The sequence below is a fragment of the Triticum aestivum genome, chromosome 3B, assembly GCF_018294505.1.
Source record: "Triticum aestivum cultivar Chinese Spring chromosome 3B, IWGSC CS RefSeq v2.1, whole genome shotgun sequence".
NCBI lineage: Eukaryota > Viridiplantae > Streptophyta > Magnoliopsida > Poales > Poaceae > Triticum > Triticum aestivum.
This window is the reverse complement of record NC_057801.1, coordinates 601,089,113-601,150,060: the sequence shown is the minus strand read 5'-3', so window position 1 is coordinate 601,150,060 and position 60,948 is coordinate 601,089,113. Positions and strand designations below refer to the sequence as shown.

Genomic DNA, 60,948 nt, shown 5'->3' with positions numbered 1-60,948 from the left:
GGCCGATCAAACTCTTCTGTGACAACACTGGAGCTATTGCACTTGCCAAGGAGCCCAGGTTTCACAAGAAGACCAGGCACATCAAGTGTCGTTTCAACTCCATCCGTGAAAATGTTCAAGATGGAGACATAGATATTTGCAAAGTACATACGGATCTGAATGTCGCAGATCCGTTGACTAAACCTCTCTCGCAAGCAAAACATGATCAACACCAGAACTCTATGGGTGTTCGATTCATCACAATGTAACTAGATTATTGACTCTAGTGCAAGTGGGAGACTGTTGGAAATATGCCCTAGAGGCAATAATAAAAGTATTATTATTATATTTCCTTGTTCATGATAATTGTCTATATTCATGCTATAACTGTATTATCCGGAAATCGTAATACACGTGTGAATACATAGACCATAACATGTCCCTAGTAAGCCTCTAGTTGACTAGCTCGTTGATCAACAGATAGTCATGGTTTCCTGGCTATGGACATTGGATGTCGTTGATAACGGGATCACATCATTAGGAGAATGATGTGATGGACAAGACCCAATCCTAAGCATAGCACAAGATCGTGTAGTTCGTTTTGCTAGAGCTTTTCCAATGTCAAGTATCTTTTCCTTAGACCATGAGATCGTGTAACTCCCGGATACCGTAGGAGTGCTTTGGGTGTATCAAACGTCACAACGTAACTGGGTGACTATAAATGTGCACTACAGGTATCTCTGAAAGTGTCTGTTGGGTTGACACGGATCGAGACTGGGATTTGTCACTCCGTATGACGGAGAGGTATCTTTGGGCCCACTCGGTAATGCATCATCATAATGAGCTCAAAGTGACCAAGTGTTTGGTCACGGGATCATGCATTACGATACGAGTAAAGTGACTTGCCGGTAACGAGACTGAACGAGGTATTGGGATACCGACGATCGAGTCTCGGGCAAGTAACCTACCGATTGACAAAGGGAATTGAATACGGGGTTGTTTAATCCTCGACATCGTGGTTCATCCGATGAGATCATCGAGGAGCATGTGGGAGCCAACATGGGTATCCAGATCCCGTTGTTGGTTATTGCCCGAGAGTCGTCTCGGTCATATCTACGTGTCTCCCGAACCCGTAGGGTCTACACACTTAAGGTTCAGTGACGCTAGGGTTGTATGAATATGAGTATGCAGCATACCGAATGTTGTTCGGAGTCCCGGATGAGATCCCGGACATCACGAGGAGTTCCGGAATGGTCCGGAGGTAAAGAATTATATATAGGAAGTGTTGTTTCGGCCATCGGGAAAGTTTCGGGGTCACCCGGTATTGTACCGGGACCACCGGAAGGGTCCCGGGGGTCCACCGGGTGGGGCCACCCATCCCGGAGGGCCCCAAGGGCTGAAGTGGGGAGGGGAACCAGCCCATAGTGGGCTGGTGCACCCCCCTTGGCCCACCCCCTGCGCCTAGGGTTGAAACCCTAGGGTGGGGGGGGGGGGCGCCCCACTTGCCTTGGGGGGCACTCCACCCCCCTAGCCGCCGCCCCCCTTGGGAGATTGGATCTCCCAGGGCCGGCGCCCCCCCTAGGGGCCTATATAAAGGAGGGCAAGGGGGAGGGCAGCCGCACCCTGTGTATTGGCGCCTCCCTCCCCCTGCTACACCTCGTCCTCCTCCCGCAGCAGCTTGGCGAAGCCCTGCCGGAGTTCTGCTGCATCCACCACCACGCCGTCGTGCTGCTGGATCATCATCAACCTCTCCTTCCCCCTTGCTGGATTAAGAAGGAGGAGAAGTCTCCCGTCCCGTACGTGTGTTGAACGCGGAGGTGCTGTCCGTTCGGCACTTGGTCATCGGTGATTCGAATCACGACGAGTACGACTCCATCATCACCCTTCCCTTGAACGCTTCCGCACGCGATCTACAAGTGGTATGTAGATGTAATCTCTCTCCCTCGACTCGTTGCTTAGATGAACTCATAGATGGATCTTGGTGAAACCGTAGGAAAAATTTTAATTTTCTGCAACGTTCCCCAACAGTTAGAACTAGACCAACCCATAGAGAAAGGAGAGAGCTAGCCTTGCCTTCTCCTACCTCTAGCAAACAACTCGAGAATCACCATTGTACCACTTGTGCCTTAGTGATCATGCGGAGACCCCGCAGAGCAGGACTAGGGGTATTATCTCCTAGGAGAGCCCCGAACCTGGGTAAAGTGCACCGGCGTTCGTGTCTATGCCTTATCCCGCTTCCAGACACCGGCGACGTTCTACTCGCTCCCACCATGATAAGCCATCCATTGGCATATGTCGCACCCAACCCCCGACAGGAGATTTGGTGCTCCTCTTGGAATGATGCCATTGGTCCTGGAGAACACCTAGGCCAAGATCAAGGAGTTCCTTGAGAAGATACTTCAGCTCCTGCACACACCATTCATTCATCAGCCCACAACCCATGGAATCCCATCGGAAAGATGAGGTGCTTTGGCAATTCAAGTTTTTCCACAAGTGCACCTCTTTTCCCTATCTTTCTTGCATCCAACACCACCAGGTCATTTATCCTCAGAGACTGTATACTGCAAAAGGAGACAAGGGCGTCAAATGATGCAAATTCAGACGTCAAGAATCAGTTTCTTAGAGTTTTGTATATACTGGCAGACATATGTATTTACTATTTACCTCTACAAGAAGAACATAGCCACGATCCTCCCCACCGCTAGTGGGGATGAAGATCGGCTCCCCAATGAACTTGTGCCCCTCGCAAGATCACCGCATCGCTGATCCATTCAAGGCATCGACCTTCACCACGCTGTCAAACAGAAAATATGGCCGTACTTGTGCCCCTTCGAAGCTATTCCTCTTGTTGGTATAGCTTGAATTTTTCTCAAGGAAGTCTGCAGGTCTGTTCCACTGATCGGACAGTCTCTTCACGGAGCATCTCCGGCATGCTACTCCTCTCATGTCGAGTTCAATTGCCATCTGCATTGGACAAATAAAACCACTGAAATTAGTTTCACTGTTCAGAGATGTTGGGTAGTAAAATTGTCATAGGGCCGAACAAGCAGTTTGAACTGGACTCAAATTTAGTTGAAACCTGCTGAAACTTGACAATAAGTTTGAACGAAAGGTCCAACTTCTTCTTCCAGTTGTAGCCTGTGAGAATTGCATCATCGGAGCATGGATATGTCAGTTAGTCATTGGATTGTCATGTTACCCGCAGTAGTAAAAGTGCAAACGAAGTGCAACTACTGTATGTTTCGTGCCATGCCGATGACGTTATCAAACATTCTGTGGAAATCGAACCAGTCGTAGGAGCAGGCTGACGTGTGCAGGTGCAGGTCCAGGCCGCCGCGGCTGTTGTCCTCCTGGAAAGTGTTTCCGACGTGCAGCCACCACATCTGCGACGGCGCCTCGACGGGCACACTCCAGTCGCGGCTGCTTGCCACGGCCTCCATGGAGCATGCCAGCAGGTAGACCAGCGTGGTCCAGTGCGAGCTCCATCATCCAGATCCAGATCGGGCAGGGGTTAGTGTAGGGGAGGGGGGTGAGGCAGGCAGAGGGACGGGCAACAGTGGAGCAGGGCGGCGGGCGGCAAACCCTAGAGCAGGGGCGAGGCAGGCGGAGGGAGGGGCAACAGCGGAGCAGGGAGGCGGGGGACGGCGGCGGGCGAGGAACCCTAGAGAGGACCGAGCGTCATCGAGCGATAGGAGAGGCGAGACCGAGGAAGAGGGAGGAGTTTGCTCGAGCGATGCTGAGGGGGAAAACCAACAGGGAGCACCGGACGAAAAAAAACCTGACGAAAAAAAAACCAACGAAAAAAGCCGGACGAAAATGATAGGACGAAATTTAATTGGGAATGGAGACTACCAACTAAGACATTAGGAGTAGAGATGCCTTGGGTGTGTGCGTATGCGATGGTGGCGTGCATTTGTATCAGATTGTTGTTGGACTTTGCTTTATATATATAACGGGGCAGAAGCCTTTTTCGGTAATAGACCTCCATTTCAGCCTTGATCCACCCCAAAACTATAGCAACAAAATTGGTCACCCACATTTTTGGCTTCTGAGGGTGCAGTGTTTCTACTTGTCGGCAACCTCGATGCGAGTCATCCCATAATCAGCAGGAGCCTAGAAGCTCATGATGGTGGCGGCAACGTTGACGAGCCCACGCGCGTGGATGTCGGAGCAGAATCTCACTCCTGGGTGGAGACCAGGGCCTCCAATAGCAACAAGGACTTGCAAAGCTTGCAGGCAGGTCAAAACCAAGCCATAAATATCGTCACTTAAAACTCGTCTTATAGGAAGAGCATCAAAGGCCATTGCACTTACTGGCTGAAGCATATGCGATGTAAGAATCTGGATGCCACCGCTCTTGTCGAGCATCGGTTGCCCAACTTTGTTCCTCTTAACCATATCCTCTGCATTTCCATGATCAGCTGTGACAAGATAGATACCACCAACTTGGTCCACAGCATCCAGGACCATCTGTTTTGAAGGGGAACCAATGATACAAATAAGAAAAGGCAAATGAGGTAGAACCATCATTTGGTGAAACTGTGTGTCCCAAAACACAAGTATTTCAGAGAATTTTTCACTGAAACTGTGCTAGCATGTGTAATTTCAAGTAAATGCACAATTTCAACTTTCAGGATATAGATAATGAAAACAAAACATTGACATGACAAAACGTTTTTTCTTGTTTGTTCTCACCTTGACGGCTTCATCAGCAGCCTTGCAAGCAAAAATTGTGGCTTCAATATCACCAGTATGACCAACCATGTCACCGTTTGGCAGGTTAATATGCACCTACATGTTTTTTTAGAAGGAGGTTAAAACTCCGGCCCCTGCATCAATTGATGCATACAACCATCTTTATTAATTATCTAACAAAAGTCTGACAAGAATATAAATCAAGGCACCCGAAGCCACCACTGACACCTACAAACTCGATAATGTGGAGTTCTCTCACTCCCCATATCGAAAACTGGTGTTGTCGCCGATCCATCCGCATAACGTATCGGAACCTACAGCCAGTGCAGCAAACCTAAAGCATATACCACATCCACATGTTTTAGAAGCCGTCATCATCATCGAACCGCTGACCCTCTTCAGGAAAGAGACCTGCATCATCCGTGCTAGTCCGGCCATCCGTCGACGCTACCACAATGCCCAACAACACCACCTCCTTGCACACAAACTGCTGAGCACGTCACGGTCGCTACTAGTACACCGCAACACCATGTCGCCAAGTACCACCAGCCGAGACGGCTTGAAGTCTCTTGAAGATTTGCCGTGCGTAGCACCTGCCGAACAGGCATGACACAACGTAGCACCTATCGGTCAGGCATGACTTGACATCTCCACCGAAGCTCCGCGCAAGACGAAGCCGCTCCACCTCGTGCCTCTGTCTTCCAGCGCTGCTCCACAAATGATTCTCCCAGGAGAGAAACGACACCGTAGTGCTGTCATCGTTCGATCTGGAAGACCAGGTCCTAGGGTTTCCGCTGGAGCAGCTCAAGTGGGTCGACGGTAGTTACACGATGATGCCTTGATCAAGGTAACGGTGCATAATGCCGCCATCACCCACCGTTGTCTTGGTTTTCACCAGCAACTATGTCTCCCCGACTCGCAGCCAGGACTAGATGACGGATCTCGAGATCTGACCACTGAGCCTCAGGACGACCACCACAAACGAAGGAGATGACCACCACCGCCAAGCCCAGGGTTACCGCCCCGCGTGATGCAGATCAATACCAGGAGCGCCGCCGTGATCCGAAGCCGAACCCGAGGTTGAGCGGCTGCAACATGGCCGCCACCACCTGCTGTTGTGGCTACAAACTCGCCGCCACACTCCAGCCGTCTTTGTTCGCCATCACCGTTGAGGAGATCAAGATCAGAACTGCCAACACGATCTCGAGCAGCTGACACGCGAGAAGAAGGCCGCCGCCTCCGAGCCACTCGGGCTTTGCCAGGGCGATGTCGTCGGTGGTGGCGGAGAGGAGAGTTGTCACGCCCAAGATGCGACCCTATCCTAAAGGAACTCGAAGGTCCCACCAAGGATAGAAGCGCATCTTGAAGACGCTTTTGCAAGGTGGATATCATTACATCAACATTACATAATAGTGGGGATACATCCGATACATACAATGTCACATGAATACGACAATACAACATACAAGAACAACATCCGACTACGGATGAATCATAAACAGAAACTCAAACAATATCCACCCTGCTAGCCCAGGCTGCCGACCTGGAACCTATCCCCTGATCGAAGAAGCAGAAGAAGAAACTCCAAAACAAGCAACATCGCTCTCGCATCATGATCATCGCATAATCTGTACCTGCAACTGTTGGTGTAGTAATCTGTGAGCCACGAGGACTCAGCAATCCCATTACCATGGGTATCAAGACTAGCAAAGCTTAATGGGAAAGGAAGGGGTAAAGTGGTGAGGTTGCAGCAGCGGCTAAGCATATATGGTGGCTGACATAGGCAAATGAGAGCGAGAAGAGAAACAAAGGAACGGTCGTCAACTAGCAATGATCAAGAGATGATCCTGAACTCCTACTTGCGTCAAACATAACACAGGAACCGTGTTCACTTCCCGGACTCCGCCGAGAAGAGACCATCACGGCTACACACATAGTTGATGCGTTTTAATTCGGATCTGGTGTCAAGTTATCTACAACCGGACATTAACAAATTCCCATCTGCCACATAACCGCGGGCACGGCTTTCGAAAGATAATACCCTGCAGGGGTGTCCCAACTTAGCCCATAATAAGCTCTCGCGATGAACGAAGGATATACCTTCTCCCGGGAAGACCCGATCAGTCTCGGAATCCCGGTTTACAAGACATTTCAACAATGGTAAAACAAGACCAGCAAAGCCGCCCGATGCGCCGACATCCCGATAGGAGCTGCACATATCTCGTTCTCAGGGCAACACCGGATGAGCACTCCGTACAACTAAAACCAGACCTCAAGTTTCCCTGAGGGGGCGCTGCAAAGGACTCTAGTTCAGACCAACACTTAGACAAGCATTGGCCCGGGGGGGCTAAATAAAGATGACCCTCGAGAGAGCGACTCCCAGAGGAAAAATAGGTGGTGGTGAGGCAAATGGTAAAACCAAGGTTGGGCCTTGCTGGAGGAGTTTTATTCGAAGTGAACTGTCAAGGGGGTCCCATAAATCACCCGACCGCGTAAGGAACGCAAAATCCGGGAACATAATACCGATATGACGGAAAATAGGGCGGCAAGAGTGGAACAAAACACCAGGCATAAGGCCGAGCCTTCCACCCTTTACCAAGTATATAGATGCATTAATAATATAAGAGATATTGTGATATCCCAACATAACCCTGTCCACCATGGAGCAATCTTCAACTTCACCTGCAACTAACAACGCTATAAGAGGGGCTGAGCAAAGCGGTAACATAGCCAAACAACGGTTTGCTAGGAAGGGTGTCAAAGGTTAGAGGTTCATGGCAATTTGGGAGGCTTAAGGAACAAGTGATAGGAAGCGCAGCATAGCAATAGAATGAAGCAACTAGCATAGCAATGATAGTAGTGAGATCCAGGGTAGCTGTCATCTTGCCTGAGATCCCGCAAGGAAGAAGTACGAGTCCATGAAGAAGACAAACGGACGTAGTCGAACGAATCCTCACAACTCCGGAACGAAACCAAAGCTAACGAGAGAAGCAAACCGGAAAGAAGCAAACAACATGGTAAACACAAAAGCATAAACATGTCATGATGCACAAACAAGTATGATGCATGTCCAGTTTATTGCATATTGACGAAACACCACATCAATTATTTAGTTTCTCTCTCGGTTATGAACAAGACAAGATTAAATGTTGGTTAGCATGGCAAGAGGTGAAGCATAATTAAACTAACTATTTAGGCAAGTTTAAATGAGGCCGGAAACACAAACAACAATTCCGGAAAATCCCCATGTTATTTAGCAATTTAATGCACCAACAATTTTAAACATTTTAATTGTTGTTATCATGATGCGGATGACATATGCAAGTTTTATGCAATTTTATAAAAATGTTGACATGAGCATGATACGAGGCATTTGTCGCTATGGCAGAAGGAAAAGGGTGCCACGGCGACGAATCCGAAAATGATGCCACGGCAACATATCGGTTCCGGTAGCTCATGGAGATAGCGGTGCAAAAGGAAGCGTGCGGATGTGCGGAACATGCTAGAGATGGTGGGGTGCTCCCGACTACCGGGTTCCCATGGGTTAGTGGCATGGAAACGAGTGACAATTCGGACACGGTGCAAACGGTACATCTCATACAACACATGCATTCGGTCCACGTCGGTCGTGTCGAGGCTATACCTTTGAAGCGTGCCTTTTTGGAGCAGTTCGAGTTTGGAGTGGTGTAGAGGAAGTAGGCATTCACGGGACATCGTGGAAGTAGTGGTACACGTTGTCTTGTCGAATCAACGGCGGTGGTAGTTGTACACTTGACGGTCTTCGGCAACGGTAGTGGTACATCTTGTAGTGGAACTTGGGCACAGTGGTACACGGCGATGGTAGTGGTACACGTTCATTTTGGATAGGAACTTGACGAATCCGAGTAACTTGGGGTCGACGGTAGTTGTACACGGCAAGGGTAGCGGTACACAGGTCGTAGACGTTCGGGTCTTCGCTAGAGGTACTTGACGCATCACCGGCTGTAGTCGTACATGAGGGTCTTGATGAAACCGAAGGGGACTTGGCGATCCAAAATTGCTCCTATTCAGGGTAGGCACCGTGACAACAGCTCGAGGCTGAGGCCACGTATGGGGCGCGCTTGGGTCGATGGGGACGACGACAGAAGGTCACAGACGCGCAGAAGATGCGCGGATGGACTGCAGCGGTAGCAGGGCGGTGAAGGACTAAGTGGTCGGCGTCGGCCTTGGCGCGCAGCAGGGGAGGCGGCTCCTGCTCGGAGAGGTACGGCGAGAGAAACCGCATGGAGGCGCGAAGGAAGGCGGAGGAGCTTGGGCGCGGGACGGCGTCCTGGTGGCATTGGCGCTCCTGCGGGCGTGGAGGACAACGACTGCAGGCGCGAAGCAGAGGAGCAGCAGAGGGACTAGGCGCGGGGATGACCGGATCCAAGGCGGGGGAGGTGCAGGGCTCAACTGCTGGGCTGCTCGACGGTGGAGGGAGCCCCGGTGGCCTGGCAGGCCGGCGGGGTTGCTCGTTCCCGAGCTGCTGCTCGAAGCAGGGGAAGCAGACAGAGGAGGCGAGATGCAGGGCGGCTTCGGGCGATGCAGCGGGCTACGGGGATGGACGGCGCCGGTGCAGAAGAGGAAGGAGGACGGCGCGCGTGGGAGATCGAGAGGGAGAGAAGGCATCTAGTGGAGGGAGATGGGGATCGGGCTCCTGGCGGCGCTGGAGGGATCGGGCAAGGGAGCGAGAGGGGGATTCGATCGGGCTAGGGTTATAGGGATTAGATGGGCTGTGGAGATGGTTGGGCCTAGCTGGACTGGCTGGGCTCTCTTCTCTCTCTCACACACACACATATTCTTTAGCAGAAAAGAAATAGAGGAGAAAAAGAAAGAGAGGGTTAGGGAAAGGATTTGCGCATGGGGATAATTTTCCTGGACTCATAAAAATGAGATTGATCCAGGTAAAATAGAAGTGGGCATGAATGGAAGTTTAAATTCAAACTCATTTGATTTAAATTCAAATGGTTTGAATAGGAAGTGAGGGTTGGGAAGGTCCAAAAATGTTGAGAATTTTTGTGGAGCTTCGATAGATGAAGAAAGAATATATGGCAAGGTTGGAGACCAAGAGTTAAGATAACAAAGGCATTGGAATATTTTGCAAGTGTGTTATGGTGAATTCCAAATTAATGAAATATTTAAATATAGCTCCCTAATATTGGGAAGATATGTTATAAAGAGAAGTCACCCTTCCCTCGATTTAAATAGATCAACCATCTATGCAATTTATTAGTTGAGTTTTAAAAAGGGTTGCATGATGACGTGATGCAATGCAAAAATAAAAGAGCAAGCATAAATGAAACATACAGTTGATCACGAAAATATGGAAGTCTTCTGAAGCGTCGGTCTCGGGGCGTTACAAGAGTGGTGGCAGGGGACCAGAGGAGGGAGACGTGGAAGCCCTGGCGAGGGAGTCCTGGACTAAGGGGTCCTCGGGTGGCCCGCCTATTTCTCATGGGCCGGATTGTTGGGTCGTACTGTGTCTGGTCCGAAGACCTTTCTGCCTTGATGTGTGCTCCAAGTCAAGATGGAAGATCCGGTGTTCCCCTCAGTTTAACCGACTATATGTAAACTCTAGTACTCCAGGTGTATTTTTAAACTAAAGGGTTTAGTCCATAGGGTCTAGAAGAACAATCACCATCCTACTAGTTAGGGTTTAGTTCATCTGATCTCGTGGTAGATATACTCTGTAACCCTCTTATACACAAGCAATATAATCAAGTAGGACGTAGGGTTGTACCTATTAGAGAGGGCCCGAACCTAGGTAAACATCGTGTCCCACGTCTACTGTTCCCCATCAATCCAAGGTCCATAGTTCGGGACCCCCTACCCAAGATCTGCCAGTTTTGACACCAACATTGGTGCTTTCATTGAGAGTTCCACTGTCGCATCGCCGAAGGATCGATGGCTCGCCTAATCATCGGAGATGGCATCAACTCCAGAGACATCTTCGTCCCCGGTCAACTGTTTGCGTTCGGCAGCATTGTTCTGCATGCCGATTCGACCGGTCGCCTTGACTCGGTTGACAACTTCGCCCTCGAGCATCGCATCAGGTTCGGTAATCTGGACTATGTCGTCGATGCTCGGGTGATGTAATCTTCATGGGCTTCTCAGCTTTGCCTGGGACTCCCGAATCCACCCTCGGCCCGATCATCAAATCGGCCATCAACGTGCACCAGGATTTGAACACAGATGCAGCTGCCCCTGAAGGCCCAGAGTTAGCTCTGGCCGCGCTCACTCCCCCGTGTTAGGCTTCGAGCCTTAATGCCGCCCTGGTACCCGTAAACCAGGGGACAGTCCTGGCCGAACTCTCCTGCATGACCACTGGTCCAGCCCCGAGCTCGGGCACCAGTTCGGCATCCCAAGAGCAAGAGCCCATATCACTAGACCCCCCACCACCTACTAGCACTCCAGAAGTCTACTCTGAAGGAATCCCACACATTGACCCGAGTAGCCTCGCTCTGATAAACGAGGCGCTAGATTGGATCCAAGAGATGAGCATCCTAGATGACCTATCTTCGGTTCATGAGATGGATCATAGGGAATTTTATGTCCCACCCACCACCCACTTAGTAGCCACTATCGAAGACTTACCCGATATGCTGGACTACACCTCTGAGGAGGCCGAGGACATGGACGACGACATTGAACCACTAGTTGAAAGGATCGATATGGTTGACTAGAGGGGGGGGTGAATAGGCAACTAACAATTTTTAAGCTTTTCTTTACCAAATTAAACTTTGCAACAAAATAGGTTGTCTAGATGTGCAACTAGGTGAGCAACCTATATGATGCAATAACAACTAGTACACAAGCAAGCAAGGGATGTAACAACAAGTAGGCTTGCAAAAGTAAAGGCACGAAATAACCAAGAGTGGAGCCGGTGGAGACGAGGATGTGTTACCGGAGTTCCTTCCTTTTAAGGGGAAGTACGTCTCCGTTAGAGCGGTGTGGAGGCACAATGCTCCCGAAGAAGCCACTAGGGCCACCGTATTCTCCTCATGCCCTCACACAATGCGAGATGCCGTGATTCCACTATTGGTGCCCTTGAAGGCGGCGACCGAACCTTTACAAGCAAGGTTGGGGCAATCTCCACAACAATCGGAGGCTCCCAACAACAACAACAACACCACGAAGCTTCACCACAATGGAGTATGGCTTCGAGGTGACCTCAACCGTCTAGGGTGCTCAACACCCAAGAGTAACAAGATCCGCAAGGGATAAGTGGGGGCAATCAAATTTCTCTTGGTGGAAGTGTAGATCTGGGCCTTCTCAACCAATCCCGAGCAAATCAACAAGTTTGATTGGCTAGGGAGAGAGATCGGGCGAAAATGGAGCTTTGAGCAACAATGGAGCTTTGGGGGAAAGAGGTAGGTCAACTTGGAGGAAGAAGACACCTTTATATAGTGGGGGAACAATTCCAACCGTTACCCCACTGAGCAGCCCCGCACAGAGCGGTACTACCGCTAGGGAAGGGCGGTACTACCGCTGAGAGCGGTACTACCGCTTCCTACCCAGCGGTACTACCGTGCTGGCGAGGAAGTCAGGCCACTGGCCCCAGAGCGGTACTACCGTGGGAGTAGGAGCGGTACTACCGCTCGGCGCGGTACTACCGCTTCTACTATCGCTTTTAGTGCTACAAAACCCGACACGAGAAAACACCGTCTCGAATCGAGGCGGCAGTAGCGCGGTACAGCTGCGGTACTACGGCCGAAGCCCACGAGCGGTACTACCGCTCTACGGAGCGGTACTACCGCTGAGAGCGGTACTACCGCTTCGTGGAGCGGTACTACCGCTGGAGGGCTTCGGCGGTACTACCGCTGGAGATCGCGGTACTACCACTGGCACAGGGCGAAGCAGGTACGGAAGAGAAGTGCAGCTCCAAAGATGCGAAGGGAAGACGACGGGTGTGATAAGGATGTGTACGTGTTGATTCCACCCTAGTCTTACCAAAGCGGATCCCCTCTTAATAGTACGGTGACTCCTACGAAACTAGTCCACCAACAACGAAACGCAGGAGCTACACCGTCTTGAATAAAACACCGAGGGGAGGAAATCGTCTCGTGCCAATGGATGATTCTCTGAAAGAACTTAACGCACACGATTAGTCCGCAAAAGCATTGTCATCAATCACCAAAACCACTAGGGGATAAATATGCCCTTACAATCTCCCCCTTTTTGGTGGATTGATGACAATACAGGATTTGCATAAACACGATATAGAGTAAGCATACAAACCCCACGGTCCTAACATGTAGATGGGCTCCCCCTAGATGTGTGCTATTTAGATAAGTGCTTTGGACTGCACAGCACACATACTAGGATCAAGGCTCCCCCTACATTTTAGAGACCAACAATCTAAGCATGGTGTATGAGAGCAGCATAGATGATATAACAAGAAAAGCACGCAACTCATAAGCTAGATAGTGACATAGATAATGATACTGGAAAGATAAGGTAGCATATGTCTCACACCATATGACTCGAACTTAAGTCTCACTCGAACTTAGGTCTCACAGACAAACCAACCAAAGCAAATGCGAGGAAAACACGAACAAGACACGAAAGAGACGAAAGACACAACTCGCAAATCCCTAAACTCTCTCCCCCTTTGGCATCGAGACACCAAAAAGGAGAGGGAGTGTTGCTATGGCTCCAGGTGAGAGCAAATGAGGGACACACGCATCAGAGCCCAGCGGAATCATCGGCACCACCGTCGTCAGTCTGGAAGTGCTCGGCCTCAGAATCGGTCCACGGGCAGTGCTGCTGAATCCACTCCTCCTCCTCAGTAAGCTGGTCCTCAGATCCACTCTTGACTGTAGCACCCAACTGACGCATGAGCTCCTTGTGACGACCTCGAGCCTTCTTCTCAGCCACATGAGTCATGTACTGACCATGAGCCTCCATGCAGAACAACTTCTTCATCTTAGACTTGAGCTTCTTAGCCCAAGAGGGCTCTGCCTCAGAAGGCATGTAGTTATCATCCTCATCATCATCAGCTGCAGGCTCCTCCTCTGTCTCCATGGCAGCAGCAGACGAAGGAACTCCAGTCTTAGGGGCCTGAGTGCCCCAGTTATCCTTCTTTCTCAGACGCTTGACATCATGAGAGATCAACTCTCCAGACTCCAGTGGCACCTTAGGATATACATGATCCCATGCCTTCTGAATGAGCAGCATGATGAATGGACCATAGATCGGGCACTTGCGCTCGGAGATAGCAGACAGCAGCTCAGACCACATAACATGAGAGATATCCAAAGACTCTCTGGTGGGATTTTCCTTCTCACGCTGGCAGAAAAGAAGCATGTCCACGAGATAAGAGTGAACCTGGTCCAGATTCCCAATGCGAGGGAAAAGAGTCTCTCTGAAGATGCGGTGAAGGATATCCAGATAGGCAGGCAGCTCATAGGTTTCCTTCTTTGTCTCCTGGTTGATCCTTCAGAGTGCAGTATGGCCAGAGAGCTTGCTTGTGAGTGCAATGGGCGCGGGCGTGAGGGCGAAAGCCAACAGGAGACTCAAGACCAAGATCTTGCACCCCAATCAACTGCATGAACGCTTTCCACTTGACGGAAAGCAACTTGCCATTGGTCATCCAGGTGAGTGTCCTATCCTCATCAGTCCCAAGGTGAACCGTGGCATAGAATTGGGCCACCATATCAGCATCAAAGTCCTTGTTGAATTTCATGATCCCAAGAATGTTCAGTTGGGTGCACATCTGAAGAGCTTCACCAAAGTAGTCAGGATCTTGCTCCATATGGTCGATGTCGATGGAGTGCACGTTGACATAGAAATTCTTCTTGGCTTTGAGAACATCGAAGAAGATGGCAAAATGGAACCTGTTCCAGAACGGACGGTTGACCAAAGTGGGATCTTGTTCAGCTTCATACGGGTTGCGGCGGCGCCTTGCCCAGAACTCCTTTGGCGGCATTTCTAGCACTGTTTTGCCGGGCTTTGGCTTGACCCCAGACTTCTTCTGGAGTTGAGGTTGAGGTGGAGGTGGAGGTGGAGGAGGAGCACTTGAAGATCCTCCGGCAGGCTCGGTGGTGCGGTAGCGCTTGGACGTGGCACGTCCGGGATTGACATGACGATCCTGATGCTCAGGGACCTCATCACCTGGAACCACACACAAGAATATGCAAACAACCAGAAAGCACGAGCATAAGGCACAAAACACGAGCAAAAAGATCACTGAAAGGTAGAAGTACAGTGGAAGTTGGTAGGGAGCGGTAGTACCACCCCGAGCAGTAGTACCGCTCCACAGGGAGCGGTAGTACCGCTCCAAGCGGTAGTACCACCCTGGAGAGGGCGGTAGTACCGCTCGAGACGGGGAAACAGCCGTTTCCTACTACCGTGGACAGATCCGGCACTACCGTCCTACCAAATTCAAAAATACTCCAACCAAACATCAATCTAAACTGCCTAGAAGCATTCTCCATCCTACTCAAGCCTAGATTTGGCCAAAAATCTAGAGATGCAACTGCTACTGCCCCTAAGATGCTAGATTGGAAATCTAGACAAAAAGAATGAGAGAACGGGGGCAATACCGGCATCCATGGCAAGAGGACAAGGTGGGGATCGTCTCCACCGAAGGGAATGGAGAGGAATGTCCCGGAGAGGGAGATCCGCTGGAGCCCTCCCGCGGCGCCGGTTGCTAGAGAGAGAGGAACAGGCGAGGGGGCGTGCGAATGGGTATGGGGGAGAAGAAACTCCCCCTGCCCCCGATATAACCCCCGCCTGCGCCTCTCAGCGGTAGTACCGCGCTGGGGGCGGTAGTACTGCCAGCAACCAAAAAAATGCTTCTAGACTAAAAACTCAACCACACCGAGAAAAACGGGAAGGCAAAGACAAGAAAAAAGACCAACAAGACAACACACACACGACGAACGAACCGGAGCCCACTCCTTCAAAGCAACCAAACGAAAGAAGAGTGTGCTCTGGCCTCACTCAAGAGAGGGCGGTGACCGGAGCCACCTATGTTTGAGTCAATTGGTATGGCACCACGAAGAATTATCCTTGGGCCCATGACCAAAACTCGTCTTTGAAGCACAAGTACCATCAAAAATGGCTAATGTGAAAGAGTTGATCATTTTATGCATAATGGGGGGAGGGAGAGTTCATTGAGAGAACACCACTCCCCCTATGTCCATGCCTACACCTAAACTAGACAACAAGTTGAGTGTGGTGGGGGGTGCACGGGTTCAAGTCACATTGCTCAAATCAATGATATTTAGCTCATGCCTTAACTCGTGAAATCTTGCTTCATCCAAGGGCTTCGTGAAAATATCTGCAAGGTTATCATGAGTGTTGACATACTTGAGCTCGATCTCCCCTCGCCTAATGTGATCCCGGATGAAGTGATACCGAATCTCAATGTGCTTCGTCTTGAAGTGTTGCACCGGGTTGAGAGAAATCTTGATGGCACTTTCATTATCACACCAAAGAGGCACTTTGTCACAAATGACACCGTACTCCTTTAAAGTTTGCCTCATCCATAGGAGTTGAGCACAACAACTACCGGCCGCCACATACTCCGCTTCGGTGGACGAGAGAGACACACAACTTTGCTTCTTGGAAGACCAACTTACCAAAGAGCAACCAAGAAATTGGCACCCTCCGGAAGTGGACTTCCTATCCACTTTGTCTCCCGCCCAATCGGAATCCGTGAAACCTTCAAGCTTGAAGTTTGCTCCTCTTGGGTACCATAAGCCAAAGTTTGGGGTATGAGCCAAATATCGAAAGATTCGCTTGACCGCCACAAAGTGACTTTCCTTTGGTGCGGCTTGAAAACGTGCACACATCCCCACACTCAACATGATATCCGGTCTAGATGCACAAAGGTAAAGCAAGGAGCCAATCATGGAGCGATATACCTTTTGATCCACCGCTTTACCATTGGGATCGATGTCAAGTTGGCACTTGGTAGGCATTGGTGTAGAAGCCGGCTTGACATCACTTAGCTTGAATCTTTTAAGCATGTCTTGAGTGTATTTGGCTTGGTTGATGAAGGTTCCTTCTCTTCTTTGTTTGATGTCAAAACCAAGGAAGAACTTCAACTCTCCCATCGAAGACATCTTAAACTTGGAGGTCATGAGAGCGGCAAATTCCTCATTGAAAGCTTTGTTAGGAGAACCAAAGATAATATCATCAACATATAGTTGGCATACAAACAACTCCCCGTTGACCTTCTTAGTAAAAAGAGTGGGATCGATTTGTCCTACTTCAAATCCACGATCTTGTAGCAACTCGGTAAGGTGGTCATACCACGCACGTGGGGCTTGTTTAAGGCCATAGAGTGCCTTATCGAGTTGATACACATGATCCGGGAAGTAGGGGTCCTCGAACCCGGGGGGTTGCTTGACATAAACCAACTCATTAATAGGACCATTAAGAAAAGCACTTTTCACATCCATTTGTTGCAACTTAAAGTTGTGATGAGAAGCATAGGCAATCAACAAACGTATGGATTCAAGACGAGCAACGGGAGCAAAGGTTTCACCGTAGTCGATACCCTCGACTTGGGAGTAGCCTTGTGCTACCAATCTTGCCTTGTTGCGAACGATGTTCCCATGAGCATCTTGCTTGTTCTTGAAGATCCACTTGGTTCCAATGACATTGTGGTCCCCCGATGGCCTTGGCACCAATCTCCATACTTTGTTGTACTCGAAGTTGTTGAGTTCTTCATGCATGGCATTGAGCCAATCGGAGTCTTCGAGCGCCTCATAGACCTTTTGGGGTTCAACACAAGAGACAAACGCGTGATGTTCACAATAGTTTGCTAATTGTCTACGAGTGCTTACCCCCTTTCTTAGGCTTCCAACCACATTTTCCATGAGATGGCCTTGAGTGGTGAGCTTGGAAGCAATCTTCACGGCACGACGCTCTAATTCCTCCTCGGATGTGGAGGGAGGAGGGTTGACTTGATCATCTTGAGCGCCGTCTTGAGCTTGTTCTTGATCTTGAGCTTGCTCTTGAGCTTGAGCTTGCTCTTGATCTTGAACTTGCTCGAGGGGGAGAACTTGACCTTGGGCATCATTTAGAGGTTCACCACCATCTTGAGGTTAATCTTGCCCTTGGTCTTGTTCACAAGATTGAGGGCCTTCACTTTGTTCTTCGGAAGCGTGTGGGTCTTGATGAGGTGATGGCTCTACTTGAGTAGAGCATTGTCCTTCTCCTTCGGCCACAAGGGGTTCCTCAATGGGTAGAATTTGACCAATACCCATTCTTCTTATGGCTTGGGGAGGAATTTCATCACCTACATCACAAGTACCACTTTGCTCCACTTGGGAGCCGTTATTTTCGTCAAACTCCATGTTACACGTCTCCTCAATGAGTCCGGTGGACTTGTTGAGGACACGGTAAGCATGAGAGTTTGTAGCATAACCAACAAATATGCCCTCATGAGCTCTAGCCTCAAATTTAGACAAACGAACACCTTTCTTGAGAATGAAACACTTACAACCGAACACCCGGAAGTACTTGAGGTTGGGCTTGTTGCCGGTGAGTATCTCATAAGGAGTCTTGTTCAAGCCTTTGCGAAGATAGAGCCGATTGGATGCATGACATGCGGTGTTGATGGCTTCGGCCCAAAAGTTGTACGGAGACTTGAACTCCGCCATCATGGTCCTTGCCGCATCCATCAACGTCCGGTTCTTCCTCTCCGCAACACCATTTTGTTGAGGGGTATATGGTGCAGAATATTGATGCTTGATCCCCTCATCACTAAGAAACTCATCCAAGGTGTAGTTCTTGAACTCGGTGCCGTTGTCACTTCTTATTGTCAAGATCTTTGCATCATGTTGACGTTGAGCTTCATTTGCAAAGTCGATGACGGTTTGTTGAGTCTCACTCTTCCTCTTGAAGAAGTATACCCAAGTGTACCTTGAATAATCATCCACAATCACCAAACAATACTTTCTCCCTCCATGACTATCAAAAGATGGAGGCCCGAAGAGATCCATGTGAAGGAGCTCCAAGGGTCTCTTCGAGTAGATGATGGTTGAAGGAGGGTGAGCCTTTTCATGAAGCTTTCCTTCGATACAAGCACTGCAAGCACGATCTTTGGCAAAACTAACATTTGTTAGTCCACGAACATGGTCCCCCTTGAGAAGACTTTGCAAAGATCTCATATTGACGTGGGATAAACGGCGATGCCAAAGCCATCCCACGTCAACTTTAGCCATTAGGCATGTCGCGGTCTTAGTGGGTCGCTCCGAAAAGTTAATCACATAGAGACCGTTCTCGACATGCCCAACAAAGGCTACTTTAAGAGTCTTGCTCCACAAGAGGGCCACGGTATCAATATCAAAGAATGTAGCAAAGCCCATGAGTGCAAGTTGACGAACGGAAAGTAAATTGAATGCAAGGGACTCAACAAGCATGACTTTCTCGATCGTTAGATCATGAGAAATGACAACCTTGCCGAGACCCAATACCTTAGAATGTGATGCATCACCCCACTCGACATTGGTGGGCATAGATGGAATCTCTTGCACGTCCACCACCAAGTCCTTGCTCCCGGTCATATGATTTGTTGCTCCACTATCGAGCAACCATGATCCCCCACCGGAAGCAAACACCTACACGAGATCAATGCTTGGTTTTAGGTACCCATTTAGTAATGGGTCCTTTGATGTTAGTAACAAGGGTCTTGGGAACCCAAATAGACCATTCAATGTACTCATAAGAAGAACCAACAAATCTAGCATAAACATGTCCATCACTAGCACGGCACAACACATATGACGGGTTAAAGTCGCCGGCTTTGTTTGAGGAAATGCTTTTGCCCTTTTGGACATCAACTCCTTCACTTTCTCCTTCTTCTTCTTAGGAGCACCCTCTCCCTCTTTCACAAACGTTTGTTTGAGAGGAGGAGGACGATTGGTCTTGTTGTTCTTCTTCTTCTTGCTCTTGGACTTGGGTGCAAACCCAATTCCTTCTTTGGCCACAACTTCCTTTTGATTGCTCAAAAGGTCGTTGAGGTTTTTCTCACCTTGAATGCAAGACACAAGGCCTTTCTCAAGTTGATCCTTCAACTTGGCATTTTCCTCCACAAGATGCACATGCTCACAACATGGGTTAGTAGCACATGCATTATCAATTAATACCATATGAGGAAAGGTGGCCTTTTCCTTGATTAGCTTAACTTGGAGTTGAGCATGAGACTCTTTGAGGCTAGCATGAGTACCCTTCAAGACCTTGTGGGCCTTGTCAAGTATCTCAAACTCCTCTTTGAGTCTAGCATGATCAACCCCAAGTTTAGCCTTCTCGGAGGTTAGCACACGAGACATGACAAGAGCATGATCAAGATCTTTCTTTAACTTAGCATGGTCATCATTGTGTGACTCCTCAAGAGTCAAACGATGCACACGCTCTTCCTCAAGAGCATTAGAGAGATCCGATATCTCATCGGCATAGTCACGACTATGACCTTCCATCTTGGAGATGGTTTCTTCGTGAGCCTCGATCATGTCATTGGCCTCACCAAGTTGTTCCAAGAGAGCAACAAAGTGCTTCTTGGACTTTCCCTTGAGCTTACTCATAAAAGACTCAAATTCATTCACTTCCTCATTAGACTCAACATGTCCATCAATGCAATCCTCCAAGGAGGGATTAGTAATGATGGTGGTTGTGATGTTGGGGGTTACCTTGTTTGAAGCTTTAGCCATGAGGCATCTAGCGGTGATGTTTTCGTTGGGTGATTCGAAGAGAGACACCCGGGGAGTAGTAGCAATGGCAACGGACGCCATGGCCATTGCTTCTTCATTTTCATCATCATCGTCATCCTCTTGGTATTCTTCTTGAACCACCAACCCACGAGTGGGAGTCTTCTTGGCGAAGTTGTTCTTGTTGGGGAAGGACTTGGCTTTGTCTTTTCGAATGAACTTGCCACCATTGTCTTCCCGCTTCTCGTAAGGACAATCCGCAACGAAATGGCTCACATTGCCACAGTTGAAGCAAGTTCTAACTCGTTGCTTGCCCTTGACGCCACTTGAGTTGTTCTTGTTGAAGTTGGGTCTTGAACTCTTCTTGCTCCAAAATTGTCTTGAAGCAAGGGCCATGTGCTCATGGTAGTCAAACTTGGTGTCTTCGGGGTTGCTTTCCTCATCTTCCACTTCTTCCTCTTCTTCCATAGTAACCTTGGCCTTCAAAGCAAGGTTAGGCTTCTTTGCTCTTTGAGAACGGAGCACCGCATTGTCGGCGGTCTTGTCCAAGATGCTCATTGCAACGAACTCATCCAACACTTCACTTGAGGTCATGGAGTGGAAGTCCGGTCGTTGACGAATGACGGAGGACATGGCCTTGTTGTAGGGCATCATGGCCTTGAGGAACTTCCGCTTGATCCAATTGTCATCCGTGTCCTTGCTTCCATGATCTCGAAGTGCGACCGCGAGTTTGGTCACTCTTCGAAAGAGCTCACGAGGTTCTTCATCTTCTTTCATTGCAAACTCATCGGCTTCATCTTGCACCACTTCATAGTTGGAGCGTTGAATGCTAGCACTTCCACGATAGAGACCCTCGACACATTTCCATGCTTCTTTAGCCATGACATGGGGTCGAAGATGAGGGAGATCTTCGGGAAGGATTGCATCTTGGATGATGAAGAGAGCACTCTCATTGAATTGATTGTCCACGGCTTCTCGAGGGGTGAAGTTGCTTGGGTCATGAGGATAAAAACCTTCTTCAATGATTCTCCAAAGGTTAGTGTTCACATGTTTCAAATGACGCTTAAAGCGATAGACCCAAGAATCAAAATCTTCATGTTTCTCATATTTAGGAGGAGGACCGGCATGATTCAAATGAGTGGAGGGGATTGGCCCTCCATAAACCGGGGGTTCCACATGGGCAAAGATGCCGATACCATTTCTACCACTAATAGAAGGACTCTTATCAATGTTAGCTTCCCCCTTGTCGGAGGGAGCATCCGTCACCTTGTTGGTGGGATCACCCACTTTCATCGGCGAGGTAGATTGTTTAAGTCCTTCTAGGAATTCCTTAAACATGTCCTTGACCTCGGTCGTCATGGAGGTTTTCAATGTTTCCAAAGCAACATTGAATTCCTCACGTGAGATCGAGTTACCCCCATCTCCCGTAGATGAGATCGGATTCGCACCGGAGTGCTCTCCCACCTCATCTACGACATCAACCATACTCCGTGGACGGTAAAGTCCTTATAAAGAGACGAGGCTCTGATACCAATTGAAAGGATCGATATGGTTGACTAGAGGGGGGGGGTGAATAGGCAACTAACAATTTTTAAGATTTTCTTTACCAAATTAAACTTTGCAACAAAATAGGTTGTCTAGATGTGCAACTAGGTGAGCAACCTATATGATGCAATAACAACTAGCACACAAGCAAGCAAAGGATGTAAGACATGTAGGCTTGCAAAAGTAAAGGCATGAAATAACCAAGAGTGGAGCCGGTGGAGACGAGGATGTGTTACCGGAGTTCCTTCCTTTTAAGGGGAAGTACGTCTCCGTTAGAGCGGTGTGGAGGCACAATGCTCCCCAAGAAGCCACTAGGGCCTTCGTATTCTCCTCATGCCCTCACACAATGCGAGATGCTGTGATTCCACTATTGGTGCCCTTGAAGGTGGCGACCGAACCTTTACAAGCAAGGTTGGGGCAATCTCCACAACAATCGGAGGCTCCCAACAACAACAACAACACCACGAAGCTTCACCAAAATGGAGTATGGCTTCGAGGTGACCTCAACCGTCTAGGGTGCTCAACACCCAAGAGTAACAAGATCCGTAAGGGATAAGTGGGGGGAATCAAATTTCTCTTGGTGGAAGTGTAGATCTGGGCCTTCTCAACCAATCCCAAGCAAATCAACAAGTTTGATTGGCTAGGGAGAGAGATCGGGCGAAAATGGAGCTTTCAGCAACAATGGAGCTTTGGGGGAAAGAGGTAGGTCAACTTGGAGGAAGAAGACACCTTTATATAGTGGGGGAACAATTCCAACCATTACCCCACTGAGCAGCCCCGCACAGAGCGGTACTACCGCTAGGGAAGGGCGGTACTACCACTGAGAGCGGTACTACCGCTGAGAGCGGTACTACCGCTGAGAGTGGTACTACCGCTTCCTACCCAGCGGTACTACCGTGCTGGCGAGGAAGTCAGGCCACTAGCCCCAGAGCGGTACTACCGCGGGAGTAGGAGCGGTACTACCGCTCGGCGCGGTACTACTGCTTCTACTACCGCTTTTAGTGCCGCAAAACCCGACACGAGAAGACACCGTCTCGAATCGAGGCGGCAGTAGCGCGGTACAGCTGCGGTACTACGACTGAAGCCCGCGAGCGGTACTACCGCTCTACGGAGCGGTACTACCACTGAGAGTGGTACTACCGCTTCGTGGAGCGGTACTACCGCTGGAGGGCTTCGGCGGTACTACCGCTGGAGACCGCGGTACTACCGCTGGCACAGGGCGAAGCAGGTACGGAAGAGAAGTTGCGAAAGGAAGACGACGGGTGTGATAAGGATGTGTACGTGTTGATTCCACCCTAGTCATACCAAAGCGGATCCCCTCTTAATAGTACGGTGACTCCTACGAAACTAGTCCACCAAAAACGAAACGAAGGAGCTACACCGTCTTGAATAAAACACCGAGGGGAGGAAATTGTCTCGTGCCAATGGATGATTCTCTGAAAGAGCTTAACGCACACGATTAGTCCGCAAAAGCATTGTCATCAACCACCAAAACCACTAGGGGATAAATATGCCCTTACACTAGTCCACACCAACACCCCTGCCACCGGCCGATGGATGGCCACCTCGACCTACGATGTGTACATGGTGGACACCCGAAGGACAGCGGCGACGGAGCCAACACCGGGAACGGCTTCCCCAGACACAATAACAAGCCGGGCGAGGAGCCGCCTAAACTCCAATGACAGCGCCATAGGTCCAAGGGACGAAGAAGCAGGGAAACCCATACAGATACCGGGGAGAAGCACACCCCAGACAACATCGGAAACCTCGGCGACCCCGCCCTCGATCGGCAGGCGGACGGTTTGGAGGAGCATGAGGATGAAGTCGACCCCGAGGACCTCAACGACTCCAAGGACAGTAATTACCTCCCTCTTTCCGAGGAGGGGGCCAGCCTTGGAGCTGAAGACTTCATAGTCCTAGAAGACCCGCTCATAGCCTCTAGAAGAAGCCGCAGTAGCTCAAAGCCAATTGGATACCCTCAACGACAGATGGACAAAGGTCCTTGAAGTCGAAGAGGGGTACGGCTACGAGCAGCAACACAAAGCTTAACCAAAGAGGAAGTTGTTGCCACATTTCGATGACGAGGCTCTCGAGCCCGTACCACCCAAACGAATTCAAGGCGACCAGCCTGACCGCCCCCCTCGAGGAAGGGACAGGCCGGCTGGTGAGGCTGAATACCCACCTGCCCCTCCTCGCCATAAAGGCAGAGAGGTGGCACAACCAACATACCAATATGATCTTCGGCACGACCTCTAGAGCGGGCCAGTCAAGATCCATCGACGGACCAATAGATTACCCTCCGAATAGAAGAGACGGATACCAAGCATGGCTTGACCGGAACGATAGAGTTCGAGATCAACGTCGGGCCAGGATGGAGTCCGAAGTTCGACGCGACGTGGCCCGAATAAGAGGTGGAGCCTACCCTATGTGCTTCACCGATGAGGTGATGCAACACCAATTCCCAGAGGGGTTTAAGCCCGTGAACATTGAGCCATATGATAGAACTACAGACCCAGCTGTATGGATTGAAGACTTTCTTCTCCATATCCACATGGCTCGAGGATATGACCTCCACGCCATCAAATATCTGCCATTAAAGATCAAAGGACCAGCCCAACACTGGTTGAACAACCTCCCCGAAGACTCCATAGGGAGCTGGGAAGATCTCAAAGATGCTTTTTGAGCCAACTTTCAAGGCACCTATGTCTGGCTTCCGGACGCCGATGACCTAAGCCACATGGCCCAGCAGCCCGACGAGTTAGCTCGGCAGTTTTGGAATCCGTTTTTGACCAAGAAAATCAGATAGTGGATTGCCCAGATGCCGAAGCCATAGCTGCATTCAAGCATGGTATCCGAGACGAATGGCTCGCCCGCCAGCTCGGCCAGGACAAGACAAGGACAATGGCGGCCCTTACCTCCCTTATGACTCATTTTTGTGCGAGCGAGGATAGCTGGTTGGCTCATAGAAGCACCAACCCAGAAGACCCCGGCACATCAGAAGTCTAGGACGACAACGGAAAGCCCAGACGCAATAAAAATAAGCGCCGACAGAATGGCCCCGAAGCCGATGACTCGGCAGTAAATGCTGGATTCCACAACTCCAAGTCGGGACCGCGGAAGAAGCCATCTAAAGGAAACCAGGATGGACCCACCAAGTTAGATGTCATCCTGGTCAGGCCTTGCCAGATCCATGGCACCTCAGATAAGCGTGCCAACCACACCAACTGTAATTGTTGGGTTATTAAGCAAGCCGGCAAACTCACAACCAAAGATAGGGGCAAAAGCCACCGCAGTGAGGACGACGAGGAACCTCGCAGGTTGAATAATGGAGGCTAGAAGCAATTCCCTCCTGAGGTTAAAACAGTGAACATGATTTATGCCACTCATATACCCAAGAAGAAGAGGAAGCGTTCGCTTCAGGATGTCTACACCATAGAGCCTGTAGCCCCGAAATTCAACCCATGGTCGGCATCCCCGACCACCTTTGACCGCAAGGACCACCCGACCATTATCCGTCATGGAGGATCGACAACTTTGTTCCTCGACCCCATTATCGATGGATACCACCTTATCAGAGTCCTTATGGACGGTGGTAGAAACCTCAACATGATCTATGAAGATATAGTAAGGAAAATGGGAATTGACCCGTCAAGGATCAAGCCCAGTAGCACCACCTTCAAGGGGGTGATATGTCTCGAACGTATCTATAATTTTTTATTGTTCCGTGCTATTATATTATCTGTTTTGGATGTATTAATATGCTATTTTATATTATTTTTGGGACTAACTTATTAACCTAGAGCCTAGAGCCAGTTTCTATTTTTTCCTTATTTTTTGAGCTTCGCAGAAAAGGAATACCAAACGGAGTCCAAATGGAATAAAACATTCAGATGATTTTTCTTGGACCAGAAGACACCCAGGAGACTTCGAGTTCAAGTCGGAAGAGCCATGAGGTGGCGATAAGGGTGGAGGGCGTGCCCCCTACCTTGTGGGCCCCTCATGACTCCCCTGACCTAGTTATGGCTCCTATATATTCACATATATTCCCAAACCACCAGAAGCATCCACAAAAACACTTTTCCACTGCTGCAACCTTCTATTCCCGTGAGATCCCATCTTGGGGGCTTTTCCGGCATCCTGCCGGAGGGGGATTCAAGCACGGAGGGCTTCTACATCAACTCTATTGCCCTTCCGATGAAGCGTGAGTAGTTTACCTCAGACCTACGGGTCCATAGCTAGTAGCTAGATGCCTTCTTCTCTCTCTCTTTGATTCTCAATACCATGTTCACCTTGATGTTCTTGGAGATCTATCCGATGTAATCTTCTTTTGCGGTGTGTTTGTTGAGATCCGATGAATTGTCGATTTATGATCAGCTTATCTATGAATATTATTTGATCTTCTCTGAATTCTTTTATGCAGGATTTGGTATCTTTGTATTTCTCTTCGAATTATCGGTTTAGTTTGGCAGACTAGATTGGGTTTTCTTGCAATGGGAGAGGTACTTAGCTTTGGGTTCCATCTTGCGGTGTCCTCACACAGTGACAAAGTAGGGGTAGTGAGGCACGTATCGTATTGTTGCCATCGAGGATAAAAAGATGGGGTTTACATCATATTGCTTGAGTTTATTCCTCTACACCATGTCATCTTACTTAAGGCGTTACTCCGTTCTTTATGAACTTAATACTCTAGATGCATGCTAGATAGAGGTCGATCTGTGGAGTAATAGCAGTAGATGCAGGCAGGAGTCGGTCTACTTGACACGGACGTGATGCCTATATTGCATAATCATTGCCTTGGATATCGTCATAACTTTGGACCTTTCTATCAATTGCTAGATAGTAATTTGTTAACCCACCGTATTATTTGCTATCATGATAGAAGCCTCTAGTGAAACCTATGGCCCCCAGGTCTATTTTCCATCATATTAGTTTCTGATGTACTATTTTGCGATCTTTTATTTCCAGATCTATAAACCAAAAACCCCAAAAATATTTTGTCTTTTGTTTAGTTTTATTTATCTATCTCTATGAGATCTCACCTTTGCAAGTGACCTTGAAGGGATTGACAACCCCTTTATCACATTGGGTGCAAGTGTTTGATTGTTTGTGTAGGTATTGGTGATTTGTGTGTTGTCTCCTACTGGATTGATACCTTAGTTCTTAGCTGAGGGAAGTACTTATCTCTACTTTGCTGCATCACCCTTTCCTCTTCAAGGGAAAAACCAACGCAAGCTCAAGAAGTAGCAGGAAGAATTTCTGGCGCCGTTGCCGGGGAGATCTACGCCAAGTCAAGGTCTACATCAAGCCTACCAAGTACCCACCATAAACTATCATCTCTTGCTTTACATTATTTGCCATTTTCCCCTCGTTTTCCTCTCCCCCACTTCTAAAATGATTTTCGAAAAGATTTGTCTTTTCTTCGCCCTTCTTCCGTTCATCTTTTTCGTTTGCTTTTGGTTTGCTCGTGTGTTAGATTGCTTGCTTTGTCACGATGGCTCAAGAGAATTCCAAATTATGTGACTTTTCCAATACTTATAATAATGATTTTATTAGTACTCCGATTGCTCCCGCACTAGTGAGGAATCTTATGAAATTAATGCCGCTTTGCTGAATCTTGTTATGAAAGATCAATTTTCCGGCCTTCCTAGTGAAGATGCCACATCCCATCTAAATAATTTCGTTGAGTTGTGTGATATGCAAAAGAAGAAAGATGTGGATAATGATATTGTTAAATTGAAGCTATTTCCGTTCTCACTTTGAGATCGTGTTAAAACTTGGTTTTCATCTTTGCCTAAAAATAGTATTGATTCATGGAATAAGTGTAAAGATGCTTTTATTTACAAGTATTTTCCTCCCGCTAAGATGATCTCCCTTAGCAACAATATTATGAATTTTAAGCAACTTGATCATGAACATGTTGCACAATCTTGGGAGAGGATGAAATTGATGATACGAGATTGCCCTACTCATGATTTGAATTTGTGGATGATTATACAAAAAAATTATGCCGGATTGAATTTTACTTCTAGAAATCTTTTAGATTAGGCCGCGGGAGGTACTTTTATGGAAATTACTTTAGGAGAAGCTACTAAACTCCTAGATAATATTATGGTTAATTATTCTCAATGGCATACCGAGAGATCTTCCACTAGTAAAAAAGTGCATGTGATTGAAGAGATTAATATTTTATGTGGAAAGATGATGAGCTGATGAAATTATTTGATAGCAAGAGTGCTTCTATTGATCCTGATGATATGCCTTTGTCTACTTTGATTGAGAATAATAATGAATCTATGGATGTGAATTTTGTTGGTAGGAATAATTTTGGTAATAACGCGTATAGAGGTAATTTTAATCCTAGGCCGTTTCCTAGTAATTCCTCTAATAATTATGGCAATTCCTACAACAATTCTTATGGAAATTATAATAATATGCCCTCTGATTTTGAGAGTAGTGTCAAATATTTTATGAGTTCGCAAACGAATTTCAATGCTTTGGTTCAAGAAAAATTGCTCAAGATTGATGATTTGGCTAGGAACATGAATAGAATTTCTCTTGAGGTTGATTCTTTGAAAACTAGATCTATTCCACCCAAGCATGCTATCAATGAATCTCTAAATGCTATGAGAATCTCCATTGATGAGTGCAAAGAAACAACCGCTAAGCGAGATTGGTTTGTAAAAGTGTGTTCTTCTAATTTTTGTGAAAATAATGATGAAGATCTTAAAGTGATTGGTGTGACTCCTATTGAATATTTGTTTTCCAATATAAATCTTGATAAAGATGGGACTGGAGATGAGTCAACTTTAGTTAAAAGGCGTCCCAATGATTCGGAGTTTTTAGATCTAGATGCAAAAATTGATAAAAGTGGGATTGGAGAGGTCAAAACTTTAAGTAGCGATGAACCCACTCTCTTATTTCAAGGAATTTAATTATGATAATTGTTCTTTAATAGATTGTATTTCCTTGTTGCAATCCATGTTGAATTCTCCTCATGCTTATAATCAAAACAAAGCTTTTACTAAACATATCGTTGATGCTATGATGCAATCTTTTGAAGAAAAGCTTGAATTGGAAGTTTCTATCCCTAGAAAACTTTATGGTGAATGGTAACCTACAATTAAGATTAAGATGAAACATTATGAGTAACATGCTTTGTGTGATTTGGGTGCTAGCGTTTCCATGATTCCAAAAACTTTATGTGATGTGATATGTTTTCGTGAATTTGATGATTGTTCTTTGAATTTGCATATTGCGGATTCCACTATTGAGAAACTTATGGGAAGAATTAATGACGTTCTTATTGTTGAAAATAGGAATTATGTGCCCGTAGATTTCATTGTTCTTGATATATATTGCAATCCTACATGTCCTATTATTCTTGGTAGACCTTTCCTTAGAACGATTGACGCAATTATTGGTATGAAAGAAGGAAACATTAGATTTCAATTTCCATTAAGGAAAGGCATGGAACACTTTCCTAGAAAGAAAATTAAGTTGCCATATGAATCTACTTTGAGAGCTACTTATGGATTGCATACCAAATATGACAGTACCTAGATCTATATTTTTATGCCTAGCTAAGGGCGTTAAGCAATAGCGCTTGTTGGGAGGCAACCCAATTACATTTTTGTTCTTACTTTTTGGTTATTTTTTGCAATAAATAATTCATCTAGCGTCTAGTTAGATGTGTTTTTGTGTTTTAATTAGTGTTTGTGCCAAGTAAGACCTTTGGGATGGCTTACGATGATAGTTGATTTGATCCTGCTGAAAAATAGAAACTTTGGCGTCCAGTCACAGAATTGTTTAAATTCACTGGAGCGTGGAAAAACCCTGAAAGTTTTACACAGGATTGATATACAAATTAACTCTGTTTTCCCATTTGTTAAGAATTTTTGGAGTTACATAAGTATTAGAACAATTCGGATCTTCGCAGACTATTCTGTTTTTGATAGATTCTGTTTTCTATGTGTTGTTTGCTTATTTTGATGAATCTATGGCTAGTGTCAGGGGGTATGAACCATGGAAAAGTTGGAATACAGTAGGTTTAACACCAACATAAATAAAGAATGAGTTCACAACAGTACCAAAAGTGGTGATTTATTTTCTTATACTAATGGAGCTTATGAGATTTTCTGTTGAGTTTTGTGTTGTGAAGTTTTCAAGTTTTGGGTAAAGATTTGATGGACTATGGAATAAGGAGTGGCAAGAGCCTAAGCTTGGGGATGCCCAAGGCACCCCAAGGTAATATTCAAGTACAACCAAGAGCCTAAGCTTGGGTATACCCCGGATGGCATCCCCTCTTTTGTCTTCGTCTATCGGTAAATTTACTTAGGGCTATATTTTTATTCACCACATGATATGTGTTTTGCTTGGAGCGTCTTGTATGATATGAGTGTTTACTTTTTAGTTTTCCACAATCATCCTTACTGTACACACCTTTTGAGAGGGACACACATGAATCGTTATTTATAAGAATACTCTATGTGCTCCACTTATATCTTTTGAGCTAGGCAATTTTACTCTAGTGCTTCACTTATATCTTTTTAGAGCACGGTGGTAGTTTTATTTTGTAGAAATTATTGAGCTCTCATGCTTCACTTATATTATTTTGAGATTCTCTAAACATCATGGTAATTTGCTTTGGTTAGAAATTTAGTCCTAATATGATCGGCGTCCAAGAGGGATATAATAAAAACTTTAATATAAAGTGCATTGAATACTATGAGAAGTTTGATTCTTTATGATTGTTTTGAGATATAGAGATGGTGATATTAGAGTCATGCTAGTAAGTAATTGTGAATTGTAGAAATACTTGTGTTAAGGTTTGTGTTTCCCGTAGCATGCACGTATGGTGAACTGTTATGTAACGAAGTTGGAGCATGATTTATTTATTGATTGTCTTCCTTATGAGTGGTGGTCGGGGACGAGCAATGGTCTTTTCCAACCAATCTATCCCCTTAGGAGCATGCATGTAGTAATTTGTTTCGATGACCAATAGATTTTTGCAATAAGTATGTGAGTTTTTTATGACTAATGTTGAGTCCATGGATTATACGCACTCTCACCCTTCCACCATTGCTAGCCTCTCTAGTATCGTGCAACTTTCGCCAGTGCCATACACCCACCTACTACCTTCCTCAAAACAGCCACCATACCTACCTATTATGGCATTTCCATAGCCATTTTGAGATATATTGCCATGCAACTTCCACCGTTCCGTTTATTGTGACACATACCATCATTGTCATATTGCTTTTCATGATCATGTAGTTGGCATCGTATTTGTGGCGAAGCCACCTTTCATAAAAAAAATCATACATGTCACTCTTGAGTCATTGCACATCCCGGTACACCGCCGGAGGCATTCATATAGAGTCATATTTTTTTCTAAGTATCGAGTTGTAATTCTTGAGTTGTAAGTAAATAAAAGTGTGATGATCATCATTATTAGAGCATTGTCCCATGTGAGGAAAAAAATAAAAGAGGCCAAAGAAGACAACAAAAAAAGGCCAAAGAAGCCCAAAACAAATGAGAGAAAAGAGAGAAGGGGTAATGTTACTATCCTTTTTCCACACTTGTGCTTCAAAGTAGCACCATGATCTTCATGATAGAGAGTCTCCTATGTAGTCACTTTCATATACTAGTGAGGATTTTTCATTATAGAACTTGGCTTGTATATTCCAACGATAGGCTTCCTCAAATTGCCCTAGGTCTTCATGAGCAAGCAAGTTGGATGCACACCATCTTAATTTTCTTTTGAGCTTTCATAAACTTATAGCTCTTGTGCATCCGTTGCATGGCAATCCCTACTCACTCACATTGATGTCTATTGATTGGCATCTCCATAGCCCGTAGATACGCCTAGTTGATGTGAGACTATCTCCTTCTTTTTTGTCTTCTCCACAACCACCATATTCTATTCCACCTATAGTGCTTGTCCATGGCTCACGCTCATGTATTGCGTGAAAGTTGAATAGTTCTGAGAACATCAAAAGTATGAAACAATTGCTTGGCTTCTCATAGGGGTTGTGCATGATTTGAATATTTTGTGTGATGAAGATGGAGCACAACCAAACTATATGATTTTGTAGGGATAACTTTCTTTGGCCATGTTATTTTGAGAAGACATAATTGCCTTGTTAGTATGCTTGAAGTATTATTGTTTTTATGTCAATATTAAACTTTTGTTTTGAATCTTATGGATCTGAACATTCATGCCACAATAAAGAAAATTACATGGATAAATATGTTAGGTAGCATTCCACATCAAAAATTCTGTTTTTATCATTTACCTACTCGAGGACGAGCAGGAATTAAGCTTGGCGATGCTTGATACGTCTCCAACATATCTATAATTTTGTATTGTTCCATGCTATTATATTATCTGTTTTGGATGTTTTATATGCATTAATATGCTATTTTATATTATTTTTGGGACTAACTTATTAACCTAGAGCCTAGTGTTAGTTCCTGTTTTTTCCTTGTTTTTGAGCTTCGCAGAAAAGGAATACCAAACGGAGTCCAAACGGAATAAAACCTTCGCGATGATTTTTCTTGGACCAGAAGACACCCAGGAGACATGGAGTTCAAGTCGGAAGAGCCACGCGGCGGCAACAAGGGGGAGGGTGCGCCCCCTGCCTTGTGGGACCCTCATGACTACCCTGACCTAGTTCTGCCTCCTATATATTCACATATATTCCCAAACCACCAGAAGCATCCACGAAAACACTTTTCCACTACCGCAACCTTTTGTTCCCATGAGATCCTATCTTGGGGCCTTTTCCGGCATCCCGTCGGAGGGGGATTCGATCACAGAGGGCTTCTACATCAACTCTATTGCCCTTCGATGAAGCGTGAGTAGTTTACTTCAGACGTATGTTCCCATAGCTAGTAGCTCAATGGCTTATTCTCTCTCTTTGATTCTCAATACCATGTTCTCCTCGATGTTCTTGGAGATCTATCCGATGTAATCTTCTTTTGCGGTTTGTTTGTCTAGATCCGATGAATTGTGGATTTATGATCAACTTATCTATGAATATTATTTGAATCTTCTCTGAATTCTTTTATGCATGATTTGGTATCTTTGTATTTCTCTTCGAATTATTGATTTGGTTTGGCAAACTAGATTGGTTCTTCTTGCAATGGGAGAGGTACTTAGCTTTGAGTTCAGTCTTGCGGTGTCCTCACCCAGTGACAAAGTAGGGGTAGTGAGGCACGTATTGTATTGTTGCCATTGAGGATAAAAGATGGGGTTTATAACATATTGCTTGAGTTTATCCCTCTACATCATGTCATCTTGCCCAATGCGTTACTCTGTTCTTATGAACTTAATACTCTAGATGCATGCTAGATAGCGGTCAATGTGTGGAGTAATAGTAGTAGATGCAGGTAGGAGTCGGTCTACTTGACACGGACGTGATGCCTATATTGCATAATCATTGCCTTGGATATTGTCATAACTTTGCGCTTTTCTATCAATTGCTCGATGGTAATTTGTTCACCCACTGTATTATTTGCTATCATGAGAGAAGCCTCTAGTGAAACCTATGCCCCCGGGTCTATTTTCCATCATATTAGTTTTTGATCTACTATTTTGCAATCTTTTTTTTTCAAATCTATAAAAAAAACCCAAAAATATTTTATCTTTTGTTTAGTTTTATTTATCTATCTCTATGAGATCTCACCTTTGCAAGTGACCATGAAGGGATTGACAATCCCTTTATCGCGTTGGGTCCAAGTGTTTGATTGTTTGTGCAGGTATTGGTGATTTGTATGTTGTCTCCTACTGGATTGATACCTTGGTTCTTAACTGAGGGAAATACTTATCTCTACTTGCTGCATCACCCTTTCCTCTTCAAGGAAATAACCAACGCAAGCTCAAGAAGTAACAGGGGGTCATCCCCGGCATTGAAGCCCGTTGTTCCGGCACTCTCACCTTGGAAGTAGTGTTCGGCTCCCCGGATAAGTTCCGAAGTGAAGAATTGATCTTTGATATTGCCCCTTTTCCCTAGTGGCTATCACACCCTGCTAGTCCAAACAACGTTCGCTCATTTTAACGCTGTCCCGCACTATGCCTACCTCAAATTAAAGATGCTCGGACCTTAGGGCGTCATCATAGTTAATGGAAACATGAAGCGCTCTCTCTGGACTGAAGAACGCACTGCGGCCCTGGCGGCCGAATACGAAGGATCGAACGGTCCACTCGCCGTCATGGCACGAGCACCAAACAAGCAAGTGCGGGATCCATCCCCAACCAAGGGATGCGACCCCCATGGCAGGCCCACCACAGAAGCATGCCGCGTGCCTAGATATTATCTTTGTGCTTAAAGCACCATGGGCAGCTATGGGTCCCCAACCTATAGTTTGGTTCGACCACACTAAGGAGCACTGCGTCTTTGGACGACGTATAAGTACCATATAGGACCTATCCGGCATCAAGCCCCACCAACGCAGTAACCTCTCAAGGACTCCCTGTTAAGGACCCGTTATCGGTCACCCGTCTAGCAAAGCTGTTTTCTACAGGCAGAAGCAAAGGCACACACGTGTAGTAGGGCACGGGTCGGGTGTTAACCCACACATCAAGGCCCTACATAAACCTTTCAACTCTACATTTATCTTTTTTCTTTTACAAGCATACTCCTATCCGAGGTATTGTTCGACAGTTTGAATTGTACGGCTAGACTTCATGAGCTCACTGGCAATAAGGCAAACCTTTTTATAGATCTTCTACAGTTATTTATGTTGTACATTTTCCCTGTTTGTTCCTTTTTGCTCTTCAAATCAGCCTCAATCAAGCATTATGCCCTTCAGATCTTGCATATGCACTGGTTACTAGACCGGGGGCTTGACCTAAACACTTGCCCTATACATCAAAGACCGTCACCTTTCTTTCTATTGTGTTCGGCGTCTCGGATATTGCATTATATGCACTGGTTCCGAATTATGTCTGGGGTCAATTGTTGGGTTGCCCTGCTCCTGTGCTTACCTCCTTACGTTTCACACGTTCTCCTAGGAAGGTAAAGGGAGAACCGCTGTGATTGTACTTCCGCCTTGCTCGGGCAAGTTCCTCAGTGGAGAAAGTCGAAAACTAATTGGCATAATACGCGAGAACTGGTCGGCGATCTGATGACTGGTCTTCAAACCAAAAATTGTTAGCGATTGTCCTGTGTACAATGAAGGATTCGTCTTTGAACAAATCGGGTGATTGATGTCAGCCCTAGGGTTCGTCTAAACATCTCACCACACGCTAGCCCCCACAGTCAAACTCCTATGGCTAAGTGAAGGTAATAAAGCCGCATAGTCTGATTGCCTCGTTCCCCTCCTACACTACCGCCTCCGGGCACCGAGACATCGGCTAAGGGTTATAGTGCGGAGGATGGAACACCCCTCTTAGCATCTACGTGGGGGCTGAAGCCGACGACTGGTAACTTTCAGCATAAAATCGGACGCATAGGAGTCAAAATTAAACACAGAAATTCACATAAGCATGATAAACCATACAAAATACCATTGGCTCATAAATCATAAGGTTTCATTACAATTTCATGCATCAACAACGCAACTACTCAAGGAGCACATCCTTTGAACAATGTGCCTCCACTGCCCGAGCCTCATCCATCACGGGGGCGAAGTACTGCTCTGGGCGCCTGTGATCCTTCCCGGTTGGCGGCGGACCGGTGTCCATTTCGACGGGCTTGATCTTAGGCCAGTGTACCATCGTCTTCGAGAACTTCATCCGAGTCCCCCCTATGCATACAGAATGCTTAATGGCCCCAATACGGGCAGAAGCGTCACACAGCTTGGCGACCAGACCAAAATAGCTGGTCGGTATGGGATCGGAAGGCCTTAGTCAGACACAAAGATCTTTCATGGCCGGCTCTGCCATGCGGTGCTGCTCCATCATTTGCTTCATTTGATTAACAAGGAGCGGAGGGTGCTCGGGCGCCCGGAACTATGCCCAGAATAGCCTCAAATCAGCATCACCCTCCCGAGCCGCATAGTGCCTTGCCGCGTCAGCCACACTCCTCGAGAGTTCCGCAAAGGTGCCTACAGAACGCTAAACCTAGGTGAGCAACTTGAAGCTTTGGCCACCAAATATACTTTGCAGTAAGTACTTGATGTCTACTACGCAACTTTATTCTTGTAGACTCGTGTTGGGCCTCCAAGCACAGAGTTTTGTAGGACAGTAGCAATTTTCCCTCAAGTGAATGACCTAAGGTTTATCAATCCGTGGGAGTTGTAGGATGAAGATGGTCTCTCTCAAACAACCCTGCAACCAAATAATAAAAAGTCTCTTGTGTCCCCAACACACCAAATACAATGGTAATTTGTATAGGTGCACTAGTTCGGCGAAGAGATGGTGATACAAGTGTAATATGGACAATAGATATTGATTTTTGTAATAGTAACAATAAAAAATAACAAGGTAGTAATTGATGAAACAGAGCACAAACGGTATTGCAATGCTTGAAAATGAGGCCTAGGGTCCGTACTTTCGCTAATGCAATCTCTCAACAATGCTAATATAATTGGATCATATAATCATCCCTCAAAGTGCGATGAAGAATCATTCCAAAGTTCCTATCTAGCGGAGAACATAAAATAAATTGTTTGTATCTATTATTTCGATCAATCTATCCAAGATTTCATTCTAAAATAACACCAAGTTATTCTTTCTGGTCGATCTATTAAGAGTTCGTACTAAAATAACACCAAGTTATTCTTTCCGATCAATCTATCAAGAGTTCATACTAAAATAACACCAAAGCAAATTCAGATTCATAATACTCAATCCAACACAAAGAACCTCAAAGAGTGCCCCAAGATTTCTACCGGAGAAACAAAAGACGAGAACATGCATCAACCCCTATGCATAGATTACGCTAATGTCACCTCGGGAATCCGCGAGTTGAATGCCAAAACATATCTCAAGTGAATCAATATAATACCCCATTGTCACCACGGGTATTCATATGCAAGACATATATCAAGTGCTCTCAAATCCATAAAATTATTCAATCCGATAAAACGAAATCTCAAAGGGAAAACTCAATTCATCACAACAAGATAGAGAGGGGAAAACACCATATGATCCAACTATATTAACAAAGCCCGCGATACATCAAGATCGTGCCATATCAAGAACACAAGAGAGAGAGAGAGATTAAACACATAGCTACTGGTACAAACCCTCAGCCCCGAGGGTGGACTACTCCCTCCTCATCGTGGTGGTCGCCCGGATGATGAAGATGGCCACTGGTGATGATTTCCCCCTCCGGCAGGGTGCCGGAACGGGGTCTAGATTGGTTTCTCATGGCTACAAAGGCTTGCGGCGACAGAATTTCTAATCTAGGGTCCCCCCAGGGTTTTTGAAATATTTGACAATTTATAGGGCGAAGATGGGGTACGGGAGGCCACCGAGGCGGGCACAACCCACTAGGGCGCGCCTGGGCCCCCAGGCGCCCAGGTGGGTTGTGCCCTCCTCGGGGCACCCATATGGTACTTCTATGGCCCATCCTGGGTGTTCTGGTCCACAAAAAATCTCCAAAAAGTTTCGCTGCGTTTGGACTCCGTTTGGTATTGATTTTCTGCGATGTAAAAAAGAAGCAAAAAACAACAACTAGCACTGGGCACTATGTCAATAGGTTAGTCCCGAAAAAATGATATAAATTTGCTATAAAATGATTGTAAAACATCCAAGAATGATAATATAACAACATGAATACTTCATAAATTATAGATACTTGGAGACGTATCAGTACTGCTTACCATTGGCAATTTGCTGAACTTGCCGGAGATCCTCCCGGGCACTCTGTGCCTCTGACCGCGCCTCTTGGATCTCTATCTTCACATTCGCCAGTGCGGTGGCGTGCTCCTTATTCTTTTTCTCAAGGTCCTCACATTTTGTGACGGCATCCTTGAGCTCTTGTTGCACCTCGGCCACTCTGGCCTCATGCTTCTCGCATTCGGTTTTCACCAATGTGAAATCGGATGCCGCCTGTTCGGCCGCTTCCTTTCTGGCCCGCAGCAGTTCAACCTTGAGACTTTTGACCTCCGCGGTGGCAGCTGCACAATGGTCTCTCGCTTAGAGATAATTCCGGATACTTTATTCCACAAAGAATCTTAAAGAACCGCATTTCACTCATACTAACCTTATGCCTTGATGACCCTCAAGTATAGGGGATCTATCGTAGTCCTTTCGATAAGTAAGAGTGTCGAACCCAACAAGGAGCAGAAGGAAATGATAAGAGGTTTTCAGCAAGGTAATCTCTGCAAGTACTGAAATAAGTGGTAACAGATAGTTTTGTGATAGGATAATTTGTAACGAGCAACAAGTAACAAAAGTAAATAAAGTGCAGCAAGGTGGCCCAATCCTTTTTGTAGCAAAGGACAAGCCTGGACAAACTCTTATATAGAGAAAAGCACTCCAGAGAACACATGGGAATTATCATCAAGCTAGTTTTCATCACGTTCATATGATTCGCGTTCGGTACTTTGATAATTTGATATGTGGGTGGACCGGTGCTCGGGTGCTGTTCTTACTTGAACAAGCATCCCACTTATGATTAACCTCTATTGCAAGCATCTGCAACTATAACAAAAGTGTTAAGGTAAACCTAACCATAGCATGAAACATATGGATCCAAATCAGCCCCTTACGAAGCAACGCATAAACTAGGGTTTAAGCTTCTGTCACTCTAGCAACCCATCATCTACTTATTACTTCCCAATGCCTTCCTCTAGGCCCAAATAATGGTTAAGTGTTATGTAGTCGACGTTCACATAACACCACTGGAGGATAGACAACATAAATCTCATCAAAATATCGAACAAATACCAAATTCACATGACTACTAATAGCGAGACTTCTCCCATGTCCTCAGGAACAAATGTAACTACTCACAAAGCATATTCATGTTCATAATTAGAGGGGTATTAATATGCATAAAGGATCTGAACATATGATCTTCCACCAAATAAACCAACTAGCATCAACTACAAGGAGTAATCAACACTACTAGCAACCTACAGGTACCAATCTCGGACTTGGAGACAAGAATTGGATATAAGAGATGAACTAGGGTTTGAGAGGAGAAGGTGCTGGTGAAGATGTTTATGGAGATTGCCCTCTCCCGATGAGAGGAGCATTGGTGATGACGGTGGCGATGATTTCCCCCTCCCGGAGGGAAGTGTCACCGGCAGAACAGCTCTGCCGGAGCCCTAGATTGGTTCGGCCAAGGTTCCGCCTCGTGGAGGCGGAGTCTCGTCCCGAAAGGTTGGTTATGATTTTCCCTGAATGAAAGACTTCATATAACAGAAGATGGCCACCGGAGAGCCAACAGGGAGCCCACGAGCCAGGGGGGCGCGCCTAGGGGGTAGGGCGCGCCCCCCACCCTCGTGGACAGGTGGTGGCCCCCCTGGCGTATTTCTTCCGCTCAGTATTTTTTTATTTCCAAAAATAACTTTTGTGGAGTTTCAGGACTTTTGGAGTTGTGCAGAATAGGTCTCTAATATTTGCTCGTTTTCCAGCCCAGAATTCTAGCTGCCGGTATTCTCCCTCCTTATGTAAACATTGTAAAATAAGAGAGAATAGGCATAAGTATTGTGTCATAACGTGTAATAACAACCCATAATGCAATAAATATCGATATAAAAGCATGATGCAAAATGGACGTATCATGCCTCGTCGAACTGTTTGTTGACAAGGTCGAGCTCTTCATCTAAACGCTTCAGCCTTCGATTCATCTCTGCCAGTTCGGAAACATTAGCTGCCGCCGCTAATGTTGAAGCCTCCATTTACGTAACAGGCACCTTGGTTAGCCTATCATTGTCACAATCTGGATCCTCAGCCAGGTTTTCTTTCAAAACTTGCCAGAGTCTCGGGGGCTGCTATGTATAAGGGTCATCAATGTCCTGCCTATAAAATATTGGACAATTGCATTTTTACCCCTAGTTGGTTCCTACCCACGGTTTTTGCCCTTACTTTTCGAGCTTGCTCAGTTTTGCCCTTACGTTTTCCGTCGAGGTCCCTCGAATGCCCTTTGAACGTTTGACCCAAACTTTGAAAATTCATAACTAATTCATATAAACTCAGAAAAATGCAAATAAGATATCAAAATGTAAAGATAAACATTACCTTTATGTTCATATCATTTGCATTCAGGAAAAAAACACCCTTTAAACTACCTGAGGTAATTAATGTTATTAACATTATTAAAAATAAAAAGGTATAAACAAGCTTGAAAAGTAAGGGCAAAACTGAGCAAGCTTGAAAAGTAAGGGGAAAACCCGTGGGTAGGAACCATGTTGATGTCACCATCGCCCCCCGTGTTCGGCATGGGTGTGGCCCTCTGGGACAATACCTCCCCGGTCTCCTCGATGACTAGGGGAGATGTAGAGTGCGATGGGCCCCCGCTCTCTGCCAGATCAGTTGGCGGAGAAGTACCTTCCGAGATTTGTTCGGTGGCACTACAAAAAAAATACACTTCCCTGATGATACGTATTCGTCACAGTAGGTCACGTTTTCTGCCATGCATGTACATCCATGACGATTTTATGACATAATCAAGATAGTCATACCTGTGCTGTCGTAGAAGTGTTCCATGACGTTACCAAAATTATCATCACGGAAGTGTCCACTTCCATGACGATAAATCACGTGTCATAGAAGCGCTTCGGTCAAGGGTGACCGACACGTGCGTAACGGGTCGCCGTTAAGCTATCGGGTCTGGTTTTGGATCCGATAACCCATTAACAGCCCGGACCAATGGGGATTTTCCACGTGTAAAATTCTCATTGGTCGGAGGAAACACGTGTTTCCTCCTTGTTAGGCCAGATGTCGTCCGTCCATTGGAGGAGACATGACTATGATACATCGACACGTGGCAGGGCCCAACAAAGGCCCATATAGATTAAAAAGGCCGGCCCAGTCAAAGGCCCGTAGTACTTACTCAGGTACTAGTGGGCCAACCCAATAAGGACATGTTTGATAAGGCCCATTTACGGCCCGAAGCCTGACAGCAGGGACCCATCGGATGGGCCATCGTATTTCACAAAAAAAAGTTCCCCCTGACTGCTGGGACCCACCAGCAACATCTTCGCACACAAGGAAGTGCCTGACAGTCGGGACCCACCTGGTCAAAGCGTACGTAGCGTTGTCATTCTGGTCGTGAACGTGTACGTACATACTGGTCGACCGGTCTGTCTGCAAGCTGCAGCGATGAACCATGGCCGTGTAAGGAAGGGCACGTGTCGTAGTAGAGGCGCGCATGTGTCGTAGTAGAAGCGCGCACATAGCATGTACACGTACGTACAGCCAGGGTGCAAGAAAGTAAATACGGCCATGTACATACATACGGGCAGGGTCTCGAACGCCTGCTCGCGCATAATACGGCTAGGGCTCGTGTACATGGCTAGGTCGGAACAGAGTAACCGCGTCATCGTCGTGTTCATGGGGAGGCAACGGAATGCGTCGTGTTCATTGGGAGGCAACGGAACACGTGCTGTTCATAGGGAGCCAACCGGCTTGGATGGAACAACTGATGGAAACAAGGCCTAGCGTACCGCAGAACGGAGGAAACGGCCTTGTGTTCGACTAGCACGGTCAAAATGGGATCCTGTTTAGCGGGAGGGGTCTGGCATACCGCAAAATGGAGGAAACAGACTTGTGTTGGAGCGCAACGGTAGAAACGGGGTTCCTGTTCATCGGGAGGGGTGTGGCATACCACAAAACGGGACTCCACGGGATACTGTTCATCTCCACCGTCGACCTCCTCCAGCCTCCACGGGCTACTGTTCATCCACCGTCGACCTCCTCCAGCCTCCACCTGCGACTGTTCATCCATAGGCTCCTGTTCATCCAGCCTCCACCACGCGCTCCTCCACCGGCTACTATTCAACCAGCCCTCTCCACGGGGTCCTGTTCAACCACCCCTCCATGGGCTACTGTTCATCCAGCCCTCCACCGGCTACTGTTCAACCAACTCTCCACGGGGTCGTCCTGTTCATCCAGCCCTCCACGGGGTCCTGTTCATCCACGGGCTGGATCGATCTGGGTCATGTTCATCCACCCCCACCGGGAACTGTTCATCCAAACCTCCAACAACGCTCACTGTTCATCAAGAGGCAGCATCGATCGGCTTCAGTTAGCAGCAGTAACGAAGGAATCAGTCGATCGGGTTCAGTTAACAGCCATCAATCGTTCGATCGGGTTCAGTAACACGTAGCCTGCAGTGCAATCCCTTGGGTTCAGTTAGAGCCTAACGCCTCGCTCGGGTTCAGTTAGAGCGCAACGCCTCGCACACGCGCGTACGTGTACGAGAGAAACGCGCATTGCTCGGCCCCCGACCACCCACCGTAACCGGGAACTCCCCGATATTTCCTCGCCCTCACTTCTACCACGATTTTTCCGTGACAACCTGGATTTTGCCTTCTCTATTTTTCCGGACTTGCCTTCTCTCTTTTTCTGGACTTGGTTTTTATCGTGGTTTTTGCCCTGACTTGATTTGGATTTTGGAATCATTTCAAATGGACTTGTCACTTGGGCATATCATTGACTTTCACCCAAGTGACCTATCTACTTTATTCCTCCGATAAATGTCCAAAATAATCAAATGAATATTTTTCATAAAATAAAAATACTCATTTCCTCTCTGAAATTCACTTCAGAAACTTGTGCTCCAAAGCAACCCCAATTTTTCTTGCTCAGAAAAATCTGAGATAATTCCTGAATATTCTTAGAACCTTGGCACACCTTCCCATGCAAAAAAATTACATAATTTTTTGGAATATTTTTGCTGTAGAAAATCATTTTTATTCTGGCCCAAACTTCTAGTTTGTACAGCAAGTACATTTTTCCTTGAGCTTTTAGCCTTTCTTGAGCTTAAACACCCTCCTAAGAAACTCTAAACCCCAGGAGATCAGCCCTAATGGCCTTCTAGAAGGTGGCCAAACTTGGCAACCAAGTTTCTGGACAGAAACTTGCCAACTTGGTTTAGTCAAATCTGGTCGGCCTGAGCATGAGCTATCACCACTTCTAGACTAAACACTGCACGGACGAACGCGTAGACAAGGTTTGTTCGCGCCTGGGCATCATCTTGACCATGCCAGCTTGGTGACCACACGAGGACACGAAGCCTGGCAGCGTCTCGACGCGCTCTGGTTGGCGTTTTCCCTTCTATTTCGCGCGTGCTCGTTCCAGCGCTCGCCGACGCCTGCCGTGCCGCGCCACCGACCCCGACCCATCACCCTTGACCGCTCCTTGGCGCTCGCCGATGCTGGAGCCGCCACAGCAAGCACGGGCACGTCGTGGCCAAAATGCCACAGTGCGCGCGTGCGCTTGTCCACTTCCTCCACTGCCTCCTGTGCTCGTCCGTGAGCGTGGGCAAGCTCCTGCGTTGACGCTGAGCGTTTGCCCCCTTACCTTGGAGCTTCTCGCCGCCGTTCACCGCTTGTCCAAAGAGCTCCGGCGGCGACACGTCCCCCCTTGCTCTGGCTATATATAGCAACCCCGCCTCGAATCCTAGGCAAGCACCACTCCACACCACCTCCACGAACACGTAGAACGACCCAAGCTTGGTCGGGCAGGCCTCTGGCCGTCGCCCCGACCAGAGGACTACGTCGATCCCCGCAGGCCAGTCGCCGCTCTTTGGTGCCTCTCGAGCTCAAGCAACTGCTTGGGCGGTGCATTGGTGGACTGTTGGTGCTGCCTGGACGCGGCCGAGCTCTCGGAGCCGCCCCTAGCCATCGTCTTCAACCTCTCCGGCGAAACCCGTCTGCCACCGAGGCTTGCGAGCTCAACCGCAAGCAGCTCCGTCCACCCATGCCAAGCCACGGGTACGGGCAGGTGAGCCACGAGCCCAACTTCAATCATATCCCTCTAGCCTAGCCCCAAACCCCCTCGTCACCGACGTGAGCTCCGGTGAAGTGCCGCCCCTCTCTGATCTTGATCCCCCTCTCTCTATCCTCACGTGCGGGGGCCAGTGTCAGCCTCACCACTCGCGCCCGAAGCAGTACGAGTGGAGGCGCACTCCCGCTTTACGCCTTTGACGTCACCCCCCAGGATTTCTGTTTAATTCAAATATTATTCAAATTTTTTACTAAACTTTGACCAGCCACCATTTCTAAACCATAAGTCCAAATGATTTGATTCTTTTTGCATTGTCTTTGTTTCAGAAAACTCTAGCAGGACACCAAAGAGTGGATTTTTCCTTGCTATCTAGAATTTTTGGTGATTTTCAGAATGTGTTTTGACAATCATTTCTGTGGTTTTAAATTCTTTTCAGAAGGAGAAACTTGTCTTGAAGCAAACCAAGAGGGGCGTGACCCTCCTCTACACTAAGGCAAGCCACACCACCATTTGGATGGTGTTATTTCAATATCTGTGATTTTCTACTGGAATATGAGTTCTTATTTGACTTTAAAATTTGATAAATAAATTTGGTTAATTACTAGTTATTTCATCATGCTTGATATGCTTGTTTTATTTACTGGTTGTATGCATGAACTTGTTTGGCTAAGTACAGTAAGATTTGCACTAGGCATATTGCTATGGAATAATGATAGTTATTTTATGACTGGCATTTTCAATTAAATGATGAACTAATAAAAATATTGCTGGATAATAAAAATGAGTTAGAACTAGAGAAGTTTTGATTCTGAGTATTGCAAGATGTTTATGTTGTTAAGTTTGATCCATGACTATGAGTTGTTTGCTTTGCATGTCGAGTAGTTGCATAATTATTGCATTATATAATGTTTGCAATAAAAAGTTTTTATCAAAGCTAAACTTGATTAAGTTCAACTTGAATATGATGTTGATCACATCATGGTGCCACTGAATTGGGGTTTTAATTCAGTGCAACCACATTTACCTTGTGGGAAGGTCTTGATTCGGTCCTGTGTTGTGGCTCTCACTGGTGCCTCCCGCGAGGGAAGGTTATGGTCGTGCATAGCCTGGCCCGATAGGCAGACATAACCTTGTGTGCTCGTTTTTGTTTTTATGGTACCTTGTCCCCGTTTGGGACCGTTTTGCCATGACGGTGGCCATTGGTGTCTTTGGTAGACACGGGGCCACCCAAGACCTATCCCTGAGAGGGAGTTGGCCGGAGTGGCCGGGGATAGTTCATGACAAAGGGAGGGTTTCGTCGGAATGCTTTGGTCTACCCAAATGGGATTGCGAGGCCAGGTGTTCTGTAGTGTGGGTAAAGTGTGCTACCTCTGCAGAGTGTATTTAATCTATCAATAGCCGCGTCCTCGGTTATGGGCATAACTCATGAGTAAGTCACACCATGGATCAACTTTTGAAATAAATCTTGCAAACTAAGTGATTGTTGTGATGCATTGGTTCGTGGTGAATCATGAACTCTTGATGTGTTCATGAGTGATTGATCTCAGGTGTGACCCCGGCACGGTCACCATTTGGTTACGAGGTAACCGTCTGGTAAGCGAGTCCGTGAGACTTGGAGCAAGTGTTGTTTGCATTGCATCTGTAGTGTTTCTTGCATTAAATTAATCTGATAAACTATCATGATGTTGTCTGTCATCGTGCTTATGTTTGTTGTGAGCTTGCAAGTACATTCAATGTATTGACCTGGCGTGTTATGTCAGCTTTCAGGCAAGTCGGTTCGCATCGGAGCGCATCTCGTGTCTAGGCCGTGTCCACATCGGTGTCCCTGTGCTATGGTGTTCCACTTCATCGTTCTTCCGCTGCCGCGTAGTTCGTGTGATCGAGGCCCCGTCATGTTCATTAAATAATGTACATACTATCCAGTAGCACCGGGTGTGCCGCTTGGCCTCGTATCTCAATGTAATATCAGACCTATGTAATCCGCTAGCATCAATAAAGCGGTTGTTTCTGTACCATGTTGTTGTGTGTTGCTAGAAGACTTGATCTCTGGGCTGGCAATGCAAGGTAAACTGGTTGCTCTGAGCCGGGGTGCCATAATGCTTGGTATCAGAGCCGCGCTGATTGTAGGATAGGCTAGACCGTTAGTGTGTTAGTGAAACGATAGATAGCTTCGTTTGAGTGCCGGTAGCCATAGAAATTGGTTGTTGCATTGCATGCATGTTTTATTGTTGTTATTACTAACCGTATGGTTTATGAGTGAAGATGGCACCAGTACCGATCTTGTACCATCCTGAGCCAGCTCCGTGCACATCACCACACCTGCTTCAGAACGTTCAGCGACAACTCTACCCAGAGGGTGCTGATCCAAAGTATCGGGTGTATCGCGAGCATTTGGCCGGTGCATTGTATGAGTATTATGCTGTGGTCACTCTACACCACAGTTACCCTTCCGGCGCTTACACTCGTTCTTCTAAGGGTGGTCTTGCTTCTACGCCATCTCAGGCGGTTCAGTTTGCTGCTATCGAGGCTCTTGTAGACTTGCGCTACAACGAGGTTCGCATGCACACCCACCCTGGTCTTTTCTACTACCCATCTCTGCACGAGAATGGGCGTATCCGCTTTCCTTTGATTAATCCGGCGTGCGATCGTCCCACTAGCCACCTTTCTCGCTACATCACCGCTAGTTATCTCCTGAACTATGAGTTAGCTCGGGAGATTTCACGCGCTCGCGCAGCTCTCACGACTGCTCGTATCAGGAACCATCTTCTAGCTGTCATCTATACTTCTGCTCCAGTTCCTTCCGCCGCTGTTCCCCCGGCGACCGCGCAGGGTACCCTTAACCCTCTGATGGTGAACCCTCGTAGTGCTCCTGTTGCACAGTCTTCCCTTGTCGCTACTCCTACCGCTCCTATGCTTAGATCCCATCCCCCGCCTGCCCCTGAGGGAGAGCCCTCAAGGTAGCGCTAGCATGTCTCTCTTACCCAGGAGGTCTCTACTATCAGTTCAGGATCTGGGTCCGGCTCAGGAGACGGGCCTATAGTAGACCGTCTAAGCAATAGACCGTTAGAGTATCATTGTAGTCATGAGCAAGATGTATGGTTGTATTCGCACTTGTCATGATGCGTTGTTTCATGTACGAGGGTAGTAGAACCGTTGTGATGATTACTTTCATGTTGGGACTATGTATAATTATGTTGGACTCTTTTTTTCGCCTTGGTTTTTATTCGCTGCTTTCTTCCGGGATTTGTCATTGGCTTTTTCCCCCATTTTGGAATTTTCTCATCATGGTTGCTATGTATTGGGAAAATGAAAAATAGGATGATGCATGGAGGTACCAGTAGCCAAGCTTGTGAGGATGTCCCTGTCCGTCGCTCCGCAAGACAGGCAGGACATTCCCCTGAGCCATACCCGCCACCTCCATCTCCACCGCCAAATCCACCTTCCACCGAGCAAATCCTGCGAATGTTTGAAGAAAGAAGGAGCAACGATCTGTTGGAATACTGAAAAGTGTGCAAGTTATGATTGGGCAGAATGGAAACCAGAATGGCCATCACTCCAAGCTGTCCGATTTTTAGCGAACCAAGCCTCCCAGTTTTACCCACGCTATTGATCCATTGGACGCCGACGACTGGCTGAGGACTATTGAGAGGAAACTGGAGATTGCTGGCACTAAAGAAGGAGACAAGGTTCCCTTCGCAATGCATTATCTCGAAGGAGCTGCCACTATATGGTGGGATAATGCCAAGACAATATGGCCTGCAGACGAGGAAATTACTTGGACAAAATTCAAGGATCAATTTTGCAAGTATCATATTCCCACCGGAGTTATGAAAATCAAGCAACGTGAATTCCTCACTCTCACTCAAGGTAGCATGACTGTCAATGAGTATCTGAATAAATTCAACCATTTGGCCTGCTATTCTCTCCATGATGTTGCCACAGAAGAGCGGAAGATCGACCGGTTTCTTGGAGGCATGAACCAGCATCTTAGGTGCACTCTCAACATGTTTGTTTTCCCAGACTTCCTCACTCTGGTGAACAAGGCCCTCATCATAGAAAGGGAACACAAGCTCCTGCACGGCAACAAGCCAGCTGTTAACAACCACAAGCGCAAATTCAAGCCAAAGAAGGATATGCAACGAGTGCAGAAGGCTCGTACTTGGCAACAGACTCAGGTGGAGTACAAACCCAACTGGCAGCAAAATGTCAACAAGACTACCACGCAAGTCAAGAATGTCGTGACCAGCCCGGTGCGTGAAGATTGTCAGCGCAGCAACTCATGCTTCAGCTCTGGTCAAACCGGACACTACGCCAGACAGTGTCCCAAGAACAACAAACAAGCAGCTCCATTTCATCCGCAAGTCAACTACATGGAGCCGTATTCCGCCCCAGATATGATCCAAGGGCAAATCCATCATATCTCCATAGACGAAGCCCAAGAGGACCCGGAAGTAGTCATTGGTATGTTTCCTGTTAATGACATACCAGCCGTAATTTTATTTGACTCGGGGGCTTCCCACTCTTTTATTTCGCGGGGTTTTGCTTCCCAAAACAATTTTCCTTGCTCGATTTTGGGAAAACACATGCTGGTACAATCCCCGGGATCCCTACTCAGAAGCAATCTCGTCTGGCAAAATTTGGAAATTGACATCAAAGGCGTCAAGTTTCCAACATCATTGATAATGATTGACTCCAACAAATTGGATCATTCTGGGCATGAATTGGTTAACCCAATACCAAGTATGCATCAGCTGTGCAACCAGAGAAGTTACCCTGAAAAACATGGAAGGTGGCACCACAAGTTTTTATGCTCACAAGCGCATACCCACGAAAGATATGGTTTTCGCAACCGTGGCAGAAGAGGTGGAATTAATTCCAGTGGTCAGTGAGTATCCAGATGTATTTCCTGAAGAATTACCAGGCATGCCACCGGACCAAGAATTTGAGTTTGCAATTGATTTGGTGCCTGGAACCACCCCGATACATAAGAAATATTATCTGATGCCTTCTTCAAAATTGGTGGAATTGAAGAAACAACTGGATGAGATGCTGCAAAAAGGATACATCCGTCCAAGCTCTTCACCATGGGGATCACCAGCAATCTTCATGGACAAAAAGGATGGAAGTCTATGAATGTGCTTAGACTACCGACAGCTGAATGACGTCACCCTTAAAAACTGTTTGATCTGTTTGATCAACTTAGTGGGGCCAAAGTATTCTCCAAAATTGATTTGAGGACTGGATATCATCAGCTCAAGATAAAGAAGGAAGATATTCCTAAGACTGCATTCACCACTCGGTACGGTCTTTGTGAATATACCGTTATGTCCTTCGGCCTCACCAACGACCCTGCCTTCTTTATGCATATGATGAACAAGGTGTTTATGGACTTCTTGGACAAATTTGTGGTGGTGTTCATTGATGACATCCTCATTTACTCCAAGAGCAAGGATGAACACAAGGAACATCTTCGAGCAATTTTGCAAAGGCTTCGCGACCATCAACTTTATGCCAAATTCAGCAAATGTGAGTTCTAGCTCCAGCAAGTGGAATTTCTCAGGCATGTCCTCTCGGCAGAAGGAATCTCAGTAGACCCAAGCAAGGTAAAGGATGTGCTTGATTGGTCCTCACCCTCAACAGTTTCAGAAATCCGGAGTTTCCTTGGACTAGCCGGATATTATCGTCGTTTTATCGAAGGATTCTCCAAGATCGCCAAGCCAATGACTGAGCTTCTTAAGAAGGATAAGAAGTTCCTATGGATTGAGGACTGCGAACGGAGTTTCAATGAGTTAAAAATTAGGCTGACATCGACACCAGTATTAACTCTTCCAGACATCTACCGCAGTTTTGATGTCTACTGCGACGCATCCAGAAGAGGACTTGGGTGTGTGCTCATGCAAGATGGCAAAGTGGTGTCCTATGCATCTCGCCACCTATGGCAACGCGAAGGAAACTATCCTACTCATGATTTGAAATTGGTCGCGGTGGTGCATGCTTTGAAGATCTGGAGACACTATCTGATTGGAAAGAAGTGCCAGATATTCACCGACCATAAGAGTCTCAAGTATATATTAACTCAGCCCGATTTGAACCTCCGACAACGAAGATGGATCGAGTTGGTTAAGGACTACGACCTCGAAATAAATTATCAACCGGGCAAAGCTAATGTGGTGACTGACGCCCTCAGCCGTAAGCCGGCCAACCTGAATGCTCTAAGGGATTCCTTGCCTCCTGAGCTTTATGAAGAAATCATGCAGCTCAATTTGGTAATCACCGACGCCCTCCTTGCCAACATATTGGAAGTTGCCCCTACTCTTGAAGAAGAAATCCGCAGTGCTCAGGCAGATGATAAGAGGTTGAAAACGTATGTCCAGAAGATGCACCAAGGGCATGCATCAGATTTCTCTACGGATCAGCGAGGTTCGCTAAGGTTCTGAGGAAGACTTTGTGTACCCAATCAAGCAAGTCCGAAGAAGAAAATATTGGCAGAAGCACATGAAGCACCATACTCAATTCACCCTGGTGGTACCAAAATGTATGAGGAACTTCGCCAGGTATTTTGGTGGAATGGAATGAAGAAAGACATCACATACTTTGTGGCCTGTTGCGACATATGCAACAAGGTAAAGGTGGAACAACAAAAACCCGCCGGACTCCTCCAACCTCTGCCAGTATCCCAATGGAAATGGGATGATATCTGCATGGATTTCATCACCGGACCACCCAAGTCTCATCGAGGAAACGACGCAATATGGGTCATAGTGGACACCTTAACAAAGGTGGCACATTTCCTTCCTATCCGGACCACATACCGTGCAAATCAACACGCATAGCTGTATGTGTCAAGAATCGTCAGACTGCATGGAGTACCCAAGACTATCACCTCCGTTAGGGGATCTCTCATCACCTCCGCATTTTGGTCCCGACTACATCAAGCCTTGGGGACCGCTTCAAAATACAGCATGGCTTATCATCCTCAGACAGATGGACAGACTTAGCGAGTAAATCAAATACTCGAAGATATGCTCTGGGCATGTACATTGGCCCAAGGGACCAAGTGGGAAGACTGTCTGCCCTACGCCGAGTTTTCCTACAACAACAGTTTCCAGGCCAGCTTAAATATGTCACCCTATGAAGCCCTGTATGGCCGGAAATGCCGCACTCCATTGAACTGGTCTCAAACCGGAGACAACCACATTTTCAGGACTGATTTAATGCTCGAAGCGGAGAAGCAAGTCAAGGAAATCCGAGATAGACTGCAACTGGCCAAATCCCGACAGAAGAGCTACTATGATGCCAAACATCATCAGATTAGTTTCGAACCCGGAGAACACATATACCTCTGAGTCACCTGTGACACCCGGGTAATTAAGCTACAGTAAACCTTTGTCACTTTGAGGAAATAAGAATAAGATTTATTGTATGCTTATCCTTCATCAAATTAAATTGATGACAAGCAGTGGATTTTTGCATACTACTTATTCTTCTTGAAAAAGGATTTAGAAGTGACATATCGCAAACTTGAGAAGGTCTTCCTGAGCCACCGGTAGGATTGAAAAGAACGAATGAATTAATATGATAAACAAGGAAAAGAATCTTGAACGAACCACCGTAAGAATTCGGAAAAGACTGACGAAAGAGAATGAATCACCAGGAAGAATTAGAGGAACAACTATGCTAGAGGGGATTTAGATGCAAAAGAACAAAGAGATCATGAGCTGATAAAGGATACTTGACAGATGCGCCGGGATAATTGGGTAACGATAGCTAGAAAGATGGCCTCCGGTGAAAGAAACGGAAAAACAACTTCTGACATACTCCGAAAGAATGAAAGAGAAGAAGGGTTGAATCAAAGATGAAAAAAATTTGAAAGCGATCTTGGAGAAGGCATGTGACTGATGAAATCCATTCTTATGTCACACTTCGAAAAGAATTTGAGAATAACTCCGGGGGAATTAGAAGAGTCAGGTAAGATCCTGGAAAAAGACCTATGGGTTAGGGCCCACTAAAGAGAAAACACCGTTGGAAAGGATTGATGAACAGATAGATGAAGCACCGGAACAATTGAAATATTTGAATGAGGTGACAACCTCGAATTAATTCAAACACAGACGAATCTCCTGAGATGTCTTGAATACTCCAGAAGGATAAACTGGCGAGCGGAAAACGAGCAAAGGGAAATATTTGAGCTGAGGGAAAAAATACGATCGACAACAAAAAAAACTTGAATTGAATCCACCGAAGACAAAAAAGAGATGAAGAATGTCCACCAAGACGAGAATTCACCGATTGAATTAATTTATGAAGGACTGAAGAGGTTCCGCACGAATGAAATAGATGGTCGAAAGAGACTCAGGCTCTGGGAAGAAGAGGGTGGGAGGGCGGGAAAACAAAGGCAACTTAGAAGGGGAAATCAACGAGTATCTCGAAGAGAAAACACCGGTTGAAATCATTGAGGAAAGAAAGCAAAAACTTCACCCGAGTAGGAAGAATACTCGATTACGGACTCCGGCTCCGAGAGGAAGAAGGGTGGGTGGGTGGGAAAAGAAAAACAACTGAGGATTGAACTAGACAACGATGAAGAGGCTCGAGTCAACTTGATGAGAAATGCACCGGATGCAAAGAGCTGAGGAACAACTACCGGAAAACCAACTGCGTGATCCTAAAGAAAAATTTGAAGAGGAAGAGGAGTAATTCAAAACACCTACGTCAAGATTCCTCACCAGAGCGACGAAGGGACTGAGGAGTAAAAAGAATTCCTACTCTCCGATATAACTAGACTCCAAAAATAGTTTTCTTCTAGACTCAACAACGGCCAAGCTACACGATCAATCAAGGGGGCTCCTAAGGTCGGTCGAGGCTCTGATACCAACTTGCCACGCCCAATATGCGACCCTATCCAAAAGGAACTCGAAGGTCCCACCAAGGATAGACCCGCATATTGGAATGCTTTTGCAAGGTGGATATCATTACATCGACATTACATAATAGATGGGGATACATACGTAAGGCATAAAAGCCACACGAATACAACATCACAATACATCAGAGCATCATCCAGCTACAGATGAAACACAAACAGAAACTCAAACAACATCCACCCTGCTAGCCCAGGCTACCGACCTGGAACCTATCCCCTGATCGAAGAAGAAGCAGAAGAAGAACTCAACGCAAGCAAGCATCGCTCTCGCGTCATGATCATCGCAAAACATGTACCTGCAACTGTTGTTGTAGTAATCTGTGAGCCACGAGGACTCAGCAATCCCATTACCATGGGTATCAAGACTAGCAAAGCTTAAAGGGAAAGCAAGGGGTAAAGTGGTGAGGTTGCAGCGGCGACTAAGCAATGTATGGTGGCTAACATACGCAAATAAGAGCGAGAAGAGAACAAGCGGAACGGTCGTCAACTAGTAATGATCAAGAAGTGATCCTGAACTCCTACTTACGTCAAACATAACCCAAGAACCGTGTTCACTTCCCGGACTCCGCCGAAAATAGACCATCACGGCTACACACACGGTTGATGTGTTTTAATTTGGATCTGGTGTCAAGTTATCTACAACCGGACATTAACAAATTCCCATCTGCCTATAACCGCAGGCACGGCTTTCGAAAGATTATACCCTGCAGGGGTGTCCCAACTTAGCCCATGATAAGCTCTCGCGATAAACGAAGGATAAACCTTCTCCCAGGAAGACCCGATCAGACTCGGAATCCCGGTTTACAAGACATTTCGACAATGGTAAAACAAGACCAGCAAAGCCGCCCGATGCGCCGACAATCCCGATAGGAGCTGCACATATCTCGTTCTCAGGGCAACACCGGATGAGACATCCTACGAGTAAAACCAAATCTCGAGTTTCCCCGAGGGGCCCCCGCAGTCTACTCGGTTCGGACCAACACTTAGACAAGCACTGGCCCGGGGGGGCTAAAATAAAGATGACCCTCGGGTTGGCCGACCCAATGGAAAGGGATAGGTGGTGGTGAGGCAAATTGTAAAACCAAGGTTGGGCCTTGCTAGAGGAGTTTTATTCAAAGCGAACTGTCAAGGGGGTCCCATAAATCATTCGACCGCGTAAGGAACGCAAAATCCGGGAACATAACACCGGTATGACGGAAACTAGGGCGGCAAGAGTGGAACAAAACACCAGGCAAAAGGCCGAGTCTTCCACCCTTTACCAAGTATATAGATGCATTAATAATATAAGAGATATTGTGATATCCCAATCGAAAACCTGTCCACCATGGAGAAATCTTCAACTTCACCTGCAACTAGCAACGCTATAAGAGGGGCTGAGCAAAAGCGGTAACATAGCCAATCAACGGTTTGCATAGGAAAGGTGTCAAAGGTTAGAGGTTCATGGCAATATGGGAGGCTTGATGAGCAAAAGATAGGTAACGCAGCAAAGCGATAGAATGAAGCAACTAGCATAGCAATGATAGTAGTGAGATCCAGGGTAGCGGTCATCTTGCCTAAAATCCCGCAAGGAAGAAGAACGAGTCCATGAAGAAGACGAAGCCACGAAGACGAACCACATGTAGACGAACGAATCCTCACAAACGCAACGAAACAGGAACTATCGAAAAGAAGCACACAACATGGTAAACACACCACACATAGACAAGACATGATGCACAACAAGCATGATGCATGGAAAAGCTACATGAAGCTACTCATGGCAAGAGATGATGCATACAAGAGCAACACCTCAAAGCAAGTTTAAATGAGGCCGGGAACAACATATAACAATTCCGGTAAGTCCTCATATGCAAATTTCGAAATTGGTCCCGAACTGAATAAACCTTATGTTCAAGTTGTTAAACAGCAAGTTAAAGATGCACCAATATGATCTACACGAGATTCTAGTCAAGTTACATATAAAGTTCATTAAGTTCGGAGCTACGGTCTAGAAGATATGAGCAAAACAAGTTAAACATGGCATTGATGCAAAATGCACCCAAACATCAAGCAAACACCTCAAAACAAGGATGCAACATGATAATATGAAACTACATGCAAAATCAAGTAAGTTTCATATAGATCACACTCAAAACGGGGCAATGGTGCAACACATACACTCTATACAAGTCATAGCAACAATCTGTCCAAAACAGCAACTAGGCATATTGCAAGCATCAAAACAACATGCTACAACATCTCAACATAAGAACAAAAGGCATGGGCATGATGTACAGGTAAAGCATAACAAAACATGTACACTGAGCTATCTCCAGAAATCACTAGAACATGCTCAAACACACATGGTAAGATTGCAAATAATAACAGTTCAGACTTTGCAGAAAATAACATCAGGTTGCAATGTTTAGAGCTATCAAACAACATGTTACAAGAACTTATCAGTGCAAAGAAAGGCATGGCATGAATCTACTAATTGCATAGAACAAAAGTCCCTTACTGACCATGATCCAAAAAGGATCAGAAGATATGATGGCACCCATGTAAACATGGCAAGTTATATTACAGATGCAAACATGGCAGGAACAACGATAAGTAGGCATGTTGGTGAGCTTGAACCACTCACCACAGAGCAATACATGGCATGGCAAGGCAACCAACAGTAAGAAGACATGTTTGTGAAGTTAAGCATGGCAAGAGCAAGGTCATAGGGTGCATGGATCACTAGGAAAACACATGGAAACAACTGAACTTAATGTTAACAGGCTGACAGCAACATTATTTAGTAACTTTAGATCATGAAAACAATAAGCTACAGCAAGCTATAAATGCAACCAGGGGCATGGATGGATATAGCATGACATGTAGAACAAAACACTCTTAGTGAACATCTCCTGATTATGCATAGAATGACTAGTAGCAACATGTTTATATAGCATCACCAAATAACAGATTCAGCCTAGCAAAACAGCAACAGCAAGTACACTACTTAACAAGCTCGAATCACTCACCACAAGTCATTGCATGACAAGATAAGCATAGCATCATCAATAAGACATGTTTGTGAAACAAACCAAGTCAATAACAAGTCCATAGCATGCAAGGATCAACTATAGCAACCTTGGCCAAATTGAATAACATGTAAACAATCTGCCAGGAAACATTTTGAAGCAAAAGTAGAGCACGAAAATGACATGCTAGACTACTCCATAATTGCAACAAAGGGCATGAATGGATAGACAATAACCACATGTTCAAAACAGCCTTACTGAAGTATCTCAAAATAAGCATGGATCTCTCTGTAGCATCAAGTTTACATGGCATAAAAATAACAGCAGAACAGGGACTGAAATCAGCAACATCACGATGCCTAGTTTGCATGCTTGTGATAGTCACCACATTGATCACCAAAATACATGGTAAGCACCTCTGGAAAGATAGCATGGCATAGATCAAAACACATGAAGACATCAACCTCATAGGATGCACACATCAATCGTGGCAAAAATGACAAATGAGCATGTTATAACAGTTTCAGCAGATTAACATCACATAGCACTCTTCCAACAGCATTTCGGGCATCAAGATGAGCTCAAATGAAAATCATGAAATGGAATGAAATGATGTACTCGTCGATTCGAACAATTTGGCATATTACACGCACAAAACGGAGCTACGGATGCAGAGATACAACATGACGAACATGGCATGATAATGTAAAAGTTACATGACTGAGAAAATCCGGGGTCAACCTCTCCAGCTGGATCTGGATCTGGGGTCGGGCACGGAGCCCGAGGTTCGTCAGGGAAGGACACCGGAGTAGGCCGGGGCAGCGGAGGAGGGCGCGGGCAGGCCGGAGGGAGGCGGCGCAGGCGAGGCGCGCGGAGGACGGCGGGGACGGGCGGCCTCGGATCCAGGGCGCCCGGCGGCGGGGTTCGGCGAGGCGGGGCGCCGGGCGGCGTTGGCGGCGGCCGGCGCGGGAGGCGGGGCGGCGCTCACCGACGAGGTAGACGGCGGCGGCGTCCCGCGGCGGCGAGCGGGCGGAGGAGCGGGCGTGGGTGCCGGCGTCCCGCGTGCGAGCGGACGACCGGACGGGATGGGCCCCGCGGGCCCGATCCAGGCCGCGCGGGCCGGCGGCGGCGCGCGGTGGCCGGGGCCACGTGGCGGCGCGGGAGTGGGCGTGGGCGGCGGCGCGTTTTCGTCCGGTCCGGGACGGACATGTCCGGCGGGCGGAGGAGGAAGAAAGCTAGGGTTAGGGGTGGAATGATCCGAAAATTCGGGGAGGGTCACATATTTATAGGTAGAGGGAGCTAGGAGTGTCCAAATGAGGAGCGGCTTTCTCCCACACGATCGTGATCGAACGACCTAGAGCATGGAGGGGAGTTAGATGGGTTTTGGGCCAATTTGGAAGGGGTGTTGGGCTGCAAAGAGAAGGGGGATTTTACGGTTACCGGTTAACCGTTGGAGTACCAAACGAACTCCAAATGGCACAAAACTTGACAGGCGGTCTACCGGTGCTATACCAAGGCCGCTTGGCAAACCTCGGGCCATTCCGAGAAAGTTTAATACCCGCTCACAACAGAAGACAAAAGGGGAACGCCGGATGACATAGGAGTGCCGGATCGCAAAACGGACAACGGGGAAAATGCTCGGATGCATGAGATGAACACGTATGCAAAATGAAATGCACATGATGACATGATAAAATGCAACATGCAAGCAAATGACATGGCAACGATGGCGAATAACTAGCAGACATCTGGCGCACCGGATCCGGGGCGTTACAGTTCCCGACGGCCCCTGATTGTTACTTTGTGGCGGAACGACAGGGGAAGGTTGAGACCACCTAGGAGAGGTGGGCCTGGCTCTGGTCGGCGTTCGCGGTTACTTCATAATAACATGCTTAACGAGATCTTGGTATTTGATCTCAGTCTGGCCGCTGGCCTATACGCACTAACCAACTACGCGGGAACAATTATGGGCACTCGGCGTCGTGGTATCAGCCGAAGCCTTCATGACGTCAGCGACTGAGCGGCGCGCGCCGGATTGGACTGGAAGGCCTACTAGGCTAGGTCTGCTTCCGGCCAAGTTCGCAACGTGCAGGTGTGCAATGGGCGATGGGCCCAGACCCCTGCACCATAGAATTTAGACCGGCGTGCTGACCTCTCTGTTGTGCCTAGGTGGGGCTGCGACGTGTTGATCTTTTGAGGACGAGCATGACCCAAGAAAGTGTGTCCGACCAAATGGGATCGAGCGTGTTGGGTTATGTGGACCACCCCTGCAGGGAAGTTTATCTATTCGAATAGCCATGATCTTCGGTATCAGGATGACTTGGAGTTGTACCTTGACCTTATGACAACTAGAACCAGATACTTAATAAAACACACCCTTCCAAGTGCCAGATATAACCCGATGATCGCTCTCACACAGGGCGACGAGGAGAGGATCACTGGGTAGGATTATGCTATGCGGTGCTACTTGGTGAACTTACCATCTACTCTCTTCTACTTGCTGCAAGATGGAGGCTGCCAGAAGTGTAGTCTTTGACCGGACTAGCTATCCCCCTCTTATTCTGGCATTCTGTAGTTTAGTCCACCGACATCGCCCCTTTACACAGATACCCATGCATATGTAGTGTAGATCCTTGCTTGTGAGTACTTTGGATGAGTACTCATGGTTGCTTTTCTCCCTCTTTTCTCCCTTTCCTTTCTTCTCGGTTGTCGCAACCAGATGCTGGAGCCCAGGAGCTTGACGCCACTATCGAAGACGACTCCTACTACACCGGAGGTGCCTACTACTACGTGCAGGCCGCTGACGACGACCAGGAGTTGTTTAGGAGGATCCCAGGCAGGAGGCCTGCGCCTCTTTCGATCTTTATCCCAGTTTGTGCTAGCCTTCTTAAGGCAAACTTGTTAACTTATGCCTATACTCAGATATTGTTGCTTCCGCTGACTCGTCTATGATCGAGCAATTGTATTTGAGCCCTCGAGGCCCCTGGCTTGTATTATGATGCTTGTATGACTTATTTTATTTTTAGAGTTGTGTTGTGACATCTTCCCATCAGTCCCTGATCTTGATCGTACATGTTTGCGTGTATGATTAGTGTACGATTGAATCGGGGGCGTCACAAGTTGGTATCAGAGCTAACTGCCTGTAGGAATCCCCCTTCAAACTCCTTGGCCGGAGTTGAGTCTAGTCATTGCAAAACTTTTACTAACATGGCTGTGTGGCTTACGGCCCATGTTGCCATTGGGTGATATTAGGATCTTTTACTCCTCACCTATACTCTGGGACTCTAATCTCTCTTCTATTCGGGTAAATGATTTTGCTAAAATCTAACTTTAGGTTCTCGAAAATACTTTCTACTAGAAAGCCCTTCAGGCCAGATGATCATCTATTGCACCAGAAGAATCCGAAGTTACTCTCCGACCTTCTCTCGGGACTTTATGGCGTCGCTTTTGCAATTCCCTTCCATCGATAAACCCTATGGATAACCACGTATACTCGCCATTCATACAATGTTTCCCAGTTGATCTTGTTATTACAAGATACCCTGAAATTCTCTGTGTTATTCCGAGAATCCTTTGAGCTTACTGCCTTGCTGTTCTTTGTCACCTGAATACCCCTACGGATAATTCTCGCACTTATCGAGTATCTGCCCATCCCCAGTTGTTTATGTGTTTCACTAAGGTCTTCGAAATAATATTCGATCTTCTGAAAATCCTGAGCAACCTATTACTCTTGAAATTCTTGCTTTCTTGCATTATGGTTAATCCCATAAGTATCGTAATCTTATTGGCATCCCTTGTCATTATCATTTTGAGTCTGTTGATTCAATGTGTTGCAAATGCTCGCAATCCTCAGTTAGATCCTAGAATTCATCCTTCTGGCTCAGACGTCATTTGGACATGAGCTGGTTCTTGACTAATCAATGCCTTGATCGGTTATGCTTATAAGTCTATTGAGCTTATTCATTTTTGATCAGAACCTTTACTTTTGATCCCTTGATTTGGAAATCATAAATTCCTTTGCAATTGAGCTTTGAATTTGTCAGTTGTTCTATAATCGGATCTCCTTGCATTCTTTCTTCCTCCGATTGTGTGCCGATGCTCACATCAGATCCCTTGTGGACCACCAGACCCTTTGTCAGATTTTATCCGACAATGTCCTTCATATTCAATAAGCTTGTGAGCCTTTCCTCGGATACATAATGCCTTTAGTAAATTGTATCCTCTGCGTTCTCAAGCATGCTCTACTATCGAGTTTGTGTTATTTATTCTTGAAATTTGTGGTATATGTTCCTAAGAAGACCCGTTGGGTTGAACCTATGCCTTCCCTAATCTGTGTGAACATAAAAGTTATACGGGTTATACACTAGTGCCGCTTCGTCAGATAACTTTTCAACACTACAACTTCGATAATGAGAAGTGAATGAATGGTCATGCATTGGAGAAGTGGGAGTCGACCTTGAACTTGTGTTCATGCCCATGGAAACAATGTAGATCTTATTATTAAAGCTCCTCTTAAAATTATTTACCCCTTTGGTATAAGTTTATCTTATATTTGGGATTTGGTCCTTTGCAAACGTGGTTCCGACCATGATTGTTCTTCTTTTATCCCATTTCCGGACAAGTTGAAGTACTTGTCCTCTGTAGATCAATATACCTACCCAACCTCTATTCTGCTCTACCTTTGAGTATACCCCCTGGTATCTCGAGGATATCATGCCATTGCACTACATCTTATGAATTGCTACTGGAGTAATACCTTTCCCTGTCATAGTCATTCCACGGGTTCTAGGTTGTCGTCAACCAAGAACACGATTTGTGAATCGAATCAACACTGAGATTCAGTACTCCCAGTACTTTGCTGTTGAGAAGTTTAATACTCCATCACGTCACTCCTAGCCTGATCGGCTACATCATTATCGTGCCAATTTTAACTATGCTACCTAGTCCTTAATCCTGGAGCACAACTTTCGATGATGAGCTAAACTTACGTCGATCTTCCTCGTCATATCATTTCGCCTTGAACATCAAGCTTGATTTCGAGTTCGTGTCGTACCCTTGGTTCCAATAACCTTTCGCTTCATCAGTGCTTTGACTTGATGTCATCGCTGTTCGATTACATCTTCATGAAACCTCTTAACAAATGTGTCATGATCATCATCTACATTCTGAGATTTTCCAAGATGTCAATCGAATTCATGATGAGAGATATCATCCTTACCCCTCGATAACTTGGGTTATCCTCGACGACATTATTGCATTCCCTCCAAC

General features: G+C 46.6%; 1 long non-coding RNA gene across 1 annotated transcript; it reads right to left on the bottom strand.

Moving 5' to 3' along the window:
- Nucleotides 1-1,978: 1,978 nt before the first annotated feature.
- On the bottom strand, nt 1,979-3,836 carry LOC123065843 (uncharacterized). Its single transcript, XR_006431151.1, has 5 exons — nt 3,268-3,836; nt 3,059-3,117; nt 2,644-2,943; nt 2,479-2,540; nt 1,979-2,385 (listed from the first exon to the last, which is right to left on the bottom strand). It is a non-coding gene; the product is annotated as an uncharacterized lncRNA (long non-coding RNA).
- Nucleotides 3,837-60,948: the final 57,112 nt, after the last annotated feature.